General features: G+C 36.0%; 6 protein-coding genes across 6 annotated transcripts in view; 2 read left to right on the forward strand and 4 right to left on the reverse strand.

Moving 5' to 3' along the window:
- Positions 1-9,445: 9,445 nt before the first annotated feature.
- Positions 9,446-10,853, forward strand: LOC142519086 (phospholipase A(1) DAD1, chloroplastic-like). The gene has a single exon (XM_075621988.1). The coding sequence runs from the start codon at positions 9,518-9,520 to the stop codon at positions 10,847-10,849; it is 1,332 nt and encodes a 443-aa protein (XP_075478103.1). The 5' UTR covers positions 9,446-9,517; the 3' UTR covers positions 10,850-10,853.
- Positions 10,854-13,979: 3,126 nt separating this feature from the next.
- On the reverse strand, positions 13,980-14,345 carry LOC142519568 (putative mitochondrial protein AtMg00820). Its single transcript, XM_075622613.1, has one exon. It carries the CDS (start codon positions 14,343-14,345, stop codon positions 13,980-13,982), a length of 366 nt encoding a protein of 121 aa, XP_075478728.1.
- Positions 14,346-15,979: 1,634 nt separating this feature from the next.
- Positions 15,980-16,759, reverse strand: LOC142519569 (uncharacterized). Its single transcript, XM_075622614.1, has one exon. It carries the CDS (start codon positions 16,757-16,759, stop codon positions 15,980-15,982), a length of 780 nt encoding a protein of 259 aa, XP_075478729.1.
- Positions 16,760-28,656: 11,897 nt separating this feature from the next.
- LOC142517790 (DNA-directed RNA polymerase II subunit RPB1-like) lies at positions 28,657-36,785 on the reverse strand. The gene is made up of 14 exons (XM_075620242.1): positions 36,487-36,785; positions 36,121-36,384; positions 35,509-35,808; positions 35,282-35,440; positions 34,928-35,089; positions 34,615-34,835; positions 34,388-34,529; positions 33,972-34,307; positions 33,586-33,872; positions 33,009-33,267; positions 29,945-32,943; positions 29,678-29,749; positions 29,174-29,227; positions 28,657-29,081 (listed from the first exon to the last, which is right to left on the reverse strand). Exons 1-14 carry the CDS (start codon positions 36,568-36,570, stop codon positions 28,961-28,963), a joined length of 5,460 nt encoding a protein of 1,819 aa, XP_075476357.1. The 5' UTR covers positions 36,571-36,785; the 3' UTR covers positions 28,657-28,960.
- A 22,440-nt stretch (positions 36,786-59,225) lies between these two features.
- LOC142517611 (phospholipase A(1) DAD1, chloroplastic-like) lies at positions 59,226-61,117 on the forward strand. The gene has a single exon (XM_075619927.1). The coding sequence runs from the start codon at positions 59,638-59,640 to the stop codon at positions 60,952-60,954; it is 1,317 nt and encodes a 438-aa protein (XP_075476042.1). The 5' UTR covers positions 59,226-59,637; the 3' UTR covers positions 60,955-61,117.
- Positions 61,118-66,205: 5,088 nt separating this feature from the next.
- The window catches only part of LOC142517662 (nitrate regulatory gene2 protein), a 4,944-nt gene continuing 3,800 nt past the window's right edge, over positions 66,206-67,349 (reverse strand). Inside the window, exon 4 of the mRNA XM_075620024.1 lies at positions 66,206-67,314. Coding sequence (XP_075476139.1) covers positions 66,528-67,314 — 787 coding nt within the window. The 3' untranslated portion in view covers positions 66,206-66,527. The remainder of the gene's footprint in view (positions 67,315-67,349) is intronic.

Raw genomic sequence — 67,349 nt, forward strand, 5'->3', positions numbered from 1 at the left:
GGAAATACAGATGAAGAGGTTTCAATCGTTTCAACCGCCGATTCTGAAGGGTAATGAGACACCAGTGGAGTGTGAGAATTGGTTAGATGATATAGAGATACTATTTGATTCACTTGATTATCCAAATGAATGGAGAATCAAACTGGTGCCCAATCAGTTACACGAGGTCGCTAGAAATTGGTGGATTACAACCAAAAGAGTATTAGAACAGCGGGGTATGGTGATTACGTGGGAAGTCTTTAAAGCTGAATTTTATCGAAGATTCTTCTCAGGATCGTACCGAGAGGACAAGAGAGCAGAGTTTGAGAATTTGAAACAGGGCCAACTGAATATTGAAGAATATGTTGCTAAATTCTCTACCTTACTGCGTTTTGTTCCTCAGATAGCTGGGAATGATGAAGCTGTAGTTGATCAGTTCATCAATGAATTAAATGCTGAGATAATTGCCTTGATAAAGGTAGAACGACCCCATCAGTTTGTTGATGCTTTGAATAAAGCAAAAAGAGCTGAGGCGAGTCTGATTAGACAACAAGAAAGGTTGTGTGCAATGCAACCCCAGACACAATAATTTCCTCTTCGATTGGATAGTGGCAGTACGAGTGGGAAGCAAGATTTGCCGAAAGCTCGAAAGAAACAGTTCAAGAAGTTAGGGAGCGGTTCATCTAGCTCCAGTGGTTCTAGCCCGAGTTATACTGGAGTTTATTGCAGGACTTGCGGAGGGAGACATCCCATGGAGCAGTGCCAGGGAGTGACTGGTAGGTGCAATATCCGTAAACATCAGGGATACTTTGCTAGAGTCTGTCCACAGAGAGGTTCCCGAAGATTTCAGGGAGCAGAATCATCTGGTGGTAGTGATCGAGGAACAGACCCAGGACACACGTGATGATATAGTGGCAGGTAATAATCTTTTATGATTATTTTGTATATGTATTGATATATACTAATGCATTCCCTACGATTATCTTTGACTGAGTTGTATTGATACATGTTGTACCTGCTGGGTCTGTATTACTGTAGTATTGATCTTTGTACCTTTTGGGGAGAGGAATTGATATCAGTGAATTCTGTGATATATTGTGTACTGCAGTAAAAAGAGAATGAGATTGAATTAGATTGTATTGTACTTGTGTTATCTGATTTTGATTACATTATTGATATTAATATACTAACAAGTACAGAACTATTATAGATTCTTGCCCGGAGATGGTAAGATTCGGACCTGAAATGGCCGATGAACGAATGATATACGGTAAGGATTCTCGATTTTGAATTCCTTGATATCCGTATTATGTATGATTCGATGATTATCGAAAAGAAGGGAGTAATTCCTTTTGTATTCAGTTGATTACTGAAGTTGAGCCTATCTGGAAATGATTTGTCAGTAGCAGGAGAGTTGATATAGTCGTTCCAGATGAAATTTCGGGTTTGTCTTATATCAGGGAGAGCGACTTCAGCCTTGATTTGATAGCAGGTATGGATTTCATTTTAGACTTCTGTACAGAATGATATTGATTGAATTGAAAGAATGGAAATGTCAGCTAGAAGATTTACTGCCTGAGAGTTAGAGTTACATCTGATTATGTATTTCTCTGAGAAATACTTCAGTTCTGTGTATGGGTTGATAAATCCTGTGTTCCGAAGTGTTCTGATGATCTTATGCTCGTTTTATCTATGATATTTTGATATATTCGCAGCGTATGATTGATTGAATCGAACAGTTGAAATTTGTATTGAATATTCTGGGAACTGAGATTGTTGTATACAGAATTGTTCGGCTATGAATCCAGATTGCAACAGATTGTATTCAGAGTCTGTGATATCTGAAGATAGTATACTGATTGATTGTAGCACAGTTGAGACAATGATCAGATTGTTCAGAACTTGATTTCGATAGTCAGAACAGTGTGTCAATCAGAATACCAGGTAGGTAATGCTTTATTTTATATAATTAGCTGATTGATTTGTGCCAGATATTTCGAATTTGAAATGACAGGTATTGTCAGATGCACACAGTAGTAGATTCCATATTATTCTAGTAACAAGAAATGTGTGATAATACGAACGGACAATTTTGATGTAAATAAACAAAATCAGTTATATCATCGTTGAGATTATGATTTCTACCGATATTAATTATGAGTTCTGGTATTATATCTGTGGTGTTGGAATTGACGGGGTTATCGAGACTGTATTGTTATACCGTCGAAACATCAATTGATTGATATTGATCAGATTCGGTATTGATTTAGATGGTATTGTGATATCATATGTCGATTGGCATTGATCAGATTATGTTTTAATTTGAGTATTAATCAGAACAGGTTTTGAACTGAGTTATATACTGATATTGTATCTATTCGATGGTCATTATCAGATTGGGTATGGACAGAGTTGACTTCAATACTTCGTCTTCGTCGGACCGAGAAGATAAAGGTATAAATTAATGTTGAGTTGGGATTGCACAACTCGAGTGAGGTTTGGCTCGAGTTTCCCTAAATCACATACTTTACCTTATTGTATTGATTTGATTGATGTACTTGTTCTCTTGATTTATAGACAACAGGTATTAGACGAGTATCTTGGGACAGAAGTGTCTGATAGTGGTGGGATCGCCACGGGCACATTGCACGATGTCACAAGATAGTGTATTGGCGATAGTGCCAAAGTCTGTCACCGGATGATTGGCTATCGATGTGGATAGAAATGTGGCTTCTTCTATTACTGGTGATCGGGACTATATCGATGTGGATATAATGTAACTCTTCTATTACTGATGATCGATATTATATCGATGTGGATAGAATTGGAGTTTCTTCTATTACTGGTGATCGATACTATATCGATGTGGATAGAATCAGAGCTTCTTCTATTACTGGTGATCGATACCCTATCGACGTGGATAGAACTGGAGTCTTTTCTATTACTGTTGGTCGATATAGGAATGTTAACTTCTGAAACCGGGATCCCTAGACTAGGATTGAGTCTAGTCTTAAATGTGAAATCATGAGTCTAATTGACAGTTTATACCGAGTTATGTTGATTATGTTCCTGAATATGGTACATGATGAATTATGTTCCTGATGATGGTACATGTTTAGAATAGGATTTATTCTTGATATGAGTATATATTCTGATTTGAATACATGTTAGAAATATCTGTTATATGCTTTTATATTGTCTTTATGATTGCATGTATACATGATTTATACTGAGAATGTAATTCTCACCGGAGTTATCCGGCTGTTGTCTTATTTGTATGTGTGCATTGCAACAGGTGGGATAGGATCAGGGTCAAGAAGAGAAAGAGGCTGGACTAGATAGCGTGGAGATCCGGGCTTCGAAGCAACCTAGGATTCAGCACTGAGATATAGTTGAACCTAGTTGAATTCTTGTAGATAATACAAGATTTGTATATTTATGTTTAATATGTAATTTGAATTGAATTACATTACGTTTTCGCTTTGTATTTTTTTTAAAAAAAATTTAGACCATGTTTATTATAATTGGTTGAATTATTCCTAAAGACGATTAAGGAATGAATTAGCGTCCGGGTCCCCACAATATCTATATGTGTTTTTCATTCCGTATATTCAAAACTTAAAACATAAATCATGATTTGTATCCAATTTGAGTAAATTGATAGCCTAAATATATAAATGAATATGTTGATTTATTATTTTTGTAACTAAAATTTCTTAAATGAGTACCCAAAAATGTAAAGTAAGTGTTGATATTAATAAAAATTGTTTCAATTTTATACTCAAAATCTTTTTTTTTATACATATCCGAAAAAGATTAATACTCAAATATCACATATTAGTATTATATTTTAAAATTTTGTACTATCCGTGAAAAGATATGTGGACATATTAAGTGTTTTGAGTGAATCATAAAGTACAGAAACATATTTTCTCTGATAGAGACTGAACTCAAACTCAAGTTTGAATTTGTATATTTAAAGACAATATACCCTTACATTACACGAGTCTATAACTTTGTACTTCAAAATAATTAATATATATATATATATAGTGTCATCAAACATGTCAATATATGTGTTCACCAATGATATGAAACTCAACTATTTGATATATAATTTTGATATGCTTCATCATATTTAATAGATGAGTGTCTCCTCATTGATAGGGATAAAAAGGCCTACCAAACTATATATATTACATTTGTAATCAAATATATTTTCCATAAAAAATATCATTTTTACCGCCTTTATTATAACAATTGATATTGGACAAGAATTATGTCAGTATCAAGGTGTGCAAATTAGGAGTGGTATATCGTATTGTATCGAAAATTATATATCGTATCGAAAATTACGGTATAAGAAAATTCATATCGATACCGTACGTATAACTAATATACCGATTATACCTAAATTGTACGATATATCAAAAATTTCGATACGGTATCGGTATATACCTTTTTATACCGATAAAACCTTATATTTTTAAAATTTTATAAATTTATTGTTTTAAATATTATATATTTTAAAATTTTATATATTTTTTCGGTATGCCGGTATATACCGAAATTTTCAAATTGCATACGTATCGTACCAAAAATTCAGTATTTTTATCGTACCGTACCGAAATATTCGGTATACCGAAAATTCGGTTTTTTTCGGTATGGTAATCTTAGTATACCAAAAATTCGATATTTTTTCCCGCACCTAGTCCAAATTGCTTGAGAATGCAAGCACTTGAACAATTATCATATATTTATTTGATTTTTTTGACCAACACATTCTCGGAGGAGTATTTAATTTCGTAGCCTTTTAGAGGGGATGAGATAAAATGTTCATGATCTCTCTATCTGATCTTTCAAAGATTTTTATCAAAACATTTGCAACCATAACATTGATGTTGGTAGATTTCCACTCCTAGCATAGTCAACGAACGTTGCAGCATTCCATTAATTCTCTTAGGCATAGTTTGGTACATGGGATAAGAGAGTGATTGATAAATAATCTTCATTATCCCATGTTTGGTAACTTTTTAAAAAGCCTCTTGATAAATAATTTTTTAGAAGGATAAAATGTCCCTTCTATTATGTGTGATAATTTTAATTTAATGATAAAATACACTACAAATGACTTAATTACCCTCAATTTATAAATAATTTTTATAAATCTATGCTAGTAGGGTAGAAATTAAAATCAAATAAATATTTTTATATATTATATAATATGATAATTATATAAATGAATTCGAGATAATTATATAAATAATTTTTATAAATATCAATAAAATTATTAGTATCACTCGATTAACATTAAAAATTGATATTTGACTTGATTCACAAAATCAATGACTCAATTATCATATTAATAATATATATAAAATTAGGTAAAATTAAATAAATCATGCAAGCACTATCGGCGCATGAACAGATAAAAAATATGAACTCAAGCAACAACTTTGAAATTATAAAATTTATTATGATAAAGTTAATTTTGTCATTACAATATAATATATAAATTTAATCACTCTTATTAAAATCATACCAAACATTAAATATAATATCCTACATCTTATTTATCCTTAACTTATCCTTATATTATATGTCACATGTTTATCCTATCATGTGTACCAAACTATGCCTTAAATGTATAAATGTTTGGTAGTAACCGTATGATATACGAAGGAAGCATGCGATAAGACTTCTTCGATGAATGAACTCATATAACAATTTGGATTAGTCATATTTGTAAAACGAATACAAATATATAATAGTCAAAGAGCGGAATTAAATTCGCGCTTGCGTGAGATTAATCCCTGGACGGTGACACCGTTAGGGTCCTCATTGGATGAAAAGAATCCGTTATATTTTCACTTGTAATTTAACTAAATTGTTTATGTTATGATTACTTAAAATGATACTCAAGAAAAAGTATCAAAGGACGATGAGCTCGTTAATATAGTTTATGTAAAAGTTGTCTTTGTCTGGCTTAGTTTCCATATTGTGTAACTTGGTGGTTAGAATTTCGAATTGTAAGGTTTTCGCGCATTAAATGTATGATAAACTTTTCAAACAAATGAGTCAAAAGGTATTCTAGCTTTTAAATATAATATAACTAGAAAAATGGAGAAAAAAAATATGTTTATACCAGGAGTTTCGTTTTAAACAAAATTATATCGAGTTGCAAAAATTATCTTGATAGGAGAGCGGTCAATACACGACGATTGAATTGTACAAATTAAAATATTTGAGTTGCACTAAAAGACTTTACTTGCGTCTTTCGCACCAATTATTAAACACATATATATACACATATATATATAGAACAACCGTTAGATTAGATTGCTTATCAAATGTCCGTCGATAGAAATAGTCGAAGCATATAATATTTCTTTCGATTTTTGATAATCGAAAAATAAAACACGTAAGTAATCAAAGGATATAGACAACTTGTCGTATAAGTAGAAACATTGATAAATCAAAAAGTGTTTTCCTAAGAGTAAGGACAAGGAGCCACGTGACACTGAAAACTACGGACTCTCCGTCCACTAATTAAACATGAGAAGTCTAATTAATTAATTAATTATTAAAAAAGCGGCCAAAATAATATATGTTATTCCAGTCTCTGACGTCATCGTTGGACCCTCCAGGCTCCTAAGCCCTACCCAGTCAATATACAGTATCCATTAGGCGAGTTTTGTTCGAGTTATTTAAATTTATTTGAATTTATTAGAAATTAAAATATTTTCTATTATATATTTAATATTGATATCATTTGAAATTTATTTTTTAAATTATTTCTCAACTCAAATTCATTTTTTGAAATCAAATTTTTTTTTCATGCAAAAGCAACATTAAATTATTTATAATAAATTTAACCAAAACTCTGCTCATATTATTAAGCAAAAATTTGTGTGAGACGGCTCTCACGGGTCGTATTTTGTGAGACAAATTTCTTATTTGGGTCATCCATGAAAAAGTATTATTTTTTATACTAAGAGTATTAATTTTTATTGTCAATATCGGTAGGGTTGACTCATCTCACATATAAAGATTCGTGAGATCGTCTTACGAAAGACCTATTCATATTATTATCATTTCACTGACATTTTGTTATTGGTAGTTAGAAAATGTCAGAAATATAAGTCATGTTTGTTTTGGGTTGGATAGTTCCTAGGAACATTAATTTTGGGTAAAAATGTTTTTTAAAAAAGCTTTCATTATATTTTTTGGTATAGAAAAATTATTTGGGTGAATTGGGTGTGATATACGTGGGCAATCTACCAGATAATGATGATAATTTAATGTTTACGAAATTTGAGTAAGGATAATGGCTTTGATAATACCTGCAAACAAGAAAAGAACTCGTGAATGAGCGCCAGAGGGGTGTCCGGCGTGGCCACTCCGATGCTAAAGTCAGCAGGTGAAGAAGGAAGAACACAAGCAATATATGTGAGGATATATGAGTGCTTGAGAGTTCAAAAATTTTCCATCATTAAATGATAAATATACCTGCTATTTATAGGAGAAAATGTGGTAGGTACATTGTTTTCAATTCCTACCTACTAAATATGGCAAGTCGGTTGCCCATACTTGTCTGATGACTTCTAAAACACGTCAAACTCATGTTGCTCTGACAGATTAGACAATATATATCAATTACACTCGAGTGTGGTGCAATTCTCGTGGTAGTCCGGGTGGAAGTTCTCGGGCAATTGCATGAGAGCCCGGGATCTTGGTTACCCGTGAAGAAACTGTCCCGGTCATCTCCATGTCCGGCTGCTGAGAAAATTACTATGCACATTTGACTATGGTTTGAGCTATCCGATTATTGTATCGGGTGATGACCCGGGCTCTTATGGGGATATCACTTCCTTTATAAATAATTGTCAAATATCATTTTTACGAACAAGAAAATACCATATTCATTTTTGAGCTCAAGAGCTAGCAGTTGGTCAAAGGTTGTTCCACGCCTCTTCCGATGACCTTTGAATTAATTCTTTTTCTGATTCTGGTTGGACAGCATGTCCAGACACTCGTAGATCTGTCACCGACTTTCGTTTGTTTCTTGGTGATTCTTTGGTATCCTGGAAATCCAAGAAACAACATACGGTCTCTCGGTCATCTGCAGTGGCGGAATATCAAGCGCGGAATATCAAGCAATGGCTAGTGTTACTGCTCATTTCTCTTCTCAAGGACATGCAAGTTGCTTAAGATGAACAAGCCACTCTCTTTTATTAAATCAATCTGCAATGCACATTGCTTCCAATCCGGTATTCCATGAAAGGACGAAGCATGTTGAAATCGATTGTCAATTGGTCCGAGAAAAGTTTCATGTCAAAAATATTATTTTTTATTGTAAATATGAACATTGTTGACCCTGTTTAACGAATAAAAATCAGTGAGACTATCTAACAAGAAAAAATATGTAATTAAAATCCTTCACAATTACTATTAAATTGAAAGGATATTTGAAAATAAATTTAGGCAAAACACTATAATATCTATATCACATATACATAATACACGAGGAGTTTAGAGTAATTAATTTTTGAGGCATGCTGTAATTTTTTATGAAAAAAAAGATACTACTATAAAATTATAAAAATTCGCCATCTTCATTTAAAAAAAATATATAAATAGATGAGTCAATTTTTTGTTTATATATAACTATCTTATCTAAATAAAATATTGTTTATCTTTATCTATATTCTTAAATTTTTAAATCATCAAATCACTTTAAAAATTAAAAAATATTATAAAAAATTATTTTAACTTTTTTCCCATTTTGGTATCATCTCTGGACCTTTCAAAAAAACATTATTTAATATAAAAAATTAATATGTTTGCATGCATCGCCTGTGAAGGGATATTAGTCTGTATTTGAAAATATGAATTTAAAATTGATCACGCTTTCAAATAACACGATCCGAATAGAAATTAAATTTATTTGTTTAAGAAAATATTTTAATTAGTAGTAAGAAAACATAATTTAAAAACTACTAGAGATTAAGTGGACAAGGAGTTGTGAGAAGTTCAAAAATGTAGAGCACTTTAATTATAGTACAACTTATTTTGATCACTAATTTTATTATCTTGTGGGTTAGTTTTGGAAGATCACTTGCATATATACATATATCCGTATATACATACAACAAACTACATATTTAAATCATGACTAGGTTTTCCGTGGGACGAGTCGATCGACAAATAGCTGGTGTGAAAAGTAACATTTGGGTAGGAGATCTGTCTCACAAAATTAAACTTTGAGACGATATTACATGGATTAAATTTCATCTAAATATGAATAGCTATAAAATGTCACCGTCAATCAAAATATGAATCTAATTTTGTGACGTAAGTTCGCGTTCCTACTGTTTGCTCATTCCACGCACCCTTTAGTGCCATTATAAAAGGCCAATCCCAACCTCCCTATTTTCTTGCAAATTCAAGAGTCCCACAGCACAATTGAATAACATCTCAGCCCCTACGCTGCCCTACCCCCACCCAACTCAACCCCATTTCCTAACAAAAATCAATCATGCGCATTTCATCTATCAAAAGCGTACGGCCATGCACCTTATCGAGCGTACAATTCGAGCTCCCCATTGCCATTAATACAATACCCACCAAGAAAAACTCGAGCGTTGCTCTTCGAACCCAGAAAAGTTACTTAAAATGCGGAATTTTAGATAGCATTGATGGATCCAAGAACTTGTCCTTGATGGAACCAGCCAAGGTTAGCAAGAGGTGGAGGGAGTACCAAGGGATCAAGAACTGGGAAGGACTACTCGACCCGCTCGACGACAATTTACGACGCGAGATCATTCGTTATGGGAACTTCATCGAGGCAACGTACCAGTCATACAATTTGGACATTTCATCTCCCTCGTATGGTACTTGTCGTTACTCTAAAAGAATCCTACTCGATGAGTCGGGATTTAGCAAAACGGGTTATAGAGTTTGTAGGAATCTGACCGCCAACTCCGGGATACGATTGCCGCGATGGATGCCAACATGGATGGCCATGCAATCCAGCTGGATCGGTTACGTGGCGGTTTGCCAGAACAAGAAAGAGATCGCCAGGCTCGGCAGGCGGGACGTGGTCATTGCGTTGCGTGGCACGGTCACTTGTCTCGAATGGCTAGAAAATCTGAGGGCAACCTTAACTCCCCTCTCTGGCACGGACAACGGTTCTGATTCCGACAGTTATCCCGATCCCGACTCGGAAGTACCGATGGTGGAGAGTGGATTTTTAAGTTTATACACCTCCACGTTTGAAAACCGGCCAAGTTTACAAACTCTACTGAAACAGGAGATATCACGAATCCTGGAAAAATACAGGAATGAACCACTGAGCTTCACCATCACCGGCCACTCCCTAGGGGCGGCTTTGGCTACTGTCGCCGCCTACGACATCAAAAACACTTTTGGAAACTCGGCCCTTGTCACCGTCATCTCCTTCGCGGGGCCGAGAGTCGGAAACTGGAGCTTCAGATGTGAGCTGGAGAAGCAAGGCACCAAAATCTTGCGCATTGTCAACTCTGACGATCTCATTACCAAAGTCCCAGGATTCGTCATAGAAAATAACGAACAGAATCAGTTTTCGGACAATTTTTCATCCAACAACGCTCCGGCGGGTCTTGGCGGATGGGTTCATAAGCTGGTGGAGGATATGCAATGGGTCTACGCCGATGTTGGCTGCGAGCTGCGGCTGAGCAGCCGTGACTCGCCGTACTTAAGTGGCATCAACATTGCCACGTGCCACGATCTCAAGACGTATCTTCATCTCGTTGACGGATTTGTGGGTTCAAACTGTCCCTTCCGGGCCACAGCAAGAAAAATAATTAACAAAAACCTCGGCAGCGGATAATTAATTAAGTTCCCTTTTTACGTGGAAAATTTGGTATCATTAGATAAAAAAAAAAAGAAATTTTGTGATAGTCACCGAAAATTTAGGATCCGATTTCAGCAAGTGTCCTTAATTCATGCGCAAGTTTCGAAATTTCTCTGAGCCTGAAATCATGAATAAGATCGTTAGAAGGTAGACGAGAGGGTGTCCCGGGGCAGCCCCTTCAACGCTTAAGTCAGAGACTGAGTATATAAGTGGAGAACAGCTAAGAGTGCTGCAGAGAAATAAAGTCTTGAATCCAAAATTAGACACGAAAATCTCGTATTTATAAGAAGATACGTGGGCATGTATTCTAGGTGATATCATTTTGTATATAATTTTTTAAAAAATTACTGGTTTTGTTTACCCTACAAGTACAATATCCACACAATTACTAATGCCGTCCTGGATGGATGCAATTATTGAATTTTTAGTGTCCCATCATGCTCAAAAACAGCACGTATGTAGAATCCGTATGGACCTGCGTTTGTATAATATTACACTCTTCGTCCAACATACAAATTATTATAAGTAATGCAATTATTTACGTATTGGAATTGCGAGACATGTTCTTTTGTTTACACCTGGTTTTTGACCAATCAGACCAGATATTCCAATTTTTGGAACATCATCTCCACTACATCTAATTTTAGTCTTAATCTCTTATCTTCGATTGATGTAAAACTAATTCGATACTGACTCGTTGATACAACACTAACATAAATAATGTCATGTCAGCACTTACAATGAAAAACTAAAATTAATGTACTATTAAAACAAAATTTTGACATTATAGAATCGCAAAATAACGTACGTAAAAGACCAAAATGAATGCTAGTTTCCCTTACATATATAATTTTATATTTGATGTGAGAAAAAAGTAATAATCTCCTCTTATATACACATGATTTCGTGAGAGAGATTTCTGTTACACAAAATGTATGCACAAACAGAAAGGTACACAAAAAGCAGCGAGCTAGTATCACGAACTAAACAGTAGCACAATGCAAAATTAAAGCAAACCGAGGCCTGTATGAAATACAGTGTCCTTAAAACAGATTCGTCCCCTCAGGTGTGTGCTGCGAGGATGAACGTGGACGTCTGTTTCCCAGGATACAACGAAAAACCAGTAGTACCTTAGCACGAGATACCACAAAGGCGAACTGAGATGTCCCTAAACTTTATCAAGAGAGCAGAGCAACGACAGAGTAACAGCAGCCGATGAAAGCAGCAGCCGCCGAGACAACAAGCAAGCAAAGCTTCGAAAAAATACAAGAATGTAGGAGAGTATGTCGGGTGTAGTGTATTTGGAGGACTATGTTGCCTCTATATATTGGCACACTCCTGCTCCATATGAACAGCCACTGTTGGTCATCCGAAAGGCCAAAGGTCAGCTGGTCATCCGAAAGGCCAACCCAGCTGGAGCATCAACAGTCACGCAGGCCATATGAAGAGTCGGGCATACGGAAGGTCATTCATAACTGAAATTTCGAAAAAAAATATAGCAAAAGCCAGGTGAACCTTGGTGGGAGATTTTGCCTTGATCGGTCCGACATTCGACGCACCCAGGTCGCGCTCGTATGCTTGCACACAAGTCAAGCCTTTTTCCACTGCAAATCGGGCCCGTGATTTGCACCCCCCCTGCGCCTGTGCGCGCGAGTGAGAGCCTCTTGACCAATCTTTCTTACACCTCCAGAAAGAGTAAAACAATATAAGCTCACCAATACCATATTCTTTTTTCTATGTGGGACAATTCCCACTTACCATCCACTAACTTGTCCAATTTCTCATTCAAATGGACCAAGCCCAATACACATAAGTCCAACAATCCCCCACATGAATGAAATTGAAAGATATTCAACGGTTTTCATGATAAAGTTCAACAGTTGAATCTTGCATAGGATAGGTAGGTATTACTTCACACCAATTTATTCTATAGGCTTGAGCCCCATTCCCCTTGACATTTTCGCAACTAACTCTCTGTTTAACCTTTTGGTTAGCGGATCTGCTATATTATCCTTTGACTTTACATAGTCAACAGAGATAAATCCGGTTGAGAGTAGTTGTCTAATGGTATTATGTCTACGACGTATATGCCTAGACTTACCATTATACATATTATTTTGTGCCCTGCCAATCGCAGATTGGCTGTCACAATGTATGCATATAACCGGCACAGGTTTTTCCCATCCGGGAACATCTTCTAAAAATTGACGCAGCCATTCAGCCTCTTCACCACACTTGTCAAGAGCTATGAATTCAGATTCCATCGTGGATCTGGCTAATACAGTTTGTTTAGAAGACTTCCACGCAATTGCTGCACCTCCTAAAGTGAATATAAATCCACTTGTAGATTTTGAATCTTTCATATCAGATATCCAATTCGCATTACTGTATCCTTCAATAACAGCAGGATATCTTGCATAGTGCAGCCCATGATCACGAGTGTACCTTAAGTATCTTAGCAATCTGATAATTGCTTTCTAGTGTTCAACTCCTGGATTACTCGTAAATCTACTCAATTTGCTTGCTGCATAGGCTATGTTTGGTCTTGTACAACTCATTAAGTACATCAGACTTCCAATGACTCGAGAGTATTCTAATTGAGACATACTTTCACCTCGATTCTTTGATAGATGCTGACTGATATCAATTGGGGTTCTAGCCAATGCAGAGTCATCCTTATTGAATTTCTCAAGTATTTTGTCAACATAATGTGACTGACTTAGAACTAGATCTTCTGATGTTCTATTAATTTTAATTCCAAGGATTACATCGGCTAAGCCCAAATCTTTCATGTCAAATTTTGAGTTCAATAACCTTTTGGTGGATTTGATCATCTTATCATTACTACCAATGATAAGTATGTCATCTACGTAAAGACATAAAATGACATATCCATTTTCAGTGTTCTTTATGTATACACATTTGTCACATTCACTGAATTTAAATCCACTTTCCATCATGGCCTTGTCAAATTTTTCGTGCCATTGCTTTGGTGCTTGTTTTAAGCCATATAGAGACTTCACCAGTTTACATACCTTATTTTCTTGCCCAGTCGCAGAAAATCCCTCAGGTTGTTCCATGTAAATTTCCTCTTCTAAATCTCCATTTAGAAAGCAGTCTTTACGTCCATTTGGTGTACTTCAAGATTCCGCAAGGCGGCAATCGCAAGTATCACACGAATAGAGGTTATTCTCGATACAGGAGAATATGTGTCAAAGTAATCAAGCCCTTCACGTTGATGGTAACCTTTAATTACCAATCTGGCTTTATACTTATCTATGGTTCCATCTGATTTCATTTTCCTTTTGAAAACCCATTTACAGCCTAGTGGTTTGCTTCCCGGAGGAAGATGTACTAATTCCCACGTATGGTTTTGTAAAATGGATTCCATTTCGGAATTGATAGCCTTTTTCCATAGAGGTCCCTCAGATGAACTAATTGCTTCCTTGAAGCTTTGAGGTTCACTTTCCATCATGAAAGTGATGAAATCCGGACCAAAGGATTTCTCAGTCCTAGCTCTCTTGCTACGTCTAGGTTCAATGTCTTGATCAAGCTCTTGTTCTTCATCAATTGTTTCATATAATATTTTGGATGAACTTGGTTCTTCCTTAGATTTGCATGGAAACATGTGTTCAAAGAACGAAACATTTCTTGATTCCATTATCGTATTCTTGGGAATATCAGGTATTTGAGATTCGTGTACAAGAAAACGATAAGCGCTACTGTTTTGAGCATATCCAATGAAAATGCAATCAACAGTTTTTGGTCATATCTTTACCTTCTTTGGAGTGGGTACTGCTACTTTGGCAAGACACCCCCACACTCGCAGATATTGGTAGGAAGGACTTCTACCTTTCCATAACTCATATGGACTTTTATCTAACTTCTTTCGGGGTACCTTATTTAAAAGGTAATTAGCTGTTAGAACAGCTTCCCACCACAAGTTCTGTGGTAAACCAGAACTTAATAACAACGCATTCATCATTTCCTTCAATGTGCGATTCTTTCTCTCTGCAATGCCATTTTGTTGAGGAGAATAAGGTGCAGTTCTTTCGTGTTTGATACCATGTTGAGCACAAAACTCAGCAAATGATGATTCATATTCACCTCCACGATCACTTCTTAACACCTTAATTTTCTTGCTAAGTTGATTCTCAACTTCACTCTTATATTGGATAAATTTGTCAATAGCTTCATCCTTACTTTTGAGGAGATACACATAACAAAATTTTGTGCTATCGTCAACAAAAGTAATGAAGTATTTATTTCCATACGAGTTTGTACACCTTTTAAATCACATACATCACTGTGAATTATATCAAGTGGTTCACTGTTTCGTTCAATAGTTCGAAAAGATGATCTTGTTAGTTTTGCCTCAACACAAGTTTCACATTTGTGTTGTTTATCAATTTGGAATGCAGGAATGCTTTTCATGTTAATTAGTCTACGAATTGTATCGTAATTAACGTGTCCAAGTCTACCATACCATAAACAAGAAGACTCAAGCAAATAAGCAAAAGTATTAACTTTATTCATCACGGGCTTAATAGCCATTACATTTAGTTTGAACAAACCATTACAAACATAATCATTTGCCAACAAACATTCCACTCTTAGACAAAACCACCTTATCTGACTCAAACACAATGCGGAAACCATGCTTGTTAAGAAGCGACCCGGACACCAAGTTCTTGCGGATGTCAGGTACATACGACACATTGTTCAAAGTCAGTTCTTTTCCCGATGTCATCTTTAGGACAACTTTTCCTTGACCCTTGATTTCAGAAGTGGCGGAATTTCCCATGAACAGCTTTTCCCCATTCTCAGATTCCTCAAGAGTTGCAAACATATCCTTATCCGAGCAAACATGGCGAGTGGCACCCGTGTCGATCCACCACTCCCTTGGATTCGAACCCGCCAGATTAACCTCTGATATTACAGCACAGAGATTCATATTCGAAACCTCTTGAGATATGTTCTCTACCACATTCGTCTCTCGGTTTCTCTTCGGCTTCTTACAATCAGATGCCTTGTGACCCATGCCATCACAATTATAGCATTTTCCCGAGAACTTCTTCTTTAAAACGCCTCCTTTGGGTCCCATGTTCAACTTTCTGTTGGAGGAGAGAATGGTCTCTTTTTCGAGCTTTTACCATGCTCGACAACATTTGCCTTAGCAACAACAGGAGAGAACAATCTTCTTTCCGAACTCTTGTTGTCTTCCTCAATACGAAGTCGAACAATGAGCTCTTCAACATTCATCTCCTTTCGTTTGTGCTTCAAGTAATTCTTGAAATCCTTCCAAGCTGGTGGTAGTTTCTCAACAATAGCAGCCACTTGGAATGATTCGCTCAAAGTCATCCCCTCACCGTGAATCTCGTGAAGAATCACTTGTCGTTCTTGAACTTGACTGATAACCGGCTTTGAATCCACCATTTTAAAGTCCAGAAAGCGACCAACAAGAAACTTCTTGGCCCCGGCATCCTCGGTTTTGTACTTTCTGTCAAGGGATTCCCACAGCTCTTTAGCCGTTTTCTTTTCGCAAAACACGTTGTAGAGCGAATCTGCCAATCCGTTTAGTACATAGTTTCGGCACAAGAAATCAGAATGATTCCATGCCTCAACCGCACTAACAGATTCAACATCTCCCTCACCCTCGTTGAGTTTAGGAGCATCCTCAGTGAGGAATCTGGCCAGGTTAAGCATCGTCAAGTAAAACAGCATCTTCTGCTGCCACCTTTTGAAGTCCACACCAGTAAACTTCTCGGGTTTTTCACCGTGACTCGCTGGAACAGAAACCGCAGCAGCACGTGGGGTACCATGAGGGACAACTTGAGGAGGGACAACTTGAACAGTTTCCCTTTGCACGTTAGTTTCAGTAGCCATATCTGAAACAAAGCTCGTAATAAGTAATCTGTTTTAAGATTGTTACACAAAATGTATGCACAAACAGAAAGGTACACAAAAAGCAGCGAGCTAGTATCACGAACTAAACAGTAGCACAATGCAAAATTAAAGCAAACCTGAGGCCTGTATGAAATACAGTGTCCTTAAAACAGATTCGTCCCCTCCGGTGTGTACTGCGAGGATGAACGTGAACGTCTGTTTCCCAGGATACAACGAAAAACCAGTAGTACCTTAGCACAAGATACCACAAAGACGAACTGAGATGTACCTGAACTTTATCAAGAGAGCAGAGCAACGACCGAGGAACAGCAGCCGGTGAAAGCAGCAGCCGCCGAGACAACAAGCAAGCAAAGCTTCGAGAAAATATAAGAATGTAGGAGAGTGTGTCGGGTGTAGTGTATTTGGAGGACTATGTTGCCTCTATATATAGGCACACTCCTGCTCCATATGAACAGCCACTGTTTGTCATCCGAAAGGCCAAAGGTCAGCTGGTCATCCGAAAGGCCAACCCAGCTGGAGCACCAACAGTCACGCAGGCCATATGAAGAGTCGGGCATACGGAAGGTCATTCATAACTGAAATTTCGAAAAAAAAATATAGCAAAAGCCAGGTGAACCTTGGTGGGAGATTTTGCCTTGATCGGTCCGACATTCGACGCACCCAGGTCGCGCTCGTACGCTTGCACACAAGTCAAGCCTTTTTCCACTGCAAATCGGGCCCATGATTTGCACCCCCCTGCGCCTTGTGCGCGCGAGAGAGAGCCTCTTGACCAATCTTTCTTACACCTCCACAAAGAGTAAAACAATATAAGCTCACCAATGTCATATTCTTTTTCCTATATAGGACAATTCCCACTTACCATCCACTAACTTGTCCAATTTCTCATTCAAATGGACCTAGCTCAATACACATAAGTCCAACAATTTCAATAAAAAAAAATTTACAAGGATGTAAATTTATGGATCAAGTGAATTTATTGTACTTGAGTTTCCTAGTCCACAAGTAATGTGTTGTGCCACGTAGACGTTGTAATGACCTAATTGGAATGTTGGACGGTACTAAGAAAGCCTAATTCTGTTCTATTGATGGAATTTTAGGAGAATTGCATACCACCGACCCGCTTCCATGACAAGACACTTAAAACACTTTTCATGCCTAACCAAGCTCACCTCCGTCCATATATATAATTAATTTTATACTTGTCATGTAAACACCGATAAAATAACATCAATTTATTAAATATACGGTTTTATCTCATCCAATACATGGTCACCTTAGCGGTGGGCGTCCACAAGATCAGAAACACAAGCATATACATATATATATATATATAGTTTTGATGTGGGTGAACATCCACTATAAACATATCATATGCATTGCTGAGGTGATAATATTCAATAGATTGGCGTCAACTCAGTCAGTGTTCACGATAAGTGTAGAAAATAGATTTAAATAAATGTAAAAAAAATAATAGACTGAGATCGAGTAATGTCTGAGCTAACTATACTCGAGTTGGATTTTAGTTTGGCTGCAGTACTCAATCTTTACGAACAAAATCGAGTTTTGACGAAGCCGCTTACAAGCAATCAATCTATATTAGGGGGAAAAACACCCGTCGTAAGCTAGAGATATAAATTTCTTCTGTTTCTAAAAATATGCGTGTATTCTTCAAGAACTAATTTTTGTTATATTTTTGCTAACTACTTTATTTATATGTGTCTTTTTTTTTTCGTTGTGAATTTATTTTTTAGTCTCTCCGCTGCTAAAACCTAATGTAAATTGTTTTATTTCGTATACTTTTAATTATGGGACAAACAAGTATTTATTACACTGTAAAAAAAAAGGTTAAAAAATGATTGATTGTTTATTTCAGAAGGAGATATTTAATTCCGGGCCACGACTTCGGTTTCATAGTCCATAAATGCATAATCGGGCCTCCGTCCAGATAATACCAATATTAATCTGAAAGGCTGAAAATGTCAAACTCTGCGACCTTCATATATGTATTGCTTTATTAGATTAACACTTGATTTGACATTGAAAATAAAATATGTTAGATTCTAATATCGTATAAAATAATAATAATATTAGACATAGTTTGATATACATGATTGGAGAAACATGTAATTTATAATATAAAGATAAATTAATGATAAATAAGATGGGGCGATGAAATTAGAGAACGATAGGGTTTATGATTTTTATATATTGAGGGCAATTAAGTCATTTGTGTGTTTTTTATCATTAAATTAAAATTATCACATCTCATAAAAATGATATTTTATCCTTGTATAAAATTATTTATCACGATCCCATGATATTATCATGTGCTTTCTAAAAAAGTACCAAACGTGGGATAAGAAAGATTATTTATCAATCTCTCTCTTATCCAGTATACCAAACTATACCTTAATGTTGTTCCATATACACAAAAACTCTTACAAAACCGTCACACATATCAATTTTGTCATATAGATTTCTATCCCTGACCCGTGGGAAAAAAATTTTTATTTTTTATATCAAGAGTGTTATTTTCACTACAGATATAGATTAGGTCGACATATCTAACAAAAATATATTCGTGAGATCATATCACAAAAGATACGTTTCCTCGTTGATGCACTCTTTTCACGGTAGAGCCGAAATGGTTAGTGTATCCCCTAGGCCGATCTAGCTATATGGTTCGTGTATCCCCTAGGCCGATCTAGCTATACGAAGCGAAATGAATAGTTCAATTGAGAATCATGGTTTCGCTTGGAGACAGAAAGTGAGAAATTGGCTTGGTTTGATCTCTAATTTGTTTTTATTTTGATGACATTGAAAACAGATCGGTTGAACAAAATTTTATATATATATATAATCATCCGTACGATAATAGTACCAACAGAGCAGATGGTAAAAACATAAAAATCTTAAGGTGCGAGAGAAATCGAGAATCACAAAAAGGTTGAAACTGTTGGATATACACAAGCTTTGAAATTTCCTCATTATTTCCAAACATATATAATACGTGAGGTGCAAAAAAATACTATAACATAATCCAACTGTATATAAATCTAAGAAAAGTGAAAAATAACTAATTAAATAGTTTTAATGACATGAATTAATTATGATACACATGATCACATGTTTAAAATATGATTTTATGATAGAATGCATAAAACTGTGTTTTAAAGGTTATTCGACACGCGATCGAAGAATAGAGACCGGAGATGATATAAGGGAAATTATTTTTATTAAATAATTATTTTTAATTGTTTAATGTGTGGTGTATTTTTAGTAGAATTTTCGAAAATGAGGTGTTTTCAGATGTTTTTATACGCCGAGTCGTATTTTTAAACGGTATTCGATTTTCGACGAAAATATAAATTTTTCGAGATCTCGGCTAATATTTTCACAACCTTTCCTAAATAAAATATTTTAAATATTAACTAATGTGCTTAATAGACCTATTATACTAGGTTAATGAATCAAGCTTGTACCATGTATTATATATTAAATTTTAAGCTAATAAACCCTACCCATAAACCCCAAAACTCACGCCCCTCCCTAGAATAACACAATGACTTTTCCTACATCAGCCTACACGATCACACACATAATTTTCAGGCAAAGTCACGTGAAGTTTGAAGGGAAAATTCAGCAAGGTCCTCCCCGGGTCGACGTCCTCGCATTGCAAATCGTTTTCAAGCGTAATAAACGCAAAAGCACGCCTTAATATCTTTTTTCTCATCTTTCACACCATATTATTATATGCTTGATAAATGCTTGCGTGCATAAATATGATAAGCATGGTATATTGTCGTTTTTATGTGCACACATGCATACAACTCATGTTTTTGTTATTCAAAACTTGTGGTAATGATGCACAAATAGGCTGACATGGTAGGGTAACTTGGAGTGAATTTTTCCAACATGTTAAGGGTCCATAGATGCCTAGACGAGGGCTGCACCAGCAAGGGCAAAGGCTTGCACGAAAATAGAGTCCTTAAGGTCTAGGGTTCTTCGGCTAGAAGTCCTTAATGGCCATGGTCTCTAGCTGCTGCTAGGGTGTGTCCAGGAGACCTAAAGAGGCTGTAGGATGGTTCAATGGTGGTTGCATGTGGCTCGGCTCGAGGGCTGGTATGATCGCGTGAGGGCATAAGCGAACGGGTTTGGGGGCTGAGGCTTCTAGGCTGGGTAGGCTCAGTCCAGTAGGGTCCACTAGGGTCCTAGGGTGGCTGCACGGTAGCTGGTGCGAAGGCTAGGGGCTGGTACGCAAGCTGGACATCGCGCATGGCTCCTAGGTCACGGCTTGTAGGGCTGGGCACGGTTGGGGTGCTAGGCTTGGTACAGTAGGTTGTCAAGGGCTTGAGTAGTGTCCTAGGGTCTTTGATTACTGGTTGGACAGGATGGTTAGGGCTTAGGCTTGAAGAAACTCATGGTATGTAAACTAGGGTTAAAAGAAAGGAACAAAAGTTCAGTAGGTGTCCTAGGCTGGTCCAAGGGTTTTATGGGCTTGAATTGGGTTGTATATGATATGGTTAGGTGTTAATAAGTTTTGGTTCAAGTTTGGTAAGATTTGGTTAAGTTTCGAGTCCATTCGAGTCAAAACCTGGATGTAAATATAAGTTTAAAAACGAATTGAGAAATTAGTTGAGAAGCCTAATTTTACGTTTAAGAAATATTTATGGGTGTATTTTAAGGTGATATGTTAAATTTGAAATGATTTGTGTCATCGTTTTAAGATCTAAGGACAAAGTTGGAAAGTTCGGGTTTCAGAGGCAAAACGATCATTTTACACCTGAAAAATGTTAGATGTCGTGGCAGTGTCTTGAATGCTGTAATTAATGTTAAAATATTTATTTTAAATGTTTATGAAATTTTATGATGAAACTGTTAATGCTAAAAGTCATGTTGCATGCTTGGTTTAAAAGAAAAATGATTTATACGTGCATGGATTTTTATAAGTGATTGAAATATGAAAAGTTAAAGGAGATGAATTGATTGTGACTAATACGATGATACGATGATATGCAAGATCAAGGCTCAGTTGACTGGTGAGAGCGTCGTCGATGTCCCTGCCCTCGGTACCGTGGTAATACGTAGATGGATCCATCGACCTACAACTAATACGAATGTCACAATTGAGGATCTGAATTCCATAAAAAATGAAACATATACGTATATGATGAAAGAAAATATGATATGATATGTTGAAAATAAAACGTTAAAGTTTATGTTCATGAGAAGTTATTTTATTAAAAGTATTTTACTGTTGCTTGTGAATGTATATGTATTACTTGTTACCATGGTTAATGTTTGCTGAGTCAATAGATTCACTAGGTGTGATCGATGCAGGTGAGCTTGATAATAATGGAGGTCTTGATGGTTGATCTTGCTGGACTGAAAGGCACACAACTCGAGGACCGTCGCTAGTTTTCCGCAAATAAAATTATCTTTAAGACTTAAGCTACTTTAAATATTTTATGACTTATGATACTTTTGAGAGGTTTTTGAGAAGATGTTAGAGTTAAATTTATTTTTGAAAAAAATGTTAGTTTAGGTTGGTTGACGTTTTATGATTTTATGCTTTGAATTACTTTCTTTTAGATTTTCAAATAATAGTTGGTTGGTTTATTTTTAAAAGGTGCAAATTATTCATATTTAAATCCTTAGTGTTTAGGCCGAATAAATTAGAAAGGAAAAAATTTCTAGTACTTCTTAAAACAAACTTGAGTAGTGGACGTTTCAGAATATTTATACTATATTATTAAATGTGAGACCTCTTAGAATAACTATTTTAGAGGATACCAAAATATTTAATTCCATAATTACCCTTCTTACCCTACTAAAAACTTATTCAAGTCACTCCATATTTTATACAGAAAAAATTTAAACAAAACTTCCTTTTTAAATTGAACAACTTTCTTCTAAATTGAAAATAATTTCGTGTTAATGGTTTAGTATTATTTGATCAAATTAAAAATATTAATAACACATGCAACGCGTATGCATATTTTACTAGTATGTATTATGTTTTATTGTATAAGATATGACCATTGGTTATTTATTTTATTAAATGACCTAGTTATGATATTTTTATTATTTGATTTATGATATTATTTAGTGCATAAACAATTAGATTATTATGTCGTGTAACTATCATGTTATCTTATAAGAAAAATTACAATTTTAGTCTTATAACTATGTCTTTTTTGGGTTTTATTATAACTGTAAGTTGTCAAAATTTGATTTTCAAGCAGTAACTTGGATTTTTCTCCCGAAACCACTAAATACATTGAATATGATTTATTTTATATCAATGCTCTCCCTACGTGACATTTGCGGCGAGAATAACACATATTTTTCATATATTAAAATTCATCTAAGCAATAAAAAGGGAAAAATATAGTAAAAACAACCTCCAATATTTCAAAATAAAAGGAAAAAAAATATATTTTCTTTTTATTTTTATTTAGGTAGATTCTGATGTGGTGTATTATACGTTCTATTCTTATCACATGAATCGTATAGGAGAATATCGACGTCAAATAAACAATATCCGATGGTTAGTGGTTTCAGGCAAAAAACAGACCAAAACAAAAAAGCCAAGTTACCGTAAGAAAATCAAACTCAAACGTATTACAAAAAACTAAAACACAAAACACGTCAATAACTAACAATGCACTTTTTCCTATAGGAATGATATTTTACAACACTTTCGAGATGATATTCTCTTTGTAGCTTATTTTCCGTCCCACAAGATATTATATTTTGGGTAAAACGGCGAAAGATTGGTATCAGTCTCTCTATGCATGTGTACACGCTGTTTCAAACAGTATATTTTCTTGTAGTTATCCCTACAATATATGGATAGCCCAAGTAGGGTATCGTTTGATTCGTTGGTCGATACATAATTAATCTCTCCTTTTTCGCAATCAAACTTTGAATTCATTTTTGTTTATTCGTCTCGCCTGAATTTTATATTATATATATATATATATATATATATATTACTTATAAATATGGACAGTTGCCAAACATGTAATTCTTATAGTTATAGGTAAAAGATGTTATCAAATTTTGTTGTCACAACGTGGTCGTACTTGTAATGATAATGATTGGGATATAAGAAAAAAGACGTTTACATTTTAAATATAAAAATTAAAATTCATATATAATTTTTTTAAGTATATATATTCATATAGTCCAAATTTATTAAAGTTTCTCAATCAAGCTGGTGATTTTATCCAATAATCGATGATTGGCATTGTATTTTAATAAAAAAATTATTTAATTATATTTTTTTAAAAATATATATAATTTAAATTTTTGTAGTAAAACAATAAGGTTTTCCACTAGCTAAAAAATGTTGTGGGACCTCGTGAATTAACGAGAGAGTTGCACATATATAAATTAATTAATTGATTAGGACCGAATCCCACCGTCATGGTTTTGACATATTCAATTGCAGCAAAAGTAACAGTCTCTTTTTGTGAAAAATATTTCTTGAAAAACTTAACACTGTGATTTATCTTATTTCTTTAAGGGGGAAAAATAGTTGGAACGAATTTATACCGTAAAATTTCAGTATATTGCATAGGAATTTCAAGACTCAGTGGTAGATTACATCAAGTTGCTATATGATCTGGTTGGATTTATCGCCTGTAAAAGAGTTTCGTTCATATGTAAGACTGGTTTCGAATAAAGATAAAACCAACAGCAAAGAACAATAATAGTGGTCTCTTAGTTATACGAGACAACATCAACAATGAAACATATTTCAATCTTCCCAGAATTCATGAACCTAACAGTCCGATCAATTAACATCCAAATTGGCGGTACCTCTCGTATCCGTATATCTTTAATATAGAATTCTGCACTGCGACAAAAAAAGAAATGAAATTGTGTTTCTATTAACTACTATATAATTGGTTTAATGTTAAGCGTTTGACCTAACAAGTATCATCTTGAATATAATTATATATATTTTATCACATAAAATCAAAATTTATTAGGATATTTGAAAATTATACCAAAAGAAAGAGATTAATTTACGTGATATGCTCTCCTTTGATTCTAAACATACAAATGTCTTTATCTTACTCGGAATATTTATTCACTTACAATCACTATAAATTATGGTCTTCAAATTAAAGAATTATCAAAATTATTTAAATTTTCCATTTGATTTAAATTGTAGCTAGAGTGAAAAATTTATCCGTGATTATTTAATATTTATTATTTTAGTCGGTGGTAGACACACAATTAACTACATACTAAAGACAAAAATGTACGGATAAATTGGTATGTTATGGTCCTAATTTTTGACACACACACACACATTTTCTTTGTAACTTTAATTTTATCCTTTTTGTGCATTTTTTTGTGAATGATTGCATTAACTTTTATTATAATTATTATATTCATTCATACCAATTTCACAATTGGTACTTATTTTATTTATATAATTGTTGAGTTGATTGGTTCTTTTATATTGAACATTGAAAAACAATGAGCTTCCCAAATTTTAAAATGATTTTACAATGTCATTCGAAAAATGCAACCGCACTCCGACCGTCAATGCTTAAACAAAAAAACATCTCCTTTGTCAATGTTTCTATCATATAATGTCCGACGATCGATTATATTATATTAGTTATAATCGACAATAATATTAAAGATACAATCAATATATATATATTATATATATATATATATTTCTTCGTGACAGATAATTATAATGTCATGATAGAATGTACTTTGCTGACTTTTTGCCAAAGGAATGAATTGTCTCTTTGAAAACATGTTTCAAACTTTTAGATGTTTTGATTTGATGATAAAAAAAAAAAAAAATTGACTTTGTAAACTTAATTATAGTCAAATTTCTCCTAATTATTAAGATACGAAGCTGATTAAACATAGTGCTACGGAATTTCTAATGTGAAGTCAAAATATCGTGTATCAGCGTGCTTATAATTAACAATTATTAATGAAATTGTAATTAGTTTTAATGACAATAAATTATAAAAAGATAGCTTTTGGAAGTAATTAAACCACCTAATTTAATTGACTCTTAACCCACCGTCTATGGTCGGAGTAATTGTTTTATACAACTTACTTAAATGTTTAACAATATAGTAAAATTATTCACAATAAAAAAATAAGGTGCTGCTTTTTATTTTATTGTTTTTACTATATATTTTTTAATGAATTGTGACATTTATTCAACTATTTTTACTCCATCATGACCACTAAATGTAAGAGACAAAGATGTGTTAAACAAATTGTAAGAGTGGAATCTATTCATAGGGAAGATTATTCAAACACATGTGAACAACTCTCATGGATTTTATTCAACCGATGTGAGACAACTAACACACTTATCTCACACCCAAGAATTGACTATCTGGAGTGTGAAGTTTATAAAAACACAACTATGGACAGAACGGATGACCCAGCTACAGGCAGTCCAACACATAACGGTAGAAACTGAGCTATGATATTATGTTAATATCGAGACTTGAACCTAACTGGACTCCAAAAGTTAGCTCAAGGAGGGAAGATTGTCCAAGCCCGCATATGTATTATATAATTACACTATACTGAATGAATACCATAAATGAGTGATTGAAAAAAAAAATATTACTAATGAAATTATTGTAGGTTTCTTGTGAGATGGTCTCACGAATCTTTATCTGTGGGACGGTCAACCCTTATCGATATTCACAATAAAAGTAATACTCTTAGCATAAAAAGTAATATTTTTCATTGACGACCCAAATAAGAGACCGTCTCACAAAATACGATCCGTAAGACCGTCTCACACAAATTTTTGCCATAAAATTAAAGTAATTGTATTTTGAACTTATAATCCGTAATATGAACAAATTTAAGTTTTGAATAGGCCGTGGGGGCCTCGTGGTGTGACAATTTTAAAGGTGTTTAATTATTGTGGCTTTTTTTTCAAAGATAAAAATAAAAATTCGTGGCTTCAAAGTGACACTTATAATTTTCTATTCAAATTTACATAAAAATATTTTTTTAAAAAATAATAATAATAAAAAGAGTGGAGCATGTTGTTTAAAACCTAACATTTGTTATAGATCAATAAAAAGTTGACCCAACTCATAAATAAATAAATTTATTATACATAAACGATCATGTTTATTATTTCGAAAACACGACCATATTTCATCTGGTATTTGACTCAAATCCATCAATAGTTAGTTATAAATCTTTATGTTGTCCATATATTTTAATTTATCATTTTCATAATATATAATTTATTATCTCATTTCATGTCTCGAACTATTTTATTTATTAATTCTTTTTATTGGCGAGTATAAAAATTGAATCCCTCATTTTTGTGGGCTTAATAAGCTAGTGAATTGGGTCTAGCAAAATGCAAGCCCACGATATTCAATGGAAAAAGCACATAAAATTTTGACAATGGGTTTACATGGAAAATGTTGGGCACACACGTTGACATCTAAAATGGTCAATTAGTGTAATAGAAGTGAAAAAGAAACATGAAACATGGAATGTTTTGCATATGTTGTTCAAAAGTTCATCGTATATCATCATGTTCATTATATGTCATATAAACTCGGAAATTATTGGGTGTTGATAATTATTTGTGAGTTTTATGAGCCGGCTCTTGAATTTACGTAAGCCACCCTTGGAATCTTGGTGTACGTTGGATAATTTTTCAAGTTGTGACAATTATGTTGCAGTATATATGACAATTTATGTTAGCCATTATTATAAAGTGATAATGAATATGGACTGTGGAGTAGTTGATAAAGGGGTTAATTGTGTGATCGCATTTTCAATGATACGGGCACATGGCGTGACATAATTACATCAGAGATGATCACCAACATGAACACTGAGATATTAGTGTTATGAAGGCAAAGTGATGTGTGTACAAAAGTCACATCTTGAACCTATGGGCGAAATGCTAGATTAACAAGAGTCGCCTTTAGATTCTCGACTTTGGTTGATCATTGAATCAGACCATGACGAGGATGTCACGTTCTAAAAGAGATTATATAGTAAAAAAAGTTTATATGAGGTTATAATGGATTCCTATAGCAAATTTGTCGTGTGGATTCTTCTATGCTGCACGAGGTAAAATCTTTTCTAAAATACTCGCATTGTCAAATGCTCCAAAAAATGGAGAGCTACATCAGATATAACATAGACATACCATTTGTCCTATGTCGTTTATAGGAGTGGAAAAATCAACAGAATACCAATATGAAATTCAAAGGTACTAGAGTACGTCTCTTATGAAACGATCTCATGAATCTTTATCTATGAGACGGGTCAACCCTACCGATATTCAAAATAAAAAGTAATACTCTTACCATAAAAAGTAATATTTTTTCATGGATGACTCAAATAAGAGATCCGTATCAGAAAATACGACCTGTGAAAACGCCTCCCACAAGTTTTTGCCAAGGTACTATTCGTTACGTTATTTGGGATGATCAAAGGATCTGATATATAATATGACATTATTTAACCGAAATAAATAGGAATTCAAAATCAAAACCCGAATCTTACGCCTAGCCAACTAAGTTTGAATGTTAATCTGTCGAATTTTTTTGGTAACCTAATTAGGCATAAACCAAACTCGTCATTCGTCAACATAATCAGAATTCCTGTTATACAGATGACAAATATCTCATATTTAGACCTCTTCATGGTTTTTAGCCTTTACATGCATATTGAACAAATTTCGAGACACAAGTTAAAATATCCTTTATTATTTAAACTGAAAACATCCTAATATTTAAAGGATATAAATAAAAAGAATTTTCAGACCAAATTCCGATCGGGTTAATTTTAACCAGGCTGGAAGCTAAGTTAAAACAGTAAACCATAACAATTTTAAAAGAAATTTCACAAACATTTCAACATATGCGTGCGATTCACCTTTATACATATATCATACACGAAATTTAATCATAATAGTTGAATAGCGAAGCACAATTTTTGACCAAGATGGAACGTACAAGGATGACAAACAAGACTAGGCACACAACATAAATTTATTCAAGTTTTTAATCTTCTACTACCATAAAACCGAAAAATGCAATAGAACGTTTATTCGTCACTCCTTGATGATTCTTGACAATAAGATCCACGTTAACTTGTCACTCGATGATAATTGACTACAAGATCTGTTCTTCAACGACGGCTCTTCTCATCCTTTACACTTTTATCATCCACATCGTTACTACGGGGAGTGTATTGGCTTGTTGAAGATGGGGAGTAGCCAGGTGCACTAGGAGAATATCCTGCACTTGGGCTGTACAACGACCCCAGACAAAATTAATTAGGATCAAAACGAGACCAATTTCAACTGAAATTTATTGTCAACTTCGTGTGCTCTGCACTCACCTGTACTGTGGAGAGCTAGCGCTAAAGTCGGGGCTAGCACCAGAGCTATATGGGCTGAAAAGTAATGGAAATACAAGATAAATAAGAAAATAACAGATGATGTACCTCTAAATGTATTGTAGCCATCTGTACTTGACAATATAAACACCAAACTAAGCAACGTGTACATATAGATGACCTTTTCTATCTAATCAGTCAGCCAGATTCTATCCATTAATCGACATGGTCCAAAAAATTTAGGGCAGTCGGTTACATAATGATAGTTTGCGAAAGGATTAATGTGTTGGTTAGCTTATCGATGTATCACAACCATCAAAGTCACAAATTAAGACAACAGCAGCCTGCAGGATCCTGGAAATAGGGATAAACTGACATAGCAAACTACTCTATAAACCAGAAAACTAAGAGGACAAAGAGAACAGCATGTAAATACGAGTACAGTACAGGCATTGAAAGTAAAAATCCATATGAAGTTCTAAACTACACAATGCCAGAAATACTTACCTGCTTGGACTGTAGCTTGGACTAGAAGGAGAATAAGATGGAGATGTTGGGGAATATGACGGAGATGTTGGGCTGCAAAACAAAAATAAAGTAGTAAATTACAGTCTGCAGACCCCTCGTCCAACAAACGACTTTCCTATTGCCCTTCAATCAACACAATCAATCATATATAACAATTCTGCCAAATTTTCAGAGCTGCAGGTACTTAGGAATCAATAAAAACCGTCACAAAAGACAAATGGTTAGAAAAAGATTTTGCTAGTTTACCTATAACTCGGAGAAGAGGGACTGTAGGGACTTGAAGGTGTGATCTTTGGACTTGTAGGTGAATACGCAAGAGATGGGCTGTATCTTGCTGAAGGGTTGTAACTCGGAGATGTAGGACTGTAACTTGGAGATGTCGGACTGTAACTAGGGGAGGTGGGACTGTAACCAGGGGAGGTGGGACTGTATGCGGGAGAAGTTGGGCTATACGATGGTGAAGTTGGGCTGTAAGACGGGGACGTGGGGCTGTAGGAAGGTGAGGTCGGGCTGTATGAAGGAGAGGTTGGGCTGTACGAAGGAGACGTGGGGCTGTAAGCAGGAGACGTGGGGCTGTATGCAGGAGAGGTTGGGCTGTAGCTGGGAGACGTGGGGCTGTAGCTGGGAGACGTGGGGCTGTAGCTGGGAGATGTGGGGCTGTAGGTCGGAGATGTGGGGCTGTAGGAGGGGCTAGTAGGAGAATATGCAGGGCTTGTTGGGCTATACCCAGGAGAACTAGGACTATAGGTTGGGGAAGTGGGGCTATAGCCAGGGGAAGTGGGGCTATAGCCAGGGGAGGTGGGGCTGTAGCCAGGGGATGATGGGCTGTAGCCAGGGGATGTAGCAGGAGAAAACGCCATTCCACCAACATAAGGAGAAAACTGAGAATCGGTAATTGGAGACAATCGCAGATTTGGACTCAGTAAATAATTTGGTGACATCATGCCATCGTGATATGGCGTCCCAGTGAGTGGTGAACGGGCAGGCGTCATGCCAAACTCTAGTCCACCATCAATGTAACTAGGTAGAGGGATCTCAATAGCTTGCTTCAGCATCTCTTCATTCAGATACAAGGAACAATCTCCAGTGCCAATTGGGGCAAGTTGTCCTAACATAATATTTTCAGTGACACCCCTAAGACGATCTGTTTCTGCAAAGACAGCAGCATCCAGTAGAATGTCCACTGTTTCTTCGAATGAGCACCTCATCATGGGGCCGGTATCATTGCGGTTGATCCCATGACGAGTGATAGCCATCAAATGACCACGGTAGGTCATGGTATCACACAGTATAGCCAAATGTCTATAATTCACGTACGATCCATCAAAAGATATGACAACACGCAGCTCATCTAGCAAAGCTTTTCGAACTGCCTCAATTCCTAGAACTTCAATAACTTCAATCAAGTGATTGCTCGTCGTTCTCTTTGCATCAACATCTTCATGACACATGACAGCCAAAAGATTGACACCCTCAGTATCCAGCATCCACTCATTCTCAGCCTTGAATCCTTCATTCTCATCAAACCTATTCAGCTTACTATTCTTAATGAACACTTTATTGATATCTGGAATGCCTCGAAGAGCCATTTCTGTAAGCATGTTACTTTCAATCTTTTTGAGGAACACATCATCCTCTGCAGATTCATCATTCAGATCACCTTTCGGAGCTTCATCATTCATGATACGAATCCGAAGGATCAACTTCTCGGCATTGTCATCATTAAATATACAAGTCAGATCATCATCAAATTCAAGATTAATCTTCTCTGCTATATCAGCCATGCTAAGCTTCTTGTCCACCATCATTTCCCGATTTAATTCTATACGAAGCAACCAAGGAGAGATCTTATCTGGGTCAATCTCCTCATCTGGCATCTCATAATAGGACTTCACAAACTCGACATCTTCCTCAATGACTGTACTCATTGGATCTGGATCGTACCATACCTCAGTAGCTTGTGTAACACTTCGCAAAGTAGTGTATTCGAGTGCACACTGAACATTCTTCGCCCTCTCCTTGGTTTTACTCACATCAGACTTCAAGTATACTGAGAGAGAGGGTGTTTTGATTTTTTTAGCAACATTAATGATCTCCCTCAACCTCGGAACACCTAAAGTAACATTCTTGGCACTCACACCAGCATAATGGAAAGTATTAAGAGTCATCTGAGTCGCAGGTTCACCAATAGATTGTGCGGCTACACAACCGATCATTTCCCCTGGTGCTACCAGAGACTGCAAAAAGCGAGATTCAATCTCACCAATAACCCATTCGAAAGCTTCACGTGTAAGTCTGTATTCCTTCAAAACCCTTTTACTCGCCAACGCACTACGTAGTAAAATATTGAAAAACAAAGTAGCATTCTTTTGGGCTTCCATACTCAAATAATCATCACCAACAACCACCTTAAGCCTTTCTTGCAACTTATCAACAGCTTCCACAATCTCCATTGGGTGTATATCAGAAGGTCTACGGAAATCAACCTTAAAAGTTTTCTGTGCGTTTAAGACAAGCCTTTTAATGTTAACGGGCAAAGGCCAAGAGTTATCACCTGTGGTAGCTATCTCCGTCCCAAGTTGGTATCTATCAACTTCAAGTTTCTGAACCTCAGCGTCAAATACATTGCGGATTTCACGAATTGTTTTAAGATCTTCAACAGATTCTGGAGACATGTAATTAGGATTCCAGTTTGGATTATCAATCTCATATCTGTACATGTCATTGAAATCTGCTTTTTTCAGCTTCAATGACTCCAGGGGTTGAGATTCAATCCAAACAGAATCCATACCATCTTCTCCATAGAGAAACTGAATCACATCCCCTAAAGAATTCCTGACGGTTCCATCATACTTGACCATTATATCCTCCATCGCCTTCACCAATCGCCTTTGAATGTATCCAGTTTCAGAAGTTTTCACTGCAGTATCTATTAAACCTTCCCTACCACCCATAGCATGGAAGAAAAACTCTTGAGGAGTCAGCCCTCTAAGATATGAGTTCTCCACAAACCCACGACTCTCTGGGCCATAATCATCTTTGGTGAAGTGAGGCAGCGTACGATCTATGAACCCAAAAGGGATTCGCTTGCCTTCAACGTTTTGTTGCCCCACACAAGCAGTCATCTGAGATATGTTGATAAAACTTCCCTTAGATCCAGCTGTAACCATCGCCTTAAGGTTGTTGCTTTCTGACAAGCTTTTCTGGGCACTGCTACCAGCATCATCACGGGCCTTATTTAACACCTGAGACAAGCACAGCAAATCAGGCCTCCTCAAGCCATTGAAGGCAAGGTTAACATATTACATACCTGGTTCACTCTGTTTTCAAATGACTCCATCATTGTTCTACCAGGTTCAGCCTCTAACTGTTTTTCTTGAGCAGCTCTAATGAGCTCTTTCACTTCATTCTTTGCATTAGAAATAGTTTCATTAATCTTCTCCATTGTTGAAGCATCGGCAATTGTGTCGCCAATTCCAATGCTAAAAGCATTCTGCAAAAGCCAATAATTGACAAGCCACTGCGTGTGCCCCAAAAATTTGCGAGCTGCATCTGGACCCACCTCTTCCCTGTATGTATTCCTTTAATTAAATAACGAACAACTGAAAAAATAATCCTACTGTGCAATAGTTCCTCTATGTTTGTATTCAAATTTAACTTAAGTGATAAACATACAAACATGCAGTCTCTTATGTTAACCAGCTACCAAATCCAATCACAGAATCATTTTACCTATGTCAAGCTCAAATAGAAAATCATAGCAAGTACAATGGTGAAAAAAGTATAATGTGATTCACATAAACAATATTTGTCATCTGGAAATGATCGTAATAAGAAATATACAGCCGTTCATAATTTTAAGTACATTGTTTCAAAAGAGATCATACCAAATTACATGTATAAGACTTCCAGTAGATGTCCCAAGTGTCTTCTTACATAGAGTGCCAGAAAGTAACTCCCCTTTCTCTATCCGTACTTGAGTATCCCCAGGAGTTATAAATCCCCTTTCACTTTCTTGATGCCATGATGAATATCTCAGCAAATTTATTTGTTTTGGTATGATTAAATTGAACACTTGCTTCCCAGTCCAGAGAGGCCGAGGTTTCAAAATTGCTGGAGCAGGTACTTTGCCATCAAAATCCTCCCACCACATCAGAATATTCATGAAAACATCCTGCATATAACCAAAGATAAAGTCAGACAAAAGTAGATACAAGTATACCAGTAAATAAGCAGAAAAGAGAGGAGAAAGAGAGGAACTCCTGGATGCCACCTTCTCAATAAATGTATCCCTTTTAGTAATTTTGCGACATCCTAATAGTGTATCCTGGACTATTCCCATGACAGGCCGATTTGCTTGAGGTGAGACAACACATTTTGGAACCATCATTAATTCTAGCACTTCAGCTCTGGTTTCAAATGACTGGGGCACATGCATGTTCATTTCATCCCCGTCAAAATCAGCATTGTAGGGAGAGGTAACAGATAAATTCAAGCGGAATGTTGAATAAGGCATTATTTTGATTCTATGCCCCATTATAGACATTTTATGGAGACTTGGTTGCCGATTGAACAGGACAAAATCTCCATCGTTTAGGTGTCTCTCCACCTACACCACAGATTTAAGCAACTGGCTCAAAATACAAAATAGTATTCTAGGCCCAATCTAACTCATAGGGAAAATCTCACCTTATAGCCAAGTTCCAGATGTTGATCACTGCTTTTCTTTAAGTACCGGAGATCCAGCCTTTGTCCATCATCCCTAATTATATACTTGGCACCAGTTTTACCAGGTGGAGGGTGCGGTCCATACTCTACAAGCTCTTTCAACCTGTTCACAATATCAAATTTCGATTGATAAAATCAAAATTCACAAAGAAGATAACAAATAAAAGTAAACAGGCTAAGAGAACAACCTCTCAATGTTATATGGGGTAACAGTTTCTGGATATGTGAGATTTAATGCAATACTCCAAGGTACGCCCAGTTCATCAATATTGATGGTTGGATCAGGTGTAATCACAGTACGAGCCGAAAAATCTACCCTCTTTCCCATCAAATTACCCCGTATTCGACCTTCTTTTGCTTTAAGTCGGCTGCATATCGATTTAATCGGCCTGCCAGATCTTTGGGTAGCCTGATGATGCCAACATACTATCAGGTTAGATAAGTGACGTCATCAAGAACATATAGAGTTAATCAGTGAAGCTATAAGAGCAGATAATGTACCCGGGGCTGTCCCGGTAATTCATTGTCAAAGTATGTAGCTATATGAAACTGCAACAACTGCGCAAACTCAGAGATGATGTGCGCAGGGGCCCCATTTCGCTCCTGTCTCTTCAAGTTTTCATTGTGCCGAATGATCATTGCCAGTTGATGAGTTAAATCATCCTGCATAATGAGATTCAAGAGTCAAGTCACCCACAACGAAAAGCAACTGCCAAGGGAGTGGCAATGTGACTTTTCAATTATAAGAGGACAGACCCTGACATACTGATTAAACCTACAGAAATACCAAAAATAAATTAATGCTCGTGACATGAAGCTCCTCGTAATTGAAGAGATCAAGAATAAGAGGCTTGCCTCACTCCTAGAAGAAGTATCCATCATCACGGAAGGTCTAACAGGTGGGGGAGGAATTGGAAGAGCTTGAAGAATCATCCAATCAGGGCGAGCATATTTTGGATTCAAACCCAATAACTGACAGTCTTCATCAGTTATTCTCTTCAGAATGCTAAGAACCTGAAACCGATAACAATGAGTAGCAAACTAATAAAATCATTTTCCACTTGTAATGCATAAAATGAAACCTTCTCTGCAGTAAGAAGTTGTTTCCTTTCAACAGGTTCAGGAAGCTGCTCCTGGTCATCATTTTTCTTCTTTTGAAGCTTGTACTCAGCCACCATCTTCATGCCATCAATAGAAATTTTTGGCTGCTGAGCACCACATCCACCCCTAGACTTCTTCACCGGTTCATCAGAGTCTTGACCGTGCACATCAATTTCATCACCACCTTCACATTTGGATTTGTTCTTGCATGCATCTAATATCTTCTTTAATCTATTTTTTGGGTTCCTAATTCTCGTTGCTTGCTTAAACTTTGGCTCTTCCTATCAAATTCAGAGCACAAATATTAATATTGTACAGAATGAATTTGTCAGTTGAGTTTTTTTTTGTTTCCTGTTCGGGAGATTCCTTAATTCAATAACTACCATCTTAAACTTGGATTACTGAAGTAGTTAATCACCCTGGTTATGCTACTATTTTTTTAAGACATTCATATCCACAAGGAAAAAGTTTGAAATATTTATAAAATAGAAGCACCAATGGTCAGTGTATGATGGAGTGAATCAAAATAATATATAATGCATCTGTCTTTGCAAGCTCATAATTTCAACATATAATAGGGTCATCAAATATACCTCGTCAGCCAAAATTTTGGAGCAATTAAAGCAAACACAGCGAAGAATGCTGAGAACAGTCTTCATGAACCCAATATGAAACATGGGTTTTGCAAGCTCAAGATGACCAAAATGACCTGGACACTCAGCCATGTTCGCCATACAAGTCTCACACTTCATCTTCCGATCAATTGTCCCCAGACGTGGGTCGCTCAGACCCCCTGGCTTCGGCTTTCCTCTTTCCGTCGTCTCGCTGTGCTCTATGTGCACCACGGACATTTGCCTCTGCAAGAACACAAACCCGCGTAAAGATCACAAAAACCATCATGTTCAGTTGAATTAAACAGATAGTAATCGGCTGAAACCGAGTTCTTTCGAGAGTATTACGATTTCATCAGGGCTTAGAATGCCGAATTGGACGACACGGACTTTGGAGACCTCCGCCGGAGAATAGGGGAAGCGCAAGTCCATGGACACAGTGGATCGCGAACTCCAATTCTACGGTTTCCCAATTTGTGAAAGTAAACCGTTCGGCAAACAAAATTGTTCGAAGCTGGTGTCAATTTCACGATTTCTCTGGGTTCTGTTTTTGTTCCAAATGGTACCAGTCGGTCAGATTTTGGAATTCGTGGGATGCACGTAGATGGATCTCCCTCACCACGCAAATCAGGAATCGAAATGAAATCCTCAGGATTCGTGTGGTATTTATAGACGGAGACGCCGCCCTAGGTTTCATTAGGGGCTGTTTGGCATTCGGCATATATATTCCTATTCAGATAACAATCGATTGGTCATTAATTTTAAAAAGATTTTTTCAAATGGCCTCCACATCCATTGAATGAATAGCTAAAGGTATTAGTATTATTATATTGAAAAAAATTATAAATCGAATTAAAAATTAATATTATTCAGAAATATTAGCATTACAGTAATTACACTCCAAAATATAGAGAAAATCATCTCATCAAAATTGTTTATAAATTTTATGAATGTTAGAAAAAAAAATATTGCATATTGAACCAAAAATTGAATAGTGGTTTAATTTACATCATTTGGTATAGTTAGGGGTAAGCATTCGGTCGGTTCGGTCACCGAATTAGCGATAACCAAATCGAATCGAAATATTTAGCCATAACCGAACCGAACGAATTAATTTTCATAACTGATGAAAACCGAACCGAATTAAAATCGATTAATTCGGTCACGATTAGTTTTTTTTAAAAAAATTGTGATTTAACTTTAATTATATATGTAATTTTTCTTGAACACTACAATATACACAAATGCATAAAAATATAGAATCAAACACATCACAAGTGTATAAGTTTTGTTTGAACACAATTAACACATGTTATATCGATTTTAAAATTAAAAATTAAAATATATATAAAAATTGATGAATAATAAAAATTTATTACGTAATAATATTTATTATATCGGTTAACCGATTTCAAAATTTTGAAAATCGTAACCGAACCGAATTAACAGATATAACCGAATTTTTTTAATTTGAAAACCGAATTTCTGAAATAACCGAACTGAATTTCCGAATTGGTTCGGAAATTCGGTTAATTCGATTAAACCGAAATCTTGCTCACTCTTAGATATAATAATGTAATTTGGATGGAGAAAATATTATAAAAAGGGGTATTTAAACATTTTTTAAAATATAGAAGGTTACACGAGTCCCAAAAAAAATAATAGAGAAGGCTATAACGCAAAATGCAAACTATTTAAAAGATAAGGCTATTTTTAAAAGTACGTGATACTCACGGGAAATTTAGGGTCCGATCCACGCAAGCGTCACTAATCCAGACACGGGCTTCAAAATTACCCTGGGCCTGAAATCACAAATAAGACCGTTAGGAGGGGGCCAGGAGAGTATCCTGGCGTAGCCCCTCCGACGCTCAAGTCAGAGACTGAGGATATATGGGGGAGCAGCTAAGGGCGCTGCTGAAAACAATATAGTGAATCCAATAACTGAACACTCAAACCTGGTATTTATAGGAGAATACATGGGCCCTTGATGGGCTTGTCTTCCTTTTGAGCTAGGGATGGGCCAAGGGTAATGGGCCCATCCATGGGGTATCACCAGTCTCCCCTCCCGAGTCGAACTGAATCGTAGGTTCAAAGTTCGATTAGATGTGTTGTCCTCGGGTCACCGGGTACGAGTTGTGTATTTTCTTCCGGTCGTTTGTCAGTCTCCAAAGATTTGGAAACAAATTAAATCATATCGCAATCTTGTTATAGTTTTCTCTTCAATTCGTTCACCAGCTCTCCCCCCCATGCCCGAGTCCTCGCCTCGCTACCCTCGCCGAAACCCCATTCAAGCTCGCCCAGCCCCACGCATCCAAGCGCCCAGCCCCGTGCGCCGCGCTTCGCCATCCTCCCGCTCGCCCTGCCGAGCTCGCCCAGCCGAGCCCCCTGCCCCTCGTCTCCTGCCAAGCGCCCATCCGAGCCCCTCGCTCGCCCAGGCACCCAGCCCCGCGCGTCGCGCCTCGCCATCCTCCCGCTCGCCCTGCTGGGTGCCACGCTAGCCCCTCGCCCAGGCCCACACGCCCGCCTCGCCTGCCTCGCCGTCTCCCTGCCCAGCCGAGCTCGCCCAAGCCCACGCGCCAGCTCCTCGCCACGCTCGCCCCTCGCCCCCTCGCCTGCCAGCACCTCGCCCAAGCTTCGCCCTCGCCACCTCGCCCCCTCGCCAAAGCTCGCCCAGCCGAGCGCCCACGCTCGCCTAGCCAAGCACTCGCCCTCGTCGAGCGCCACGCTCGCCCAGCCAAGCTCTCGCCCGGCGCCCCCAGCATGCCTGCTCGCCCAGTCAAGCTCTCGCCCGGCGCCCCCAGCATGCCTGCTCACCCAGCCAAGCGCTCGTCCCCTCCGAGCGCCACGCTCGCCCCCGCAGAGCGCCACGCTCGCCCAGCCAAGCGCTCGCCCGGCGCCCCTAGCACGCCTCACGCCGCTCCACCCTCGCCCAAGTGCGCCTGCTCGTCCAGCGCCCCCCATCTCGCCTCGCACACCCGCTCAGCCCGCAGCCACTCGCTCGCCTCTTCACGCTCGCCCAACGCATCGAGCGCTCGTCCAGTACGTTGAGAATTTTGATATATTCCCTTGCGAATGGTTGTGTGATTTCTGAAAAAATTATGGGGGCGTTGCCCCCACACCCCCACGACCTGACCGGGCAGGTCGATCCCCGTAAACTCTGCTCTCCTTAAACATCTTTTGTTATCGACTAACCAAATAAATTTTTCTCTTCCCAAACTTTGCTCCTCTGCTAGGCGATGTCTTAGCAGGAAAATAAAAACTCAACATCTCCACCCTCCAACTCCTCTGCTAGGTGACACCTTAGCAGGAAAAATAAATTTAATTCTCCTCATCCACTCTTCTCCTCTGCTAGGCGATGCCTTAGCAGGAAAATAACATTTTTCTCCTCCCAAACTCTGCTCCTCTGCTAGGTGATGCCTTAGCAGGAAAATAAAAATTCACTACCCCCACCCTCTAGCTCCTCTGCTAAGCCGGGTCTTAGCAGGAAAATAAAATTCAACTCCTCCATCTAACTCCTCTGCTAGGTGATACCTTAGCAGGAAAATTTAAATTCAACACCTCCACCCTCTAACTCCTCTGCTAGGCCGGGCCCTAGCAGGAAAATAAAATTCAACTCCTCCATCTAACTCCTCTGCTAGGTGATACCTTAGCAGGAAAATAAAATCAACACCTCCATCCTCTAACTCCTCTGCTAAGCCAGCTAAGCCGGGCCTTAGCAGGAAAATAAAATCAACACCTCCATCCTCTAACTCCTCTGCTAGGCGATACCTTAGAAGGAAAATAAAGTCAACACCTCCACCCTCTAACTCCTCTGCTAAGCCGGGCCTTAGCAGGAAAAATCAAACTCTCACCTCATCATCTCATAACTCCTCTGCTAAGCCGGGCCTTAGCAGGAAAATAAAATCAACACCTCCACCCTCTAACTCCTCTGCTAGGCGATGCCTTGGCAGGAAAATAAAGTCAACACCTCCACCCTCTAACTCCTCTGCTAAGCCGGATCTTAGCAGGAAAAATCAAACTCTCACCTCATCATCTCCTAACTCCTCTGCTAAGCCGGGCCTTAGCAGGAAAATAGAATCAACACCTCCACCCTTTAACTCCTCTGCTAAGCCGGGCCTTAGCAGAAAAATAAAATCAACATCTCCACCATCTAACTCCTCTGCTAAGCCGGGCCTTAGCAGGAAAAATCAAACTCTCACCTCATCATCTCCTAACTCCTCTGCTAAGCCGGGCCTTAGCAGGAAAATAGAATCAACACCTCCACCCTTTAACTCCTCTGCTAAGCCGGGCCTTAGCAGGAAAATAAAATTCAACGCCCCCACTCTCTAACTCCTCTGCTAGGAGATACCTTAGCAGGAAAATAAAAATTCTTCTCTTCCACTCTGCTCCTCTCATCGCCGACTCTGCTCCTCTGCTAGGCGATGCCTTAGCAGGAAAATAAATATTCTCCACCTCAGCCTCTACTCCTCTGCTAGGCGATGCCTTAGCAGGAAAAATTTAACTTTTCTCCCCCCCACTCTTCTCCTCTACTAGGCGCAGCCTAAGCAGGTAAAATAAAATTCATATAATCCTCATAATACAAGAACAACCACGAACTTAATATAAGAACTTGGCTTTATTAAATATCAACTGATAACGTAAGACAAATTCAGGAACGAAATACATCAAAAATGAAGTAAAGATGTTCTCTAAGGTGGTAAGCGTTCCCATGCTTCTTTAGAGCCTTACCCAGCGCATTCTCCAACTTTCCTCTCAGCTCCTCTTGTACCTCCACAGGACAAAGTTACCCATTTTGAAGCTTCTCCGAATGACTCTACAACTGCAAGACTGAGCTCAAGCTTCCATGCGAACGCTCGTGACTTCTCTTTTCTTCTTCCTTCACGATTCTTTCATAACAACGACGTGCGACTTTTTGGTCCCCGCACAGGACTCCAACTCCTCTTCCCACAGGAAACTTAAGCTTCTGATGATAACTGGAAGCTACTGCTCTAAAATCCTTCAGGGCTGGTCGTCCTAGAATTCCACTATACGCTGACTGGGTATCTACTACAGTGAAGGCTATCACCTTTGTTACCCGCCGAAGATCAGTCCCCAAGGATAGGGGAAGAACAATCTGACCCAAAGGCAAGATGACGTGTTCTGCAAACCCATACAGCGGGGTGGATACCGGCTCAAACTCAAATCCTCTCATCTTCATTTGATCCAACGTGCTCTTGAACAAGACGTTCACGGAGCTTCCATTATCAATAAATATCCTTGCCACATCATAATTGGCAATGGTGGCCGTCACCACCAAGGCATCGTTATGTGGAGTCACAACGCCCCGGAGGTCTTCCGGCCCAAAGCTGATGACGGGGTCTTGTGGTAAGTCTGCACCACTATATATCTCAAAGTTCTCCAATTTTCTCCCATGTGCTTTCCGAGCTCGCCCAGAGTCTCCATCAGTAGCACCCCCCGAGATCATATGAATCATTCCTCTCGTAGGGTGGTTATCCTCATTCATTCCCCTCCTCGGTTCCACGAGCTCCTGAGGGACATCTTGACATCCACCTTCCCCTCTCTGCTCACCCATCCTCTGATTTATCCATGGAGGGCCTTGACCACGCCTAGGGGGCGAGCGAGACCTTTGTCGACTCCTTAATGAGGATCCTTCTCGTCTATCCCGTGAAGATAATCTAGCACTGTACCCAACCCTTCGCGACTTCTCCCACCTCCCCGCGGGCTCCCTCACCTCCATCACCTCGTCCCGACTCCTATCTAGGGGAACATGGGATGAGAATTGTCTTCTACTACTAGTTCTGTCTTCCTCTCTTTCCCCCGCACCCCTCTTCCTTCCTCCTTTCTCCGCTCCCTCAACTCTACTTCCTCCGGGCCGGCTCTCCATCCTTCTATACCGTTGGGCATCTTCCAAGTTTACATATTTCTCAGCTCGAGCCAACAGATCATCATAGCTCAACGGAGGCTTCTTGACCAACGACTTGAAAAACTCCCCTCCCCTCAGTCCTTGTGTGAAGGCATTTATCATGATGTCAGGGGTAGCCGCTGGTATTTCCAGCGCTGCACTGTTGAAACGCTGGACAAATTCTCGCAAAGTTTCATTCTCTTGCTGTTTCATCACGAACAGGGTCAAATAATTTTTCTGGTACCTCTTGCTGCTGGCAAATCTGTGCAAGAAAGCTGTAGCAAAATCGTCAAAAGACTGTATGGAGTTGGGCTGCAGGGTATTAAACCATTGCTGGGCTGACCTCACCAACGTGCCCAGGAACACCCTGCACCTGACTCCATCTGAATATTGATGTAACATGGCCGCATTCTCAAATCTCCCCAAGTGTTCCTCGGGGTCAGTATGTCCATCGTACTCTCCCACATTCGACTGTCGAAAAGTTGGAGGAAGTTCTTCTTCTAAAATGGCTAGTGAAAAGGGACTTCCTCTCTTGGGTGTCGGTGCTCTGCTTCCCAACTGCTGCCTCAACATCTGTATCTCCCTCCACATCTCCTCCATCTCCGGATTCTCCTCACTTGGGAGGGGTCGCGTCTCCTCCACCCTACTCTGACTGCCCTTCACATTCTCCTCTCGCTCCTGGCGAGCGGCCTGCTCTTCTGCAAACATAGACTCTTGATTCCTCTTCATGGCCTCATCCACTGTTCGAGTGATAAATTGGCTCAGCTGTTCCAGGGTCAAGTTTCCCACATTCTCATTGGGATGGGTTTGCTCGACCCTCGTCTCGTGGATGGGCTGCTCAGTTCTGGCCTCTTGACGAGGTTGTTCATGTCTCGTCTCAAGATGCGGTTGTTCTTGTCTTGTCTCAACATGAGATTGTTCGGGTCCCCTCTGAGGACGCGATGATGCCGAGGTAACTCTTCTACTTCCTTTCTTGCCTACCATCTCTACGTCTCAACTCAAGTGTTCCCACAGACGGCGCCAAGTGATACTCACGGGAAATTTAGGGTCCGATCCACGCAAGCGTCACTAATCCAGACACGGGCTTCAAAATTACCCTGGGCCTGAAATCACAAATAAGACCGTTAGGAGGGGGCCAGGAGAGTATCCTGGCGTAGCCCCTCCGACGCTCAAGTCAGAGACTGAGGATATATGGGGGAGCAGCTAAGGGCGCTGCTGAAAACAATATAGTGAATCCAATAACTGAACACTCAAACCTGGTATTTATAGGAGAATACATGGGCCCTTGATGGGCTTGTCTTCCTTTTGAGCTAGGGATGGGCCAAGGGTAATGGGCCCATCCATGGGGTATCAGTACGGTTTTGAAGTATTTTGATTAATTGGTCACATTTTATTCATGAAATAACTTGGATCGATATTAGTGACAAAATAATTCTATTAGATCAAATAACTATCATGTATTAGAATTAAAAAATCAATTGAATGATGATTTTTTAAGTCAAGCTTGATACAAATAAGTTTTGAAAATTCGAGCCCATCAAAATTCGATTTTTTGCATATCGACTATTATCTTGAGCTCGAGTTATTCCAGGATAATGATAAAAAAAAAAATTTAATTCAAATATTTTAAATTAAATCATGAAAACATGGTGCTTGTTAAATAATTAGTAACAAAATAATGATAAATCAAATTAATAAAAGATTTATAATTTAATAACAACTCCGACTCAGCGAAGTTTCTAACTGGAGGCGATAATATCCCAGTAATACTGGGCCCATTAATATTTGAACTCCAAGAAACGGACATGGCCCAGTAATTCTGGGCCCACAATATATACCGACTAATGGGTCCGAATATATCTGGTTCACCAGCAGGCCATACAAATTCATGGATCTTATGGTTTAGATCACAACTTATTTGGAAATAGGCTAAATCCAAGAGAATCTACTTTATGTACAAAACAAGTACATCGATTTCAAAAGATATCGGTGAATTTCAAATACACACAAGATGAATGTCATTTGAAATCAATTATTCGAATGTTTGTTCATATCCGATGCATCGGTCTAAGTGTAACACTAGAGAATAGTTCTGTCTAAAATACTAATTTATTTAATAGGAAAATTTCTAGCACTTAAATATATTCTGATGGATGAAACAAATATGCATAATCTACTACGTTTCATACTTCGCACCAAACGGTATGTGACTGAATTGACTAACAATTTATTGGTATGAGATATGTGGTGTGTGACACACCCAAGTGTGCATTAGTACTACAAGGTTGCTTCCAGCAAGAATGGAGCGGCTGGCACAAGTTCATTAGAAATCAACCCAAACTAGATGCAATAAGTAAAATTGAATTTTATTTCTTTGGACGGTTATGCTTAAACTTGAAACTTAAGTTCTTGTCGTGTAATTTTGTTTCGATTTATTCTAAAGATGGGGAATTAGTGAGCAACTAAAATCACGAATACTGACTTGTGGAAACGGTCCCGTTTTAAGGGTCCTTTTAATTAAATAATATGATGGCATGTGCATAGGCTTAATATTAGTGTAAAACCTGAAAAGGTATGTTCGAAAGAGGTGAGTATATGCTATACCAGGAGTTTTACTCTCGATAAGTTTGTATAAGATGATCACCATCTTATACAAAACAACAACCAAGAGTAGATCTCTGATGTAACATAGACTCATAATCAGTACGAAAGAACCACATATGGTGCAATGTTCACAGTTTAGGTATATCGTGTCAACATTGATAAGAGGTTAGAGAAGAGTAATTTTAAAAATGCTTTTACTTGATTTCTTGTTCTTTGGTTAGGATTAGCTTGAAGTTGAAAAAATCTTGTTGAAAGGAAGAAAAAAGTTTCTAACTTCTAGTTATTTCATGCATCTATGTTGTTCACACAAACACCAACTACCACGGACGAAACGAGTTTTTTTTAAGGGAAGTTTTCACACATATCTTTTGCTACCATTTGAGTTTTACACCTTCCCTCAAACTTCACTACACTCTTACTATAATATATCTAAGAATTTAAACTAATTTTGTACATAATATAATATAAATTATGTATTATTCTTGTGAAAATTATAACCATGCGCAAACTTTCATACTCTTGAAAGAACCATTTGGTGTGAATGAAGAGATTCAACGTCTTTGTATCATCTCATGTTTGACACATGTTTTACAATATTTAATCATCACAATAAATAATTATGTTATTGTTTGAGCAAAATATTGAAAACAGAGGCGCGCCATACATGGATCGTGTCAAAATGTGATAAAAGTGTGAAAATCTAACTCTTAACCCGACATTGCGAGTCCCCATTCGACCGTCAATTCTAATATTTGGATGCAATTTAATCAAAAATTAATTAATGTAATTAAATAACAGTTCTTCAAACGACATGATCATTACAAGATTATTACGCAAAAAAATTAAAAAAAAAAACATTTTTACGATTTAGTAAAGTCGAAATATTAAATCTAAAATCCGAAAGAACTAAACTAGCTGCTGGAAAGTAGAATTGGAAATATCAAACTAGCTAGAAATTTGTTGAAACTAGTAACTAAGATTTTGCATAATTTCAGAGAGAATTATGATACGATGTTGCTGCTGAGAGTTCACTCATTGATTCTGTCAATTTTCTGCTCTTTTAATAACATTTTTTCCTCGCCAACTGTCGCCTCCCACTAACAGTTTTTTCTCACTTTCTTGAAATTGTTTTTCCCCATTTTCAGCTCGATTCCTAGCACTGGCTTCTCAACCACTAACATCAGCGTGGGATTGGGAGGTTTTTCCATTCCTTTGACTGAATCATTTGATTTGTTCTGGGCTTCAACCGACGTGACCAATAGTTAACTTCAAGAGTTCAAGTCTTAATTTCATGGACTTCTATTATTTTATTCTTCGTCATCTCATCCCTGAATTCAAGACGTGCTCGGATTTCTATAAGAGCAAGTTTCATGTAATACGCGTCGACCCAGTTAATATCTAGAATGAAATATCTAGAATGATTTATTTTTAAAAAATAAGTATAGAAAAAAATAACCATGAAATAAAGATGCATGGATATGTCATTATATTTTTAGCAAAAAGAGATTAATTTACTACGATCACAGTTTAAAAAAAAATCACGAGTCTTTGCTCTTACGCCTACGCATCTCTGTTGCGATTTGCATTTATTTATATTAGATATTAAGAAATTTCCAAATATGTTGACTAACATATATAGATGTCCAAACCGGAGGACGGGATAGGTCGCTAAATAACCAACCCAGCCTAACTCGCTTAATTTTTTAAAAAATAATAAAATATGCAAGTAATTTTTTAAAAATTAAAAAAAAAATGCTATGAACATTTGAAATGCTAAGAAAAGCCTACTCGCAGATATATTTTAGATTCCTCGAAAAGTGAATTGTAGATATTATCTAAGAACATCCCCAACCCAAGCATCAAAATAGCATTTGCTATTTTGATGCTTGAGCATCTCCAATGCGCTATTTGCAAAATAACGCAGCTTCATTTCCCTCTGCGTCACATTTGGCGCAGATGGAAGCTCTAGTTTCCGTTTTTTAAAATTATAAATATTTATATTAAGAAATAAATAAATAAATATTCTTTAATTATATATGGATCGGAGAAATAATTATAAATATTTATATTAAGAAATAACTAAATAAAAAAGAATATTCCGAGAATATTTTTTAGAGTAAGATTTGAAGTAAATGAGTTGAAGATAAATATTGTATTTGGTGCAGAAATTGCGCTATTTTAAAATAAAATTACTTTAAAATAGAGTTTTAGATAGTAAATATCATCTAATGTGGTCGTGCCTGCCTAAAATATATAGCAGTCAAAAACCATCAAAAGAAGAATATATTCACTGTGCTGTTTCTCTTTTTAATACTATATTGTGATCTTGTCTATGTTGTCGGATTTGACTTCAACCAATGATTCATTAAGCTGGGTTTGTACGAATGAAAAACTCGTGAATTGTGCCTCACGCTCGACAGGGAGCTTATAACGTAATTATTATTATTATCAAAACATGTGAGATATTATCTAAACCTTTGATTAACATAAACTGGATTAAGTTCACGACCTTGTATATAGGATAATGAGACGAATCTAAACTCGTTTTCATATCAAACTCACTTTAAAAAGTGTATTTAGACTCGTCAAGTAGATTCATGTATGAGTGCGATATGGACACATATAAATAATATCCGAAGGGAAATATATTTTCTTTATTTAATTAAAATAATTTCTTATCTTAAATAATTTCTCTAATATTATCTTTCATTGTTGATTTGATTGTGTATAATATTTAATAAGATTTTGCCTTTCTAGATAAAGTGATAAATATGATAAGCTCTCTTTTAATATGATATTTATGATATGATATCTTATTCCTAATAGAATCCTTGTTTCCTTATTGTGCAAGATTCTTTATTGATAAACCATACGTTTATAAATAAGAGGCTTTAAGTCATGAAGTGGGGGCTTTTGACGCAACACAAATTTCAGAGAAAGACTTACAAAGCTGTTGTTGTCTTGATGAGAAGTTTTCTTACGTGAGGAATTTTTCGTGGAGATTTTTAATGAAGAGATTTTCGTAGGATAGTTTTTCGTGAAAGTATTTTTCGTGAAGAGTTTTTGTGGAGGTGATTTACGGCTAGGTGATTTACGTGAGGTGATGTTCGTGGGGACTCTTGGATCAATCATACGCTCACTTTCGCACTCCTTGGAATTTCAGAGAAGTATTTCTTTAAAGGACGTGCTGCATTGAAGATTGCTGATATCAAGTTTTGCCGTAATTGTTGGAGACATTTCAGACAACACGCGTGCAAGTGTTGGCTGAAGATCGGGTTTTGTTGCTCCAACCTTTTGGCATTTAGTTTTTGCTTTCTTGCTTAAGTTTTAATTTATTGGTTGTTTTAGAAAGCCGTTTATTTTCTCAACGTGTTGAGAAAATTGATTTTAGTGAGAATCACTAGTAATTGTTTTTTGTAAACGATTTGTTTTTCTAGTGATTAATTTTTGCCCTGAGGCACCGCACAAGTATTTATACTTGTGCAAATTTAATCTCGTCCATCTATTCATTTAAAGTCAAGTTGTGTTTTAAAATATAATATTCTGCTGCATGTTGTCCGAGATGTTGTAACATCTGGCACAACACTTAATTCTAATTAAACACAAATTCACTATTTTATATCCTATTATGATATTTTTATTATTTGTGGTATCTGTCGAACAACACGAGTTCTTACAAGTGGTATCAGAGCCTACTCTTGATATGCTAAGTGTTGATTCTGGTTTTTGTTTTGTTTGACAGAAATATTTAAATGGACGCATCACTGGCAAATGCAGCACTTCGACCACCAGCTCCTAAACCTCATGTCCAACAACAGTTTCGACCAAGGAATGAAGAAAAAATCTGGTTGCAAGTAAATCCTTTAAGTGTTGCCCTAGGTGTTGCCACTCCTGGCCGCAACATCTGCGAAAAATCAGTTTGTTTAAAATCTACAGCTTCTGGAAATTCGAGTGTAGATGATGAATTGGAAGCTGATGATGAAGAGATGACTCTTGAGAGTGTTCAAAAGTTTTATGAAGAGTTGTTTGAGGATTGGACCAAAAGAAACAAGCTTAACTCAACTCTTATGAAGGAAAACGCCAATCTAAAAGCCGTGGTTGCCAAACTTGAAGTAATTCTGAGCAAAAAGGACTTAGAACTGGGTAAGACCAAAGAAGAGCTTCAAAAGACAACTGAAACATTATCCAAGTTCAATTCGAGCACATCCAAGCTTGATTCCATACTTTTGATGGGAAGAGATGATAAAAAAGGCTTAGGCTTCAAAGTTAAAAATTATTTTGTGACAACAATTTTACGAGCTAATGTGGTAGCTTCTCACTCCAATTGTGCGAAACACATCTCTTATTTGAGTACCTAAGAAAAAATATTATTTTTACATCATAATTATTACTTATTATTGTAAATAGGTTAACCAGTCTCACGGATAAAAATCAATGAGACCGTCTTACAAGATATCTACTAATAATATATATACATATGTAATTATGTGATTTTTCTATCTTTTGATGATATAATTAACCATTTAAAAAAATAGAAGTTTTAAATTCAAAATGTATTTCCATAAATTTGACGAATTAACGACCCATATGTGGCCACGAATGATAATTACTCGCAAACTAATTTGATCTGCCAAGCCCAGCTGGGCAGAGTGGTGTTCAAATTTCAAGTTCAATGCTTGCTTTTATTCTGTTCAAAATGCCACGTTAAATTTCAAAAGAACAGAGTGCGAGTATTTTCTCATTCATGCTTTCGGCCAAAAATCAAGTATGCATGCATGCATGAACATCGTAAATTTTAAGTTGTTTATTTACAAATTTCTCTAAATCATATCCAAATAAATACAAGAATTTTATAGATTTAGGGGAAACATAATTGATTATATATATGAAATAGGGATCGAGGAAAAAAAAGGAATTTTAAATATAATGCAAGTTCTAGAAATCGTATATGTTTGTTAGATTAGATAGGAAGAAAACAGTGGGGAAAACTATTTAATTTGACAGTAGGTCTCTTGTCAGACGATCTCACGAATTTTTATCTGTGAGACCGGTCAATCCTACCGATATTCACAATAAAAAATAATACTCTTAGCATAAAAAGCAATATTTTTTTATGGATGGCCCAAATAAGATATCCGTCTCACAAAATACAACCCGTGAGACCGTCTCACACAAATTTCTACCTTAATTTTGTTCAAGTCCAAAAGGCAACCAAAGGAAAAATAGTTGATCCATAGTCCATTCATTGTACGTAGATGCGTCCTCTTGAAAAACGTAAAAAGTGGTATTCCACCATTTCAACTTACTAAAGAATGTAAAAACCTCCGTTGATTGGTATAGGAATGTAAAAACTTCCGTTGTAACAATAGACTTCTCTAAATGATATCGATTCATATATATGTAGAGTACGTATATGCACACACCCACACAAACATCGTGTACAACTTAAGTGGATAGACGTAATATTTAAGATATTACTAGTGTACCGACGCACATATTGCTTGTTTGTACAGTATTTTTTATAATTCATTTGGTTTATATTTTAAATGAAGATCAAAATGTAATTATAATAAATAGTGAGAGACTACACAGTAATATATGAATTAAAAAATAAATAAAAAAGAGGAAAAAAATCAAAAAAGAAAATAAACCTACAACTTGATGTTTACGAAACAAAAGTTATATCTGCTAAATTATATGTTATTTACATTAAAATTTTAATATTTTATTAAATAATATTAAAAATTAGTTATTCTAAATATTTCAAATTTAATAATATAATATTAAATATATAATAGATAATTAACAATTTAATGTCGGTAGAATACTCAACATGCCTAAAGATGACGCATAATAAATATCTATAGCCGACCATATAGGGATAATCAATAATTATAGCTCATCTCAATTGTATAATGTAATATAATTGGTAATTATCTGATGAAAGAAAGCATCATTTTTTGGTACAATCGTATCTCTCGAAATCCAAAAAACCCACCAAAAAAAAGAAGAAGAAGAGATAATTACAATTTTGTTTTCCCATTAGTGAAAAAATTATTCGACTTTTTTAAGATTAATATATTAAAAAAGAAGAAGAAGATAGATTTAGCAAAAAATACTTGGGGTGATTAATTAGCATTTTAAACAAGAGAATTAGTTATAGAACCCCAATTTAGCAAATACTCCTGTATATTGCAAGCATATTCTCTAAATCATTATCTTATTAGGGTGTGCTTAGTTCGTGTGATAGGATAATTGAATGATTATTAATTAGATTCATAAATGTATGATAGAGGAGGATATGTATGTTGTGTGATATATAATATGATGTTTGGTGTGATTTTTAAATGTAGGATTACATTATTGTCAGTTTTTTTATTTCCAAAATACCCTTCCAGTTACGTTTTTCTTATTTTTCTTTCTCCTTCCCCCTCGCCTACCCCAAGATCTGAACTTGTTCCTCACCTCAGAAACTTAGATCCTCCCGGAAATTACATGTTTTTGATCCTTGAAAAGAAATGGTTCGCTCGAGAAGGTTCAGTTGCCCATGCAGAGAGATTATGAATGTAACCCAAGTGAAAAGGCTTTATCCAAAACACAGTCAAAACCGAACATAAGAGAAGGAAAATAAACAGCTGTCATTAGAATCTGGTGGATTTGTAATGCAATTCACAAAAGGGACGTGCAACTAGACAAAAAATTGTTGAGAAACAATTATCTTACACAAATCCTTAAAGAGAGCACTAACCCATTCTTGCCAAGTTGAGAACAAAACATAAATATATAATATATTCGACAAGCTATAAAAATAAGACCAATTCCCTCCACAACAAAACACTGTCAACGGAATATAAACAGATTTGCAGAAACTACAAAAATCATGTCCAAATTTATGACCAAAAACCAGCATCATATAGTTCATTTAACAATCGCAATAAGTACCCACACAGTAGCCACACACTAACGGTCTGTTCAAATTGCCAAAGATACAACAGAAGCTGCATACTAACACCTATTGGCTTCAACAGCAGGTCTCAGAAAAGGAATGAGCGAGGTAGACCCAAAACAATGCAGTGCCATTGCCAAAAAATGTTTACTTCAAACCGCATCACAACAGAATCTATGGATTCAGTAGCCGTTTGCTTAAACTGAGCTTCCCGTCTTCATCAAGCCGCAAGAACAGACTTAATTTGTTGGGGTTCTCCACTAATATCTCAGCAACACGCACCTTCTCATCGGAAGTTAGCTCTGGGGCTGTCCAACTACGCCTTAACTTATCTGTTTTCTTACCTGTCGCTGTAATACTTGTGTATGTCGCTGCGCTATCCATTGCTAGCAGACTCTGTGCTATGGTCGCCTGTTACAAATGAAATTTAAAAGTAAGAATAATATAGGGAACAATGATTTCTAACATCAGAAATGAAAAAACATATTTTGAACACAACATTTTCAAATTTAACACACCATCCAGTACATATTTCATAATATCAAAGTTTTCTGAATTGTGCACACAAACATAAGTACTTGGTAAATAACAAAGGAAATAAAGTTCACAATCTAGGTACAATAACACATAACAGTTCACTCAGTTGTGGTACATCGACATTGCAAAGTTCTCTCTCCAACTATCCCATTCATCGGAAGAGTTAAAATCCTCAATATAGTCTGTATCATGATGTGGAGTTGGGCTAAATGTTTCCTCTTCAATATCGTCAACAACATTAGCGGGCATCTGAGATCGGATGAAGTTATGTAACAAAATACACGCCATAATTATTCTATTCTGAGTTTTCAATGGATAGAATGAAGGACTTCGTAGGATGGCCCATCTTTGCTTAAGAAGACCGAATGCTCTTTCGATGACATTCCTAGCTTTGCTGTGTCGCCAATTGAAGAGTTCTTTATAATTCTGTGGAGCAGTAGTGTGATTGCCCCAAAGCATCTCTATGGTATGGCACTCTTCTATATGGAGTCAAGAATCCTTGGACGTTTGCATATCCGTTGTCGCACAAATAGTAAGAGCCTACCATTAAAGCAATAGATTTTGTTAAAAATTTGTTACGCTTAAAGAATCATATCAACTTCATTGCATTAAAAGAGTACAGTTGAATGACATCAAAAAAATAAGCATTAGCTAGACCTCTGTCAACTTTTAGTCCGTCAGAACGTGTTAATGCATCACGAAGAACTCTGGCATCTGCGGCCGATCCTTCCCAGCTACAAAGAGCGTAAATGAAGTTCATATCTCGGTTGCACACTACCAAAACATTAATTGCAATGGTTCCTTTTCTAGTTCGGTACTTTCCCTTATCTGAGATTGGTACATTAACATTTATATATGTTCCATCTAATGCACCAACACAACCCTGCACCATAAAGTAATAGACACTTGTGATTAATAATTTTTGGCCGTTGAAAAAAACCTTAATCTGTAAAATAAACAGTTTAGTGAGCAATTTCAGGAGTGAGCCAAGAACTTCGTGGAAATGTGCACTGATGGTTTGACCACTTCGTACATAATCATGACCAATAATTCGATTTTTCTTATGATGCGCTAGGATAGACAGAAACATAGACACTTTCTCCTCAATCCTAACATATCTAGAATGCTCAAGCCCACCGACATAAGTTAGTAAGTAACATAAGTGTGAAAATGTATTTCTATTCATCCTCAAATTAACGACACATTGTACATCTCCTTCTTCAATAATACTTCTTAAATGGTTCATTTGTGCATTGAGTCGTGGTGTCATGCTGTACGAAGCGGAACCTGTACGGGCTGATCGCCTCCGTTTGCATAGTAATCTCTTGCGGTGTCGTATTAAAAGGCATAACATCAAGAAGTTACGTATCATCATTTGGTGCAGCAGCAGAAAGATTATAATGTTACGACGTCTACTGTCCATGTCGCACACTTATACTTAGCAAATACAGAAACAAAGTTAGACATATGGCAAGCGATTAAATTCAGTGTAGCTCAAATGGAGAAATACATGCTGAAATTTGGCAAACAAATATACTGAGATTAACTGGATGTGAGAAAACCAATAAATTTCTGAGACGACACCAGCTAACACATATGAGTAGGAGTTCGGAATTTTTTTAAAAAAACAATGTAAAGCTTCTTGGACTAATTATCACAAAAATCTCAGAGCATGGTACAAGTGGAGTAAAAGAAGCTATATTCCGCTTGCGTATAGATTTTTGGCTTTACAATTCAGGGAACGATGCAGACAACTATCGGCAAAAAACTAAAAATCGAAAGCACAGCCAAAAATTCAAACGTTAAACGGCTTTTTAACAACAAAGGAACAAATTTTCATGAAAAAGAAAGGGTTTTTTTCTTTTCCCTCCGAAGACTGTTCTGGTTTTGCAGATCGGAAGAGAGATTATAGTGTTTGGTTTGCATCGTGTAATTGCGAGCACATTTCTTCAATCGCCCGCTGCCTCCATCGTGTCTGTAGTGAGGAGTGAATTAGGTTAGGCAAATGTTTAATTTTCAATTTCTTACTACGTGTCTTCAAAGGGGTAATTTGGTCATGTAAAGGTAGCAAAGCAGATTACTGTAGTAGGACTAAATTATTCCTTCCAAAAACACATTGATTTATTCTCCAACACCTACACCAGATAGAGTCAACCATTTAGTGAAACCATCTTGGAAAAAACATACCAAACAATGTACAACTAAACAATCCAACTTTAATCATACCTACCAAACTAGCCCTTAAAGGATTAGATATTAAATTAAAATTTTTTAATTTAGCCCTTTTTTTTTTTTTGCAGAACCCTTTACGGAATAATTTGCATGGACTTTGAGAAAAGCTTTCCCTGTGAGAAAAACTTGATTGAATCGAAGAAGGGCTAAAGAAAGTGTATTAAATCTTAATGGGAATGGACGGTACTAGGGTACTATCTATGCTATAAAAAACAATAATAGGATATTAGTATTTCAAAAAGAACTTCCTTCCCTGCAATATTTTCTTATAAATCCTGTTCTATTTTCTCTAATGTATGAAAAATATAAAAAACTAAATTTAAATATTTATAAATATTTTACGAACGGACGATAAAAAATTAAAAAACTGTTTGATAACACGTTTGAAATAACAAATGAAAATTCATTGTAGAAACCGGAAGCAAAAGAGATATAGGACACGACATGCATATGCATCAATTACCTATGTAGGAATCGAACGCTTGTCATTTTACAAAAAACAAAGCAGGTAGTGGTAACATTGCAAATCAAAACTTTTAAATCGTACAACATGTAAAACGTTATGGTTCAATCATTATTCTAGCATAAACAATTATCGCACCTCAACAATCATCCTTCCAATAATAACACTCCTTGCAATCAAATAAAATCGAACATGTGACATTGAGTACTCTGATACCAATTATAGGTCTCAGCGCTCGTTGATTTATCAAAAGTTATAAATGATGATAACAATACAACTCAAACACATCTCAAACGTTTCAGTTTGATCGCTTTTATAACATCAACAACATGCGATTGGAGATTTGTTTTTTTTTTTTTACCGATGTTTGATTATAGCCTAAGAGAATATAGTGTTCATCAAATGACAAGACCAAAAAGGGTATGAGAAAGATAGAAATAGTGGTGTAATTTAATCTTTGCATGAAGTGCTTTGAACCTACACATTCGTGTGACCAATTCCATTTTTCAAAAAGAAATGTAGTTGGCTAGCAGCCTTGGGGTAGGTGATTTAATTAATTTAATGTAATTTGTATGCATCTATGGTTTAATATTTGAAAGATCGGTTTTGACACCCTTGAGGTGATTCAAACACAATATTCTATATAAGATGCAATAGCTTGTGTTCTAAGAATGAATACACCAATGAATTAAATCGAGTTTGGTTTTCAAACTATGCGGAAGACACTCAAAATAATCATTCGTTAAGAAAACTGAACATTTTAAAGTTCAGTTATGGGAAGAACTGAACTGATATCAGCTGAAAGGATCAAATCAGTTTGATAACAATAGTTAAACAGTTAAAAACACAAGATATGTGTATGGACGTTCGGAGACTTCAACTACTCCTATGTCACCCCTTCTACCACCTCAGGTAGGAACCAGTAGAAGACTTTGATTTATATAACACCTTCTACAAATCCACTTCAGAATGGAAGCACCCAACTAGAACTCCTAGCACTCAAGATTGCAGGCAGTACCTGACAATCCGCATAATGTTTAACGTCTCTTATATCAAGACTACAAACATAATGTTTAATGTCGTTATGTGAAGACTCACTCAGCTAAACAATAAGCACAGATCTTTGTATATGTGAGTGATTATATGTGAAAGTGTGAGAACTGATCTAATCAATACAACACGAAAGTGTTCTCATACAACTGGGCTAACTGCTTCTAGTAAGTTGATATGAAATGAGTGTGTCATCTGTTTTCTTCACACAATATTATTTTGTTGTTGCTCCACTTCTTCTTTGATGGTCTTGATCTGGTATTTATAGTCGCTTAGCTGACCGTACATGAAGAATCAATAATAATGTACGTTGTATTTGCATGTGCTTCCTTATGATATGTCTCTTCATCCTGACAACTGTTCTGCAAGCTTTCCTCTTTTAGCACTACTACAACGTCCATTATTGTACTTTCGTCTGTGAAGTAGCTTGTACCTTGTATATTCGTGCTTAGTTGGATTCCATTTGATAATATTGTTGTGATATGTGAATTGATCAGTTACAACTGATGCTCTGAAATAGTCTGATGAAATCAGGTTGGACTGGTTTCACTGTATCAGTTGTTTTGTTCAGTTGGGTTCTTCATCAGTTCAGTTGGACTCTTCATCAGCTGGACGGTCTTCTGAAGGTCTCTTGCTGAACCACCTATTAGCTGGACAATTGATTGAATTAGTTTTTGATACATCGGTTGGACTGATTCAGTTTTGACAATCAGTTGGCGTCTTGATAGCTTAAGTTTAAGCTTAAGAACTGATTAGTTTAGCACCTAATCAGTATCAGCTTTTCTGCGAATTATAAAGTAAGGTTGTAATTAATCAATAAATTTTTAATTTTCTGATAAATAATTTGCTGACTTCTTATTTTAACAGATTTGTTTGGGACTAGACCAAATGTTTGGGCTAAGTGGAACCAAATCTATCAAATAAAATAATATATTTGTTCGCTTTCATATAAAACAAATACAAAAAACAATAAAAATACAAAAGCACTTCCGTTTTCAACAGATCTATTAGTTTTTGACTTGGGGTATGGAATGTGTAATCAACAAGTACATTCCCCACTAGAAAATGTAATGGCTAAACTTTGTTAATTCAAACTAGCATTGTATTGAATTGAATTGATACCTTTGATGACAATGTATAAAAATTTAGGTACGATTTGGTATATGGTATATGATGATTTGTGAATATGTATGAGTAACATGCCGCCTAAAAAAATTCTCTTACATTCACAAAACATAACAGAGCTTCACTCAATCAAAATTTTTTAGCTCCGTCGCAACCATTGTTACTCTTTACGATCAAGAGTCGTGTGGTTTAAATATCGAAAATATTAGTCACATGTATTTGTCTATCTGCTACTTTTTTTACTTTTGCAATTATATTTTTTTCTTTGGACGTGGTACTGATGTGATATTTATATTGTATATATTGGTTTCGACATGAAATCAACACTTCGGATATATAAAATAAAAAAACTAAGATTCCCAAAAATCGAAAAACATGAAACTAATAAACCTGAAGTTGGATAATATAAAATATCAAACTCACAAAGAATAAAACCTATGCTCACCAAAATTGAAGCTTTTCGTAATAATTATTCCATATTTAAAATTTGAAATAATAAAAAATCTAAGTGGATAATTCTGCTGGGAAAAAAAGAGTTTGGAAGTGGTCGTGATGTCATGAAAGTCGAAATTGTGCTCTCAGGGATTTACGACAAAAGGCCACGTAATTTAATTGTTATTTAAAAAATAATTAATTAGTATAGAATAAAATGTGTTTGTTAAGGGCAGAATTGGAAAGGAGAAGTTGAATGGAGGGTAAAAGAAAAGGGAATACGCTGTGGTCTTTACTCTGAGACGCGTCGTGTGAATGGCACGTGCCTCAAAATGTGGACGGAAAATTGGATATTCTCGTTTCTTAAATGCCTTAATGTTTTTGTTCAATGGGGGCCATGCAAATTCGTCGAACCATCTTCCCAAATCTCTCTGTTTGAATATCATTAGAAATATCAAATTTTAAAAATTGAGTTTAAATATATATTTATTCTCGAATTGACTTTAGATTCAAATTGTTTTCTTTGATCCATAAATTTGAAGAACGTTTCTTGATATTTTGAGTTGAATAAATATGAATGAATAATCTTCGAACAAATCGAACATATTATTAATCAAAGTTGTATTTAGATTGATGAATTTGAAGTTAAAATAATAAATATATTTTTTTGTTTGAAATTTTTATAAATCCACTTGACAATAATTCCAGATCTTGACTTGTTATTTTTTTAATAATTAGTTGTGGATTTCAAATGTATATTTCAAATCATCTTTTCAAAATTCAAATATCCCTCACGTTCATCTTATCAAATTCAAGTTCAATAAAATTTCTTCAAGACACAAAAACTCTTGTTAGAGGCAAAAACTACTGTGAGACGATATCGCGGGTCGTATTTTGTGAGAATGATCTCTTATTTGCTTTTTATGCTAATAGTATTATTTTTTATTGTGAATATTGGTAGGGTTGGCCCGTTTCACAGATAAAGATTCGTGAGACCGTCTCACAAGAGACCTACTCCTTGTCAGATGATCACGTGAGTCAATTTCGTCACTCATTAAAAAACTGTTATTTATTATGTCAAAAATATTATTTGTTATTGTAAATATGAGTAAAGTTGATCTGTCTCACGAATACAAACCAGTCTGAAAATTTCAAGTTGGACTCCGAAAATAACAATATTCTAATTGATATCTATCTATTTCTAATCGCGCCCGTGGATTAAACAATTTTAATTGATTTATAATTATATCAATAAATTTTACTTGGATCATTTCATAAATGATAAAACATAATATAATTTTGTTTAAATTAACGTGTGCAGCAATTAAATGTTATTTCATTGCTATGAGCGCGCGATAAATCCCCGGAAACTACTTTCGTCGGTTGCAAATGCTACATAAGAATCAAATTTTATTAGTGCTACTTTTAATAAGTCAGAGAATTCAGGAAACTGAACCTGCTTTTAAAATATGCTTCCGAAAAAATAAATTAATATGCAGTGAAACATTATATAACATAATATTAAATCTCACAATTCAATCCATACTATTATATATAATCGAATTTAGCACACGAGAGGTGTCTGAATTGGTGAAATATGCGAATGTCTGACCAATGATCAAGAATTTCATTCTTCCTACAAACATTTTTTCGTACGAACATGTCACACATAATTTGTTTAATTCGATTTACATATCTAACATGATAATAGCTAGAAAGGAGCAGTTATTTTTGAAAATAATAGCTAGAAAGAAAAAGAAAGTAAAATGATGATTTAAATATATATATAGGGATAGTTCTTCCCCCTTTGTAAAACATATAATAAATTTGATTAATAAAAATCAATATTTACTCAACGTGTATGTACACAAAAATATTATAGTTTATCTCAAACGGTTTTTTGGCAGATAGAAAGTGAGCTCGAGTGTGCATGTCCCCACAAAATTAGCCAAACTATCACTTTCACCCGAATGCAAAACACCGCCGCACCAACCCTCCTTCGGCCTTCCTCACTCCTTCACCTTGCTTTTCTCTACAAATTAATCCATTCCACGCGGAGTACTATAAATTCACATCCCAAGTGCAGCCAAAAATATTCATCAATCCAACCTGCTTCTTTCCTCTGAAGCCTGGATCAGAACAAAATACATTGAATCACAAACAGTAAACCTCATATATTAACTATACTCGATCGGGTTAGTGCGTGATATGAAGCTTGCGACTTGTAGTAATTCTATGTTACAGGGTTCGAACAGTGGTCTGTTTAGTTCGAATAGCTGTGCGGTGATCTCAAGCAACTGGAAATTTGGTGGGAACCATAGTAATTTGAATATGAAGGCTAACAGTTCTTGGAATTCAGATGGGAGTGTTGCGGGCCAATGTCTCGCTTCGAATGCTGCCAGGATTAAGGATAAGTGGGTGGAGTTTCAAGGGATCAAGAATTGGGAGGGTTTGCTGGATCCATTGGATGACGGGTTGAGGGATGAAATTCTTCGGTACGGGGAGTTCGTGGAGGCGGCTTATCGGTGTTTCGACTTCGACACATGGTCACAGGGTTACGCCACATGCCGTTACCCCAAGAGTTCGATGTTGAGTGATTGCGGAGTTGGCGTGGCTGGGTATAAAGTGAGCAAGAGTCTGCATGCCACTTGTGGTGTCAGCTTGCCTAACTGGACCGAGAGGATACCGGGCTGGGTGTCGACCCAGTCGAGCTGGATCGGCTACGTGGCTGTGTGTAATGATAAGGCCGAGATCGCTAGATTAGGGAGACGCGACGTTGTGATCGCCTACCGAGGTACCTCAACGTGCATGGAGTGGATCGAGAATTTACGTGCCACATTGACTTGCTTGCCTTGCGACATGTCGCCGCACAAGTGCGATTCGATGGTACAAAGTGGATTTTTAAGCTTGTACACATCGAGCGCGGGGTGTCGCCCTAGCTTACAGGACTCGGTTAGAGAGGAGATAAACAAAATCCTACAAAAATATGCCGATGAACCCCTAAGTATTACCGTAACTGGCCACAGCCTCGGAGCAGCATTGGCGACACTGACGGCACACGACATCAACACAACATTCAAACATGCACCTCTAGTGACGGTTGTCTCGTTCGGTGGCCCGAGAGTTGGGAACAAAAACTTCCGTCGCCAACTAGAAAAAAATGGCACAAAAGTACTAAGAATCGTGAACTCGGACGATCCCATAACTAAAGTCCCCGGCTTCGTTCTTGAGGAGAACGCGCCGCAAAGAACAAGGAACGGGGGCATGGACGTGGTCACGGGGCTATCAAACTGGCTACAAAAACGCATGGAAGACACACAATGGGTGTACGCAGAAATCGGCAAAGAACTTAGACTTAGCAGCCGAGATTGTCCTCATCTGAGCAATGGAAACGTAGCCACATGTCACGATCTAAAGACATATCTTCATTTGGTCGACAATTTTGTTAGTTCAAATTGCCCTCTGAGAGCCACGGCCAAGAGGGTTATAGAGCAAACATCAGGAGAAGCGACGGCTTTCGTCTAGATACAGACAAAAACTGTTCCTGATTGTACGTATGGATAGATAGCTAGACAGATAGATAGCCCACACATTCATTCGTTCATTCTAAAATAATCTGTTACAAATTTACCTTCCAAATTATTATAGCAAGGTGCATGATTATGGGCATTGGCCTTTGCTAGTCGAAGCCCACCAATCTTTGATAATGAGGCAAAATTCTTTTGCAATATTGAAATATGATATACTTTTATAAAGGATTTACTTTCAAGTTTTTTGAGGTATCAAGTTTAAATATAATGTTTCGGCGAAATTGTTTGCTTCTTGGGAATATGATACATGGCAAAAATTCATATGAGACGGTCTCACGAGTCGTATTTTGTGAGACTGATATCTTATTTGGGTCATCCATGAAAAAATGTTATTTTTTATGCTAAGAGTACTACTTTTTATTGTGAATATCGGTAGGGTTGACCTATCTCACAGATAAAAATTCGTGAGACCGTTCTCGTAAGAAACCTACTATATATGCTAGTGGGGTCGAAGCACACACTGTGCGCACAAAATTTAACGATAAATATGTCGTATGTGTCATAGTTTAATTTGGATGGAAAACTGAATATAAAAATTAAGGAAGATTTAACTAAATCGGTTACATATTATATTGGAAAAAGGTGTGAGTGATATTTCTACTTTATGGAGTTATAAAAAGAAGAGAAAATTGTTTCTTTGTTTTTTTGTGATTTTAATAATATATTTTATCGAATTTTCAGTTAGAGTCTTGTATTTTATGATTTTTTATAATTTTAGTCAATTTTCATCGAGATTATTGATGTGAAACTACTAACATCTGCGTTGATGTTACATAAGCTCTATGTCGGAAAAGACTAAAAATGCTACAACAAAAACAAAGCTAAAGAACTAATTGAAATTTGACAATGTAAATAACAAAATTTTAAAAACCAACAAAACATATATGACAAAATATGTAATTTTTTTTTAAAAAAAAATTACAACGATATATCAAAAGTTAGTTAGTTTAGGGAATATAATTTCAATTAATAATATAAATATTGCGACTTATTTCCACATAAAAATGTGGAAAATGCTTAGATTAATTCATTACATGGACTTGAATCACTCATAAGTTATATCCCCGAATTTATACGTTTATTTAGAGGTGATTTTACTCGACCATATATAAAAAATATATATATCACCTCTAAATAAACTAAATTCGGGTATATAATTTTTATATATAGTCGAGTAAAATCACCTCTAAATAAACTAAATTCGGGGATATGTGTGTGTGTGTGTATAACGTGTAGGGTGGATGTGTACATCATATCAAAATTATATATATTGTGTAACAACAAATCAAGTTTTTCATGATACAGTGTGAAACTAAAATGGCCATAACGTAACCAAAATGTATTGATAAAACGATTTTTTTTTAATTTGTGTTGCTTTATCTTAATATTTATTTATTTATTTATTTATTTTCCTTTACTTATATGAAATTAGACTAAATAGAACGATTCTTCAAATCTCATGTACTATGGAGATAATTGTAAGATTGACATATGTTTCGAACAAGTAGTATATAATTTTAAAGTTAGTGGTTTTGAATTTAAGTCTTATGCAAATATCTAGATCTGGATGTGTAATCTTCAAAGGTAATTGTTTTTTCCTAATAACAGTAAACTTAAAAAAAAAAAGCGCAACAAATTTTTTTGAAAGCCTAACCAATTCATAATGTAATATTGGTAATATACAAACATAATATTTAATATCTTTATATAAAGACTCATTCAACTAAATTTTGAAATATCATGTATATATGTGAGTGATTGATAGTGTGTGATTATTTAATCTATTACCGTGTGTGTTTCTCTCAAATATATCATCGCACTTAGGCTTGCTCGTTTTCTAGCTAATTTCTTCATGTAAATTGTCTATGATTTGAATCTCCTTTAAAAGATTGTATTTGATCTTTAAAATGTTATGTTTATAGGTTTCAATAATGATATATATGTTAGACACAAGAATATAATTATTTGAAAAAATTTTGGATAATTTCTAACATTATAACGGTTGTTTCCGTCTTGCTGGATGCTTTTAATGAGCCTGAATAATTTTGAGGTGTGTTGTCAATTAGGTTTGTCAGCTAGATTGTTCATTCCACCTAGACTAAACCAAACCGATGAGGTTTGATGAAATCAGTCTTGCAGAACTAGTAGTTTCATAATTAGTTATCAGCATCTTAAACTCCGATTCATACTTTGACATGTGAATATGATTTGTAGGTCGTTGTATTAGATTCGTAACGCATACTGAATCGTTCAATTTGGATAACTGAGCTGGTCAGGATGATCAAAATACCATAATTGCTCATGTCAAGCTGATTGTTGATTGTTGTTTTTGTTGTAATCATTTTGATTTTGCAACCATCAGTTTGTCTAGATAACTTTCGATTTGGCTAAAATGACGTGAAATAAAAATTGTTCCAAATTGAGTTTTTGTTCTGTAGTTTTAATGGCTGATCATTTGCATCACCAAACGGTGAGATAACATCAAAACATTGCAGTTTGCATGATTTTCAATTTGTCTAAATTCGAGTTTCATCTTGAAGCAGCAACTTCACACTTATTAAATATATCAAAAACATAATAACTAGTTTTGTTATCATCAAAATCAAGATTGTTAGAATTTCTAAACACAACAAAATAACTCCAAAATTGGAATCCATCAGCCCATGTTTCTGAGCACTAATGGCCGCCACGAGATATTAATGCATAACTATCCCAAAAAATTAATGTTTTTTTCCAAGATGTTCGCGTGAATATCTCAGGGTGTTAATAGGAGACAAAATAAATGAAGGGGTGAGAACATTATCATAATTAAGAGTACACAAGCTATAGGAGGCCCAAAAAAAAAAAAGCAGCGACGGCGGTGTGATCGTCAAACAATATGGAGGAAGAGATATTGGGCATTTTCTGTTTTCTGTGTTTATTTTTATAACAATTTAAAAATACTTGTTTTTTTTATATTTATCAATCACGATAGTGAAAAAATTTACTAAAAGAGTAGTTAGACACATTTATACAACGTCTTTTACTTTTCTAGAAATATGCATATTTTTTCTAGAATTATGCACATTTCAGTTGTTATTTTTATGCCAACCAATAATCATATTACTTGTAGAAATAAAATAAAAATTAAGTGAACCGACACATATATATCTTTTTTTAATTTTAATAAAACTAAACCAACGCATATTTAAATATAAGTAAAATAATTTTTTTAGAAATATAAAATGATTAAACTTTTTTTAAAGATATATTATAAAAATAAATAATTTTTTTAAAGAATATATCGTTTACCGTTTTACCACGATTTCGAAAATGACAAAAATTCCAATGAAACAGACTCACATATCAGTTTTGTGAAACGATTTTCGGTCTGATATAACCCATGGAAAATCATTATTTTTATATTAAATTATTTTCCAATATAGGTATGTACTTTTTTTATTTGTTTTACAGATAAAGACCTATAAGAATGTTTTACTCTTTGAAAATTATTTTTCTTGCAAATCAATAAACTCAGCGTATTTGGTATGTGACCAGAACAATAAAAATTAAAATTATTCAAGAGAAAAAACTACTCAAAAGTTTTCTATATGTAAAAATTCTTCATAAAATAGATATTTACGTTTTATAAAATAGGCTGTTAAATTTTAACATATTTAATTTTTATATTTAAATGGAGCTACGCAACCAAATACGTAGGTGCTAAAATAAAATGAGTCTTTGAAAAACTCAATGCATCAAACAAGTTAATGTAATAAAACTAAAATAATATAGACTAATGTATAATTCGGTTGAGGAGATCTCAAAAACACTACCAAAATAAATCCTTGGAGACTAATATAATCTCATAATTTTGTTGAAAATGATAAATATATTATATAAATTAAATGAACCATAAAAAAGACGAAGAAAAAGAAACGAAAACAAAACACGAACCATCGATAAATTAAACTAACTCAATCGAGGAAACCAACCTAGCGTCAAATAATTTAGCAAAAAACTTATAGAACGAGGAAAATAGATAATCCCTAAAATAAAATGAAACCCTAAAAGATCCAACGCATTAAGGGCATCTCCAACCCCTATTTTGGCGCAGGGACCTTCTCCAAGCTCCAATTTCCTCTGCGCCACAATTGGCGCAGAGTTCTTTCCTTTTTTTTTTTAAATTTTTTTGTTTTTTTTAATTATAAATATGTATATTAAGAATTATAAATATTATTTATATAATAATATGATATTATCGCAATTTAAATTAATTATATTTCAATTCGAATAATAGATTTCAATAATATATTCAAAATAATTAAATTAATCATTTATGTAACATTATCGCAATTATTAAAAATATAATATTAAATATATCCAATATAAAATGTAATTATAATTATATCACTAAATTGAAAAATATACATTTAACAACTAATTAAAAAATTAAATAAATAAATAAATAAGAATATTTCGAAAAATATTCTTTTTTAGAGTAAGATTTGAAGTAGATGTGTTGGAGATGAATATTGTATTTGGTGCAAAAATTGCACTATTTTAAAGTAGAATTGCTTTAAAATATAGTTTTGGGTTGGAGATGCCTAAATAAACTAATGTAATAAAACTAAAATAAATATACACTAATATATAGTTTGGATGAGGGAAATTCAAAATAAATTCTCAGAGATCTAGATGTAAAAAAACTTATAGAACCAAACAAAGGGCTTGAGCTCGAGATCCAAGGCCAACGAAAAGTATCCATTTATTCAATATTCATCGGCGGGTTTTACGGAACCAAACCGAAAATGTTGTCTGAACAATCCATTTTCACATGCCACTAAACTGAACTCTTCCTTCTCATCATGTCTTATATTTTGTTGGATTCAGCAAAAGACAAACAAGGGAATATTATTTCTTCGACTCTGCGTGTGTGTGTGTGTTCTCTAAGTTGAATTGATACTGAGTTTAATCACCTTTTGACAAGGAAAATTATTTGTTATTTTTAGTAAAGTTTACTTAGAGACCATCTCCTGGAAAATCCAATCATCTTTCTTCTTCTTCATGGCCCCATATTTTTCGTGTATAGACAGACACACACACGAACCAAACAAGATTGTAAGAGTGTAATATCTTTAAAAAGGGAGAATTTATTTGTTCATCTGTTGATAAAAAAAACAATTATTGATGTAAGCACTTGCATATACAGAGATGATATTCCCATTGCAAAATAACAAAACAGGTGATGAGGCCACAAAATTCCCAAATATTTACATACTGCACAAAACGATATCTGTAAAAAAAATAAGCACCACCAATAAAAAAAATTTGTCTGTCCTTTTTTCTCATTTTTAGCTTATCTAAAAAAGGAAAACAGAAAAGGAAGAGCAATAATACAACAATTTCTTTTTATAAGTGTTGCAGGGGTAGACCTGAGATTTCTGGATGGGGGCGACTTAACTCACATTTCTGAAAAATTTATAATTGAAATTTGCTTCACGTAGATTGTCCCCCTAGATGTTGATTCTACTTAATGGCGTAAGAACGGGTGCAAACGGTCTCCAGAGCTTCTGTAATCAAGGCAGAAAAACTGGCCATGGCTTGGAAAACTCCAGGCAATCCAGTTTGAATGTTGTTCAATGTCATTGCTCTGGTCACCTCCACAGCCTTCGAATGTTTAACCATCTCATCTTCAACCAGCCTCTGGCAAGTAGCGAGCTCGGCTTTTTTCTCAGCCAGCGGGTCCCGTGCATCCAAAACTTGCCCGTTTTCAGGCCCTGTATCGGGAAGTCCTATTCCAACCATAGAGTAAGAGTGGTAGTATTTCTTCTCAATGCTTCTGAGAGATGAAGCCTTTTTTTCGAGTTCCTTTGATACGGTTTCCGTACGTTTCTTGATTTTCAGCTCCTCCGTCTGTTTCAATAAGATTGAATGAACGACGTTTATGAAGCTCTTGATGGATTCGGACGCAACTGTGTCAGGTAATCGGTCCAGGGCCAGTTTCCATTCGTCAAAGAAAGCAAAAACCTCAGGAAGTTCCCGGCTGTTATTAGCTGGTTCAGTGTTAACGGGGAGGATGGTAAGTTTAAACCAGCCATGGAGAGAGCAAATAAAGTCCCGTTGCAACTTTATCAGACGGCGGAAACTTGAATGCCATGCTGACACAGCAGATTCAAGATCGCGCGTCGCCTGCTTGTGAAAATCAGACGTTGCTTCGACTTTAGTTGTGCGGTTAACTAGGCCACGAACTTGCTGCACTATGTCATTCTGGACTTCATGATACTGATTCATTGATCTCCACATGTACATGAAACTGCATTTAGAAAATGGAGACAGTGAAACTAGAGG

Source organism: Primulina tabacum, chromosome 11, assembly GCF_025594145.1.
Source record: "Primulina tabacum isolate GXHZ01 chromosome 11, ASM2559414v2, whole genome shotgun sequence".
Lineage (NCBI taxonomy): Eukaryota > Viridiplantae > Streptophyta > Magnoliopsida > Lamiales > Gesneriaceae > Primulina > Primulina tabacum.

What these genes read in the sequence shown, in the direction of transcription:
- LOC142517611 (XM_075619927.1), top strand. Translation starts at nt 59,638, where the DNA reads ATGAAGCTTGCGACTTGTAGTAATTCTATGTTACAGGGTTCGAACAGT.
- LOC142519568 (XM_075622613.1), bottom strand. Translation starts at nt 14,345, where the DNA reads ATGGAAAGTGAACCTCAAAGCTTCAAGGAAGCAATTAGTTCATCTGAG.
- LOC142519569 (XM_075622614.1), bottom strand. Translation starts at nt 16,759, where the DNA reads ATGGCTACTGAAACTAACGTGCAAAGGGAAACTGTTCAAGTTGTCCCT.
- LOC142517790 (XM_075620242.1), bottom strand. Translation starts at nt 36,570, where the DNA reads ATGGACTTGCGCTTCCCCTATTCTCCGGCGGAGGTCTCCAAAGTCCGT. An exon ending in AATTACCGGGACAGCCCCGG is followed by an intron (nt 34,836 to 34,927) that starts GTACATTATCTG and finishes TGGCATCATCAG; the next exon opens with GCTACCCAAAGATCTGGCAG. An exon ending in ACCCCATATAACATTGAGAG is followed by an intron (nt 34,530 to 34,614) that starts GTTGTTCTCTTA and finishes TATTGTGAACAG; the next exon opens with GTTGAAAGAGCTTGTAGAGT.
- LOC142519086 (XM_075621988.1), top strand. Translation starts at nt 9,518, where the DNA reads ATGCGCATTTCATCTATCAAAAGCGTACGGCCATGCACCTTATCGAGC.